Source organism: Pinus tabuliformis, chromosome 3_1 (assembly GCF_031772625.1).
Source record: "Pinus tabuliformis cultivar Carrire ecotype Pingquan chromosome 3_1, CPIR1, whole genome shotgun sequence".
Classification (NCBI taxonomy): Eukaryota; Viridiplantae; Streptophyta; class Pinopsida; order Pinales; family Pinaceae; genus Pinus; species Pinus tabuliformis.
This window is the reverse complement of record NC_142301.1, coordinates 385,056,571-385,128,659: the sequence shown is the minus strand read 5'-3', so window position 1 is coordinate 385,128,659 and position 72,089 is coordinate 385,056,571. Positions and strand designations below refer to the sequence as shown.

General features: G+C 39.5%; 1 protein-coding gene across 1 annotated transcript; it reads right to left on the bottom strand.

The window, feature by feature from the left end:
* Positions 1 to 15,434: 15,434 nt before the first annotated feature.
* On the bottom strand, positions 15,435 to 69,226 carry LOC149187341 (F-box/kelch-repeat protein At1g80440-like). Its single transcript, XM_089409632.1, has 3 exons — positions 69,178 to 69,226; positions 68,866 to 69,088; positions 15,435 to 16,665 (listed from the first exon to the last, which is right to left on the bottom strand). The coding sequence occupies exons 1-3, from the start codon at positions 69,224 to 69,226 to the stop codon at positions 15,435 to 15,437; spliced, it is 1,503 nt and encodes a 500-aa protein (XP_089265758.1).
* Between the last annotated feature and the right edge of the window lie 2,863 nt (positions 69,227 to 72,089).

Sequence of the window (72,089 nt, the reverse complement as noted above, 5' to 3'; positions counted from 1 at the left end):
AGTGGTGACGGCCAATACCTATCGAGCCCCCTGAGGGAAATGTGCCATTAAATGAAGGCTCCTTAGTAGGAAGTAGGGCACATTCATGGAGAAAGCTTCTACCTGTGGAAATCACAGGTGAGCTAATATGCAGAGGTGGTATTTGAAGATTGCGGAGTATCTGCCTTCGCACGTCATATATTTTATGACGAATTCTGCTACTTCTCCCCACAGATATGGTAGCAAACTTCTGTCATACCCCCTACCTTTTTGTGCTATACTCTCTCTGGCTTGAAGGAAGGCCTCAGGGAATTTCGGAAGCATAGTTCTTCTCACAAACCATCGTTCCCCCACTTGAGGAAGCCCATTGACTTCCACAATGATTTCTTCTGTTACAGGGATCTCCACTCCGCGAACCCGAGATCCTTCTTCTCCCAAGTTCAATGCAAGTTCAACTATCATTTCTTCATTAAACCCTCCCAACCTTTCGAAATACACATCCCATCCTCCATTCTGGAAAATTTGACATACCTCCTGATTATTTCGAACTGCCCTTGTGTTTTCAAGTTCATGTTGAATTGATCGGCCACCCATCGTTGCGAAGGTGGAATCAACATGTTGACTATAGTTGGTTGGCAAGGGAGAATGACAGGTCTCCAAATCATTGGAGATTGAAATAACGTCATGGTTGATTTGGGAAAGATGAGACGAACAATATTGGTACGTATGGGAGTAATGACAAGTCCAATGCTGGTATGCTTGGAAATAATGGCAAGTTAAGATGGTACTGTGGTGTGTTCTGAAAATTAAATGGGGTGTGTGGGGAAAGGATCAATATGACTTGGTACATGCGAATTCGCATCCCAACACTTAAAAAAATTTGATTACGGAGTACCGAAATCATTATATTCGATTGAGCGGGATTTATGTGCACTAAATGTTTTTTCGTGGTATGCCGTCATTTCTTATGACGGTTCCCCCCACCCCCCTCCAACTTAATGACGATTGTGCTCAACACGTTTAATTTTCCTTTTTTGGAATATTTAATTAAATCCATAAAACAATAGAGACGTACATGTGGACTTAGCTTATGGAGTGATACCACAGTGTGTAGTAGCAATAGTGAGTAGTGGCAACAGTGAGTAACGGCAACAGTGAGTAACAACAACAATGAGTAACAACAGTTATGGTGTAATGGCAGTTACGGAGTAACAACAGCTACGGTGTAACGACAGTTATGGAGTAACAACAGTTATGGTGCAATGGCAGTTGTGGAGTAACAAGAGCTACGATGTAGCGGGAGTTATGGAGTAATGGTAGCTACGGTGTAATGACAGTTGTGGAGTAACAACAGCTATGGTGTAATGACAGTTATGGAGTAACAATAGCAATGGTGTAACAGCAGTTCTGGAGTAATGATAGCTACGGTGTAACGAAAGTTGCAGAGTAACAACAGCTACGGTGTAACGGCACTTGCAGAGTAACAGCAACTACGGTGTAATGGAAATTACGGAGTAACAGCCCCGACGGAATAACAGTAGCTACGATGTAATGGTAGTTGCAGAGTAACAGCAGCTATATTGCAACAACAGTTATGGAGTAACAGGAGCTAAGGTGTAACGACAGTTATGGAGTAACAACATCTATGGTGTAACGACAGTTATAGAGTAACAACAACTATGGTGTAACAGCTATTTAATGACTAATAAAGTGACAGCACCGAGTGTTACATTTCTCCTCGCCATATTTCTTTGTTGTTCCTGCAAAAGATAAACAAGTAATAGCAATATATATATATATTTAGATTATTATTATTATTATTTTTAGAGTAGAGTGAGGGTGTCTTTTTTTTCAATGACCATTAAATCAGATGAAGTAGAAAGATTTTTAACAAAAGCATCTTTAGAGGCTGGATGGTGATATAATTTAAGACGATGTCCATTTACCAGGAATGAAGTATGGTTTTCATCTATTGTACTTAGTCTAACCATTCCATTGTCGAACACTATGTCTACTTGATATGGGCCCATCGAGCGAGTGCAGAGCTTGCCTTTCAAATCCTTAATCTGGAGTCATACAATAACGCACAGTCCCCCACCTGAAACAACTTAGTTTTGATAAATTTATTGTTCCATTTCATTCTCTGTTGTTGAACAACAGTAGTTTTTTGGACAACCACTACTCAAATCTCATCCAAAGCATTTAGCTATTCCAGTCAGTGTTTCTGGACTTCTAATAAATCTAGGCCTACTTCCAAAGCTGTTATGAGTGTACTAATCTCAAATTCCACCTGAAACAAGGGGGATTTTCCATAGACTAATTCATATGGAGAAAACCTTGTTGTATTCCGCCATGTTGTTTTGTATGCCCATAGAGATTCTGGAAGATTTTGTGCCTAGTCCTGATGATGGCTTGCTACTATCTTTGTCAAGATATTTTCCAATACCTTATTTGTGCTTTCTACCTATCCATTCGCCTAGGGATGATAGGAGGTTGTCACTCTATGTTTGACCCCAAGCTTTTCTATAATATGAGATGTAAACAGTGATCCACCGTCTGATACAATTTCTCTTGGAGTCCCATACCTAGCAAATATTTCTTCAAAAAGGAAGTCTGCCACCACTTGCTCTGTTGTTCTTGTGACTGCCCTAACTTCCCACCATTTAGTTACACGGTCAGTTCAGACCAAGATGTAAGCCTTTTGATGCGAAGGTGGGATGAAGCGACCAACGAAATCGATGGCCCATTTCTCGAATGGTTCAAGGACTATTGGGGTTGTAGGGGCATTTCATCTACTTTCTCACGTTCTCCCATCCATTGACAGCTATCACACCTCCACACGTAATCCTGAGCATCACAAAAGATGGAGGGCCAGAAATATCCCATTTGTAGCACTTTATGACCTGTTCTTTTGTCTGCAAAGTGTCCCCCATAGGGTCCACCGTGTGCAGCTTTTAATATCCCAAAAATATCATCTCCTGCCACACAATGTCGAATCTGCTGATCAACTCCCTTATGGAAGATATATCCTTCCATCCATGAATGTTGGGTACTTTGGTGAATGATCTTCCTTTGCTCCTTATAGGACAAATGATGAGGCACTTTACCTGTAGCAAGACAATTAGCAATATCTGCATACCTCAGAGTGTTAGCAGGAACTGTAAAAAGATTATCATCTGGAAAATCATCTTCAATTGGTGTTTCCTTACCATCATGCTCTATCTTAGATAAAAAATCTGCGACCACATTGTCTTTTCCTGGTTTATTTACTATAGTGATATCAAATTCCTGTAGTAGAAACAACCATCTTGTAATTCGACCAGGGGTAACAGGTTTATTCATTAAATAACTTATGGCTACATGATCGGTGTGCACAAAATTATGATACTTGGTAATGTAGTGTTGAAACTTATTGATGTCATAAATGATAGCAAGAAATTCTTTCTCAATCACTATGTAGTTTAATTTAGCAGGAGCCAAATTTTTACTAACATAGTAGACTGCATAAGGTACTTTATACTCTTGTTGTCCTAATACTGCACCAATTGTTGTTTGAGAGGCATTCGTACGAATGTGGAAAGGTAATTCCCAGTTAGGTCCTCTAAGGATCGGAGCAATGCAAACTAACTCTTTAATTTTTGTAAACGCTGCATCACAGTCTTTTGTCCACACAAATTTTGAATCTTTGGTTAGTAATTGAAACAGTGGGTGTGCTACTTTTGCAAAATTTTCTATGAAATGTCTATAACAACTAGCACAACCAATGAAACTGCGTACCTGTGTGACCGTTTTAGGCATTGGGAAGTGCAGAATTACCTGTGTCTTTGCTGGATCCATCCTAATTCCTTCAGCTGAGAGAAAATGTCCTAGAACTATGCCGTCTTCCATCATCATGTGACATTTAACTATACTCAGAGAGACACGCGCTTATATACACCTTGTGAGAAATTTTTCCATATTTTTCAATCCCACCATGAAAGAGTCGCCATATGGAGTAAATTCATCCATATAGATCTCAACACTATCATTTATCAAGTCAGAGAATATTCCCAGAATTTCCCTCTGGAATGTTGTAGGAGCATTACACAGGCCAAAAGGAAGGACCCAGTATGCAAATGTCCCCTAGGGGCATGTGAACTTGGTCTTGTCCTGGTCGTCAAGAGCAATCTAGATCTGGTTATATCCACTAAACCCATCGAAAAAATAGAAATACTTCTTACTAGCCAATTTGTCCAACAATTGATCAACAAATGGCAAAAGAAAGTGGTATTTCTGTGTCGCCTTATTCAACTCTCGATAATCTATGCAGATCCGCCATTTAGAGTTCCTTTTGGGGACCATTACCAATGGTGAGACCCATTGGCTATCTGATATTGGGTAGATGAAACCTACATCCAGTAATTTCTGAAGTTCTTCTTTCACCACATTCTTTAATGCAGGGTTCATTCTTCTTTGAGGTTGTCTTGTAAGATGACAATCTTCTTTGATGTATACGTGATGGGTGCATAAGTTGGTGGGGATTCCCTTCATATCTACATAATCACAGGCGGAGGCCTCTTTATGTTTTTGCAGAATGTCTATAAGCTACTCCTTCTGAGTTTCTGACAGGTTCAAATTAATGTTCAAGGTTTTCCCAGGTTCTAATTCCGCTTGCATACTTCCATGAGGTGCATCAGCAGGTGCTTCCTCTAATCCTTATGTTGTTTCCATAGTTTCCTAAGTCTCATAGCTTAGGATAGATTCTAGGATCTGCTTTTTTGATTTTGAAATGGAACAAGTATCATCCATGAAGGAAGTGATCACATCATCTTCTGATCCCATTTTCAATTGTAGGGTCTGTCTGATAGTAAGGACGGGTCTTACTTCTTCTTCTTTGTTTCAATCCTCCACCGTAAATACAACCTTCTTATTTCTTGCTGGTTTTATAGGTGAATTTGGTTCTGCAGGTGGATATAACACTAAATTCTTAGTGTTATGCCCAATAGAAATGACCATATTCCCTGAGTGGCACCCAATGTAAGCGTCTGTAGTGGCCAGCCATGGCCTAACCAAAATTAGGGAATTACCGCCCACTAAAGATTGTGTATGAAATACCAAGAAGTCTATGGCGTAATGCCATGAGTCCACTGAAATTGTCACATCTTCTAGATTTCCTACAAGTTTGAATGTAGATCGATCTGCTAATTCCAGTACTGTAGGTGTATGCTTCAAATTACTAATTCCTAGCACATGCATAGTTTCAGTGGTGATGACATTGATGGTAGCTCCCAGGTCTACCAACACATTTGGAATCTCTACCACATTAATCTGTACTATCAAGATCAGGTTCCTCGGATCTCCATATTTCACTGGCATTGATTTTCCCATTATAAAATCTGACAACTTTCCCATAACATGTATACTGAGGGGATCTTTAATTTTCTTGGTAGGTTTCTTTGAAAAATACTCCCTAAGAGTCTTTGCATAGATTTGCACATCCTTAATAGCTTGTAATAAGGGAATTTTAAGAAATAAGTTCTACAACTCTCCTAATAAATCAAATTCTGATTGAGGACCTGGTTTACTCATGATTAATATCTTTGGGTAAGGTGGTTCAGAGTGATGTTGTTTGACAGGAGGTGTCTAGGTTTTATCGATTTTCTTTGGCTCTTCACTAACCAGTTATGCCTCCTTACCTTCACTATCAAGCTGGTCAATGATAACTGGAGGAGGTTGTACATTAACTGTCCAACCTAATCACAAATTCATTTCATACAGCTCTGCAGTGGAGATACTATATGAAGGCAGGTTAAGAACATCAGCTTGATGAGCTCCCTTATTTTGGGGGGGTTAAGGTTAGGTTACATTGGAAGCTGAGGACAGGTAGGTTGGTTACCAGGAGGGACATTGGAGGGCAATTGAAGCTGCTACTGGGGCATCTGCGGTGGCATCTGCTGAGGAAATTGACCAGGAGTGGATCCTCGCCAGGTTGGAGCCCATGGGGAGCTCGTACTGGCTTGGGGATTCCACTTCTGCCAAGGTGGGTAATGGTATTGCGGCCACATGGGAGGATAAGGTATGGTCTGAGGATTCATATTACAATATTAAAATACTGAGATGGATCGAGGTACATACCTTGACTTCCCATCGATGGTCAAGGCTGCCATGGCTTCCTAGATCCCATGAGGTATAACTACTCTGTGTCCTCCCCCATTCCTTGAAATACCGCTTTCAAACCTAGTAAGGAATGGCATGAGCTTGTCGCATGATTGAGCTTGCAGATCGCACATTCCTCAATGGAATTTAGTGGACATTCCCTCTCTGGATGCTTCTTTCTACACTTCAGGAAAAACATTGCCATAGTCTTGTCCAGCTTTAGCTGCTTTTGTTTTACTTGCAAATTATCCATATGTGTTGATAGGGTGTTGAGGATATATGTTCTCAGGTCGTCTAGCAAATTTTCGATTTCCGCTTTTGTAACGCCCTCGCCAGATCCCTTTACTAAATGGACTCCCAGCTTGTTTCTCGCAAGCCCCCTTGAGCACTGAATACATAATTTGCAAATATCTTCGAACTTCTCCTTGGAGATATCTCCCTTTCCCACAATGTTCAATAGTTCCATCGAGTCTCCTCGAAAGGATCAAAGGAGGATAATATTTAATATCTCCTTATCTAGGTTAGAATGACCTGACCTCTGTAAGGTGTAGTTGAACCTCTCCACACAATCTTCCAAGCTTTCATCTTCTTTCTGTGTGAACTTGAAGAGTTCCTCCTTAATGTTCTAGGATTTACAGTAATCCTGGTATTTCTCCAGGAAAGTCGTCTGCATATCTTCCCATGTACAAATGGATTTTCCTCCAAGGCCCATGAACCATCGCAGAGCCGTCCCTTTTAAAGTGGAAAAGAAAATCTTCAGCTTCTGGGCATCTGTTGTGTAGTCATACCCCCGGAATACTATATCAAACTCAAATAGAAATGTGTTGGGTCTTCTGAGATAAGCCCATGGAAGGTTGGTAAAGGTTCCAATGGAATAGGCTTTGTAGGTTCACCGGTTCCCAGATCCCCAATAGGGAAATCAATGGTGGAGTTTGTAGGAGGCATGAATATTTTCCAATAATCATTAGGGATTTCAACAGGCTCTGCAGAGGGTGGCTAAGGATTCTTTGCTACAGGAATTCGAGCTGCTTTGGTGGCACTTCCCCATTCTCTTGGTGATGTAAATATCTCCTCGTCTCTTTCTCTTATGGCCCGATGGCTTGATCCTTCGGCTGCAACTCCCTTTCCTTTACTAGAGCAGTCTGATTCTACTAATGCTCTGCTTGCAACTTCCTCCTCTGCTAACACCAGCACAAGATTCTCTAGATCAGGTCCACTACTAGATGCTTCCTCCACAGTCAGAGGAACCTGCTGTGTTGAGTCACCATAGAATGCTACAGCCGATACTGGCTGTTCCACTGATTGTCCTTCTGACTTCACCCTTCTTGCTCCTGGTCTCACAGCTATGCGAGAGGATGCTTCTGATTCAGCCTTTGTTATGATCTCTTGTGTATAAGTTTTTCTTCCCAGGTCTGGTCTTCCCCTCCTTGGGGCTCTCCCTTTGCCCCTTTAACTTAGTTCATTGTTCATACAAGAGTTGAATTGATGGGGGGTTTCTGTATGAACCTACAATGCTTCAACCTTGGAGTAAGGTGTCAAAAGAAAATTCCTTCCCCAAGATGAAAGAACTCACAAAAAGAAAGGAAGATATAGCAAAAAAATCTAGGGTTTCAAGCCTGAAGCAAGGCGTCAAAAGACTCCTCCCTCCCCAGGACGAGAGAATGGCCCAAAATACTCAGAAAAACAAAAATTGACAAACAAAAAGAGTACCCACGCTCAGGACTTGAAGCAGAGCGAGAAAACTCGTTCTCTCCCCAAGATGAGAGATTGATCCTCTGGTCGGTCCGGATTGTTGTTTGCACCTTGTTAGCCTCCCCAGAAATAATGCCAAAATGTTGGTGTCCAGGTAGGGGTGATTTATCTACCTTATTCCGACATTAATATTATCAATTCGGGTGCGTATCCTTTGAAGGAAACACGCAAGGTATATACAAGGGTAGACGCGTAATCTCTCCCAAACAAGGGTTCGTGGCTTAAGATTCAAAACATAAATGCAAGATTAACAATTTACAGAACTGCAGAAATAATCATAAACAGTAAAGAACTGTAACAACAAACATAAACTGATAAATCACACACACACAAAGACACAACACTTAATCAGAAGAGCAGGCCTAGCTCTCTGATCAGGGTTGCGTTAGCCACGAAAAAAATTAGAACAAAAAATGGATGATCTTTTATTACTTGGTAACAGAGGTTTACAACACTGATGGGTGAACCCCCATTCACAGGATCAACCTGCAATTTATACACAACGAGGGAGATTAGCAGATCTCCCGGAGACATAGTAATTGCAGATACAAATATATACATCGGTTGAAATGATATCAGCATCAGATGTCTGAGATAGCAAGAAGGCCTAAGAATAGTTCAGGGAGCCTGTTCCCCAAGCTGTGCGACCTCCTTCTGATTGGCCGTTGCCAAATCTATTGTAATACGCTGAGTTGAGGGTTCCTATTCTCATGTTGCGGTCAAACACACAATTTAGTACCACAAATAGATAGACTACGTGCATTTTACTTCATTAATTAAAATATACCAATAGGACAAGTAAGGGGGAATTTACCTTGTAAGTTTAACATACCAACATAGGTAAATGAGTGCAAAAAGGTCAAAAAGGGTAGTGGAAATGGACAAAAAGATGGCTTGATTTGGCACCCAACAACAACCACATTGAAAGGGGGAAATCCAACCTTCAAGGCCTTTGGGTTGGTTCTAGAGGAACTACCTCTTGTCATTGTTGGACCCCCAAATCCGTGAGCTCTACCGATGTGCTAAGGATCAATGAATAGAGAAATTTTTAAGGAAGAGGGAAATATCCCAAATGCCAAAGTTCTTGGTAGACATGGACTAGGCCTTGAAACTTGACCCTTAAAATACCATGCTATGACCAAAATAAAAAACTTGGGAACTAGGAAGGATCAAAATAAACAAAAACAAGATTAGAGATAAGAGAATGCCCCAAACAACCAATTTACACAAAATACACATTGATTTATGAAACTATATGAGACAGTATAACCATGTTAGTTGTCGTAGGATGGTTAAACTTGTACAATCTATAATGTGTAATATCCCTCCATTGTTGTAATGTTGTTTTTGTTTAGATTGAATTATGTTAGTAGGAATGGCAGAAAAGCCATGAAGTGCATTGAAATACTTATATAAATAAATAATTTTATTAATAATCAAATAAATGTGATTGAAAGTACTTGGGAATGGTACATCTGAATATGAGATTGAGATAGCTCTTCCATGATCACAATTTTGGATAAGATTTAATGGATGGGAGAGAAAATCCATTAAATCACTTAGCTATGGAAATATTCTAAGCTTGGATAAGAATAAAGCGCCGCAGAAGAGAAAAGTGGGCCTTTAAGGAAAAGCCTAGGCATTTGGACATTGAAGACAACAAAAGCAAGACACCGTTAAAGGAAAAAATGAATCATTGAAGAAAGGTATAAAATACATATTGAAGGGATCAATAGAGGTTAGTGATACCCGGGAAATTACATCTCATCTCATGGGTGAACTAGAGGCACTCAATTTAAGGTTGGGTGGAGAAACATGTGTAAAATTCTCAAGTGAATCCCCAACAATGATACCGGCTAGACTAATTATTATGTTATTCTCTTTCTTGTTCATTATAGATTACCTATTATGTCCTCTCGTTTTTCAGTATGTGATATGTAAATTTCGATGTTATATTTTATATTTATATATGTGAGTAAAATCTTTAATTATCGTTGTTAGAACATTGATAATATGCATGTAGATTATTTAGTAACTGGTTCTACAGTTATGAGGAAGGGATTCGATAATTATGAATTTGACTATTCGAAGACTGCATATTTGATGTGATATGAAATTCTAGATTGATTTCACAACAGATGTGTAAGTACTCATAAATAACAAAATTAGATGGTTATAGTTGGGTTTTAATATTATGAGAACATGCATATGGTGACTGTCAATTTAGTGGGTCTTATAGTTGATACAATGATTAATAAGATGTGAATTATCTCTTTATGTTAATAGCATGAGCCTTAATGGTAAAGATAAGATGTTATTAGCTACAATGAAAACTTTTATTTTGTGTTATGAGGAGAAATAGTACTTGTATGGTTTGAATCTTGCAACAACAGAAATTCGTGAGTATGTTAAGGGTAAGGGAACTAGGCATACACTAGAAAACCAAAGCGAGACACTAGAGCAGCTGTAATACTCACACCAAATAGGTGAAGGAAATATGTTTTCTAGCAGAGAAACTCCTAAACTGAAATCTTTAAGAATAGAAATAGGAAGAAAATTATTTCATTTATCTCAGCACCAAAAATTACTGAAGAATAATAGAAGTAACAAAAAAAAGATTACAAATAGGGAAAATATGTGTGCAACTGGTAGCGAGACAAATCACACATTAATTCAACAACTGAAAAGAAATGGGAGACAACTTAATACAAGTATATGCACATTTCATATTTCATAAAACTTCATTACAGTAATAAAAATTAGGAACTAATTTGTGTGGAATAAATTAGACCAAGAAATCAATTATTGAGCAAACACATGCCTTAAATAGTTGAGTTGACACAAATATGAGAAAGATAAAACATCCATAAGTCTATTACATCATGTGGGAATCTTACCACACAACTAGGTAACCAGAGGTTTGAGCCTCAATAATTATGGTTCATAAAGTTATAAAGTTAGAATCATAGTGGCACATATACTTGTATTCAAACGAGGGATTACAAGAAGAATTCCCAAATTAAATTCCCTCAATCATCATATATACTCTCTGGCTTATCATAGAAATAATCCCCAACAACACCAATTAATAATGAAAGTTGGAAAGGGTCACAAAATTTGATTCATGCTAGAGAATCGAGGTAACCGACTTGGATGAGATAAAAGGCATAGGTAAGTGAGGACCATTCTAGTGACTTCTTGAGAAAATATACTGCTTCAAGAATGTATTTTTGTACCTACAAGATAGGGGAACAAGGTATAAGTACTTAACATTATGAAATCGCGTGAATAAAGTAATAAAAACAATAGAGGGGGAGTGAATGCCTTACTCGAAACAATAACCATTGGTCGTCTCCAATCTATAACCAATCAAAGAATGATATGCTTAGGCATGGTATAGCCTGTAGGATCCATAAAAAAGAAGAAAAAAAGAGAAAAAGAGAAACATAGCTTGAAATGAATTGAGGTGATAGAGCTAGAGGACTAGCATGACCTTTATGAATATTGCATGTCACCCTACCGAAAATAACAAGAATGTTGTAGCTTACCTTACATTTTTTCTCCAATCGTCCAACTAGTAGGATTTCTCAAATTCTTGGGTTAACTACTACCACCACCTATAGCGGAAAAGTAACAATGAAAGTAAAGAAGTTAGAAACCTCTGTGAGTGTTATTAACATAGTAGGAATTACATCGATGGGTTGTGATATTGACGATTCCTATAAGAAAAGAGGGAAAAACAAGCTTAGTCAACCTCAAATGGAGATGAGCATAGAGTCGGGGAAAGAGAGATGGAAAAAATCATAAAATACAACCAACAAGAAATTATTAGTAACCTTAAAGGAAACATTTTCTCGAAGTGGCGTTATACCTGTAGATGGAATACCCATCATACTATCGTCAACACTTGAAACAAACACTAAACAATGGGAAAACATTGGGGAAATGCTTCAAGAAGAAACTTTAGAGGAAGGGGAGTGAATCTAACCATAAGAATCAAAGAAATTACCTGTAAGAACATCTGGAGTAAAAAATGGTGGAGGCATGCAAAGTTCGTTTGTCTTCATGACCTTTGTGCATCCACAGAAGGCCGAATGCCAAATATTGAAAGCAAGCGCTGAGGTGATGTCACCAGAAGGAGAACGTGGCAACGAAAGGGTACAATGACTCAAAAATTAGGGTTTAAAATGGTTTAGGTTTACGAAGATTAATCGTGACCCTTGATGGCCATCTCTCCATCCCAACCATTGAACTGTTGCTACGATGGTCACATGGCCTCCATATGATGTAGGCATGTATGTTGAACTCTAATTGCATGGTTAATCTCCCAAGTAGGAGTAGGACAACCAATATTGGAATTGGCGAAGAGGTTATGAGAAACAACTTTAGAACATAGGCACTAAATTGAATTTTATTGCATAGTAAAGCAATAAAACAAATTATATCATAAGGTCTTACATAGCTATTAAGAGGTGCAATCCATAACAACAAAAAGAATGAAATAATATTTCCATTGTAACCATTAGAGCATGTAACCTTTAATTGGCTAAGAGGGTATTTCCACCATACTTATTCAATGTTTATATTATACCTAGAATTAAGAAGAATCTCCTAAGTGAGGAGTGATTGAAGGTAACTTTCTAGGGATTAATGTAATAGTGTATACCTTGTAACATGCCCATGTGATAAATGTGATAATGTATGCTTGTAATATGCTCATGGAATAGAAGTGGAAGAACATATATCCTTGAACTAGGTCTTATGTAGTTCATTGTAGAAGAATAAGGGAATACATGGTGGCAATAGTACCAGTGCTATAAACACATATAGGAAAAAAAAATATTTGTTTGGCTTGTATTCTACTAGTAGAGTTATGACATAATGTTTCTCATCTCTTGGCCATCAACCATCAGAGGTTAGTAGGTGTTGAGAAAAACACCTTCGCACATTTTGATCTGGTAAGCATTTAGTGCTTCCATCAAATAACGAGCCTAAAATATGTGACATTTCACATTTGTTGTAGTTCACTTTATTTTCATTGCCCTATGAGGAAAGCACCAAAGGTCGTGTAGTGGCGAAAAGGACAAAGTTGTCATGTCAGTTAGTAGAGTATGGAAGACATAAATCCATCATGTCAACTGTATTTTTTTCATTGCCATCGGCCCGTTGTGGAATTAATGAAAGCTTGCAATTGTTGATGAGTGTTGGATAATCTCATTAACAAACAAGCTTAATAAACAGAGCATTGCACTACAATCAAAGTTTTTTACCACCATCACCTCCTAGTTCTATTCACTGCCTCAAATTAAAACAAAGAAAGCACTAGTGATTATGGGGAGCCAAGAGACCTAGTGCCTTTTGTTTTGGGCCCTTGGTCATAGCATTGGTTCTATGGACCATTTCACTTAACACTCACGTACTAGAGAATTTCAATGCAAGTGGCATTATTGGCATCACAAATGAAGAAGCTAAAATGTGGAAGATCCCTTTTATAAAAAAAAAAAAATTGACTTGCTTTCCCATTGTTTTTGGTCTTTGCTCACCAATAAATTATACTTTGGTGTTTTGTTTTCCATTGTTTTTTATTAGTGCCCTAGCCATTTAACACACAACCTAATACAGTGGGAGAATCCTCGACATTTACAATGTATATTATAGCATTCCTATTTAATCTCAAGGAAATGTCATTTGTTTTCTTATAAGTATAGCTTGGACTTAGAAGCTTAATAGATCATGTTCCTTTTTTAAATTAAAATGATGCAATATAAACATAAATATTTATTTCAACAATGATGTGTAATTTTATTAATAAAAAAAAACTACAATACATCAACTTAAATTAAATATATTTATTATTTTAATTTTTTTAATTAAATAAATAACGTTTTATTATTATTTTTTGAGACTTAAAATGTATTAGAAAAGTTATTTTTAGTGGAAATTTACTTATTTTTTATTTCAAAAAATCTAATAATAAAAATGTTTAAATAGTGTTTTGAATGGTAGCAACAAATTCAGTATTATCAAGAACATCTATAGGACACTCAAAATCTTAGAACTTAATCACCCAAATTTTCACTATTTTCACGACAAAATTATAACCCATTACACTACCATTTTTATTTTATAATCACAACCTCATATAATTTAAAATATACCCATTTTATAATCACTACATCATATAATTTAAAATATACCCGACATTTACATTTTACACGACATCGTCATCCTGATCCTAAACTGAAAGAAAGTGCTGGATGCAATCACAAAACGCTGTTACGTCCTGTTTTCTGATCAACGCTGTGCTGTTAACCAAAAAACAAAACAATTATACTAACTTCACCATAACCACACTCGAGAGTCGAGAGGGAGGTCAAGAACGTTGGATATTTTGGGATAAGCTGAGCCGCACGTACTACTACTGGCGACTCTCTGGACATGGCGGGTTCCACCATTGCTCTTGCAAGAATAAGCATTCCACCATTGCCCTTGCAAGCCCATGGTCTGGCACTCGAAATTGGTGCACAGCTCCTCCAGACAACGAAGCTCTCCAAAAAGTGGACCCTGTATCCAACTGCACGGCGCAGGACGCGGGGCCGTACCCAGCGTAACGGCCTCGGGATTCCACCGGCGTGCGCTGACCAGGATTTAATAATCACCCCCTCATGAACGAAAATGATATCCCCACGAACACCATAATTTGATTGCTGTGTTTCTCAAGTGTCTAACACCATTATTCCTCAGGGCCTTCAATAAAGGTGACCATTGCATCCGATAATATGGATTCAAACATACTTAGCATTGCCTGTTAGCAGTGAAACGAGGTATTTGTATATAAGGATAACCTAAATTTATTTTAGAATTTTCTTTTTCTTGATTTGAAATTCTCCGGAGCAGGGAATTGCTGCTATGCAGCCAATCTTGTTCTTTCACATTTGCCGTTTGATGATATCACTATGGTGATGCAAGAGACGAGACTGAGCGTTCTAAGCGCCATATATTTTTTCTTTTAGGTTATTCTTTTGACATACAGATGAAGGTGTGTATGCACATGGGTGACCATGACATAAATAAATATAAACTACTGAAAACTAAGAATTGAATATATAAACTACTGAAAACTAAGAATTGAATTGACATATTTCATAAATTGGAAGTTTAAGTAGTCTGATTTGACTCTAGAAATAAAGTGTGTATATGATTTTGGTGAAGTGAGATTGAAAAATGAAAGCTGAAAAGAGATGTGTTTGGAAAGACAATTTAAGGTTTCAACTTCGTACTCTGGAATGCCATGAAATATTTGAAATCATTAATAATCAGTCAACATTGTTAAGTCTGTGAAATTGTAATTTCAAGTGCCATAAAACTCTACAATTTTGAAAACCAAGTAACATTGATCAATAGGATCCACATGCAACAGAATGTCTAACTACATCCAAGAATATCACATCATTTTCTGAAATATATTACCAGATTACAGGAATGTAAAATCTCTTACCCATGTTCGCGCATACATTCATTTTACTGTGTTCAACGCGCAATATGGTTATTATCACTATTATTTAACTTCAAATCTCAAAAGCAACCGCTGATTGAATACTCTGAACATACTCCACATGAGATTTTTCTGGTTTCTCAATGGCAGTCCACATTCCAGTGGTTTCGGCTGGAGCAATTGCTGCACTTGTCGTAGGCGGGGGCTGAAACAGATAGAAAACCTCACCATTACTCTCAGCATGACCGCAAACAAAAATCTTGTCACGCCACGGTACACAACATGAAACCGTTGTCAGGGTTTCTGGAAGAGAACCTACTGCCCTCCAAACGTTTTCGTTGGAGTCATATTCCATCACCCCTTGCTGCTTCTGGAACGAGTACAAGCGCCCAGAAGAAGCAGCGACCACACAAGACTGTGGGCCTTTCCCTTCCCCGACCGTCCACATATTTTCCAGCGTTGTCCATGCCCCTGTTTCTGGATCATAAACTTCCGCACTCAGCTTGAATCCATCACTCAACTCACTATTATAACCGCTAATAACGAAAAATTTACCGTCGATGAAAGCACCATAGCATTCATCCCGTTCTTCACGCATCTCAGGAAGAATCTTCCATTCGTCTTCAAACACATTGTAAACAGCTGCAGATCGCAGGAATTCTTCGTAGTCACCGTGTCCACCTGCAACGTAAAGGAGTCCCTCAGGTGATACCGAGAAAGCACCGGCGATTCGAATCTCCGGCATGTCTGCGCCGCGGCTCCACTTTCCAGATGAAAAGTCATAGATGAAAACGGTATTGAGTGCCTCTCCTAGGTAGAGACCGGACGGATTCCATCCGCCCATCAAAACCAGCTTTCGATTGACACAAACGCAGTCACAGAAGAGTGGAATCCCATTGTGAGAACCAGGGAAATGGGGAAGGGGAGGAAGCGTTTCCCAGGTGCCTCGCAAAGGGTCAAACACAGACACCACAAATTCTAGATCATCATCATGGTAAGAAGGATATTCCCGGAGTTCCACTAAACATATAAAATGCTGCGAAGTTCCAAACTTTTTTCTGTCTTCGTAAAACTGGGGGTGGTTCACAGCGGCCTCCCAGCTTTTGCAAACAGCTCCGAGGGTTGCATGAGAGTCGTAAGGCACTCTTAGCAGACAATGTCGACCTATTTCCCATGGAAGAGCAACAAAACCCTCCATAATCAGATGCACTACAGCGAAACACGGTCTGATACTGCTGGTGTTCGAAAATTTGATTCGAGGAGAATTGACTATGAAGTTGCCAGATACAGACAGTTTGAAAAACCTGCAAAGGCAAGCACAAGACGAATACGTTTTGAACGAACTGAATACCACAGCAGACTGTTTACGTTCCAAGACTGTTTGTAAAATCTGCAAAGCCAAGCACAAGACGGACACCTAATATCACAGCAATCAGACAAGACAAATGCTCATGTACCAGAACTACACTCAGCTTCTTACCTAGAACGGTTAAACACAACCACTTGCTCGATGCCGCACCAGGCCGGATCGAACCCAACTGATAACCACAACACAGAGAGATGGAACGAATGCGCCAAAGAATGTGAACGAGGTCGAAATAAATGAAGGAAAACTCAAGTCATAACGGAAGAAAGTCGAGGGAAAAATGAGTCAATAACAGAGATCTCGCATGAATGAGGCACCGCATTTAACTAATGAAAAAGGGACCAGTTGGCTTGCGATTGTCGTGTTTTGTTTCGCAATTTGTGCAATGGAAACCCTAATGGCGTGGTGAACAGATCATCGATTGGTTCCTTGTGCGGTGGGTAGAATTCGAGAAAAATCCAGCAATAGAGAATTTTACGATGGGCACTAATACCAGTGAGCCAACTCGAGAAGTAGAAAAAACCAATAACTATGAATTTGAGAAATAAATTTATAAACACATTTATTCTGCAACATTTTATATTCAATTTGGTATAATAATCGTCAATTTTAAAATTTGAATAAAATAATTTTAATAATTTTGTGTTAAATGAAAATTATATTTAGAAGATAACAAAGTTAATATTATCTATCAATATGATGTATTTAATATGACATGTAGTCTAGGTAACCCGATGTAATAGGTGTATTATTGTTAAGAATATTGGAACATGTGCATATTTTATATGTAAGATAACAAGATCAACACGCAAGTATTTTTTTTGCAATAAAATATACTGATATTATTCTCAAGGATATTGGAATGTGTGCAATTTGAATATGGGAGATTACAATGTTAACACTATCAAGAAAATGTCTTTTCAAGATATTCTCGAAAACGTTGGAATGTGTGCAACTAAATATAGAGGCTAGTATGGTCAACACCACCAACAAAGCACATTGTCCAACAATGAAATTGATGTGCATTGTTATAAAAAACATTGGAATGGGTGCAAACTCAATGGACAATGTCAACAACGCCAAGCAAACACCTTTTCGACTATGAAATGGACATGCTTTATTTTCAAGAACATTGGAATTTGTGGAAACTCAATATGGAAAATATCAAGGTCAATACAATGATATTGACTTGCATTATTGTTAAGAACATTAGAATGATTGTAAACTCCATATGGAAGATAGCCCGCGTTAACACCATTAAGAAAGCAACTTTTCTAAAAATGAAATTACCAAAAGTAAACAAGACATGCCTGGCACAATTTCAATAACTTTGGAAGCAGTGCAAACTCAATATGGGAGATAGCATAGTCAAATCCACCAAGCAAGTATTTTTGATTGAAATTGACATGAATATACAAGCTCAATATGGAGGATAGCAAGGGATACATCACCAAGTATCTTTTCTAAGAAATGTATGCCCACCCAATCTCAAAAACTTTAAAATTGATACAAACTCAATATGGAGGATGGTAAGGCCAACAACACTAAGTGAACACCTTTTACAACAATGAAATAGATAGAAGTAAGCAAGACATGCATGGCACAATCTCAACAACTTCTAAATGGGTGCAAACATAATATACAGAATAGCAAGGGAAACACCACCAATAAAATATTTTTTCTAAGAGATGCATGGCACAACCTCAATAACTTTGGAATGGGTTCAAACTCAATCTCAACAACTTCGAAATGAGTGCAAGCATAATATGGAGAATAGCAAGGGGAACACCACCAAGAAAATATATTTTCTAAGAGATGCATGGCACAACCTCAATAACTTTGGAATGGGTCCAAACTCAATAGAGGACAATGAGCCTCCCTCTGTGAATTTATAGCAATATGAAAGACTATGGAAATCTCCACTCTCAAGTTGGCACAAGTAATCAAGACCAGCAAGAAAATAATTGCCCCAATGATAAGGTAAACATTAACAAAAATACATTTTTTCAAGCTATGAGAAGAGAGTTATATGAACAAGGTCAACATCAACATGATGTAGATTTTTCCATTATGGAAATTTGTTATAGAACTAAACACAATATTGATTATGTGAACCTATCAAGGTATAATCTTATATGCATACTTTACTCTCATCTTAAAATTTATGTTGTGTATTTCAATATCATGGCACGTGTAAATTCTAGAACATGTAACACATAATAAGTAAAAAAAAAAATTATGAAAATTAATTATTTTAATGAAAAATGTCATACAAATTTTATGTATCACTTTAATCAAACTAGTTTTTATATTAATTATTTGTTGCAAAATTATACTTTTACATAATTTAAATATTGAAAATTTAAAACTTTTTTAATTTACATAAATTAATTATATTTATATTATTAGTTTTGTTAGTTTGCAATGTAAAAATTAATTTATACACGAGCCACGGAGTTGAAAATTTAGAAACGTTTTTAATTTACATAAAAAATTTAGAAACGTTTTTAATTTACATAAATTAATTATATTTATATTATTAGTTTTGTTAGTTTCCAATGTAAAAATTAATTTATACACAAGGCAGGGAGTTTTTTAACCTCCACTGTCAAAATTTTGAGGATTATCCCATTGTCTAAAACAGACCCAGTTATGATTGACTAGTGCAACATGGACGAAAAAACATGAGAAGAACAACACAGACAAAAGTATTAAATTATTTTTTCCTTTTCTAGACTTTTCAAGTTTATTTTCTTTATTAGTGATAATCAATCTTTATCTAATCTTATATTTACGAAAAATAAAATATAAACTAATATATAATAATTCCTCGATTTTACTCTCAACATTTTTTAATAATTTATATATATTTTATTTTTATTTATAATAAATTAACATTGTCTTTAAAAATTCTCATAGGTTAAACACTTTTATTTATTAACTGCATAATAATAAATATAATTTGTTTAATGGGAATCATAAGGCACTCTTAGCAGACATTGTCTACCTATTTACCATGGAAAAACAACAAAATACAAGATAATCAGATGCACTACAGCTAGAAGAAATACTCTCTCATATTACTGGTGTTCGAAAATTTGATTCGAGGAGAAAATTATGTTGTTTGATTTGATTCATTAGGAGAATAAGTGATGTAAGCCAATGTATACGCTCCAAGGCGATTGAATATGAAGTTGGCAGATATAGACTATTTGAAAAACCTGCAAAGGCAAGCACAAGATGAAGATGTTTTGAACGAACTGAATAACACAATAGACATGCATGCCAGAGGCTCACGTACTAGAATAACATCATTCTTACGCTTAAGCCCAACTGCTTATCCGAGACGGAGTGGCCAGAATGAACCGAACAGGTAGCTACAAAGAAGAGAGATTGGGTGAAGGGCTGCAAAAAGGGAGCGAAATCGTAATAAATACGAAGGAAAACTCAAGTCTTAAAAGATAAGTGCTCCCGTCTTACTAGAATTAAAGAGAGGGAAAAATCAGCTAATAAGTGTTTTGCACCCATCTTACTAGAATTGAACCGATTGGGTTGTCATATGGTGAAGTGTTTTGCAATTTGTTCAACATAAACACTAATGGAATGGTGCAATAATCATGGATTGGTTCCTTGTGTGGTTGGTAGGATTTGACGAAGATCAATTAATAAATAACAATATGATGGACACTACATACCATACGCAAGTAACTAGTTAGTCAAGAATCACTAACTATTTAGTGTGAGAATGGTTGGATATAATAACTATTTAGGAAAACCAATAACTATCTTTGTGGTTTTTCACCAATAGATTTATTATGAAGCTATAAATATTATGCATTTTGTCATTACTTAATTTAATATATAATTTTTTTAATTATAATAAAAATAAGGTATTTTTTATTTCTAAATTTTATATTCATTTCAAAAGTTATGGTTTATATTCATATAATAATTTCAAAAGTTGACATTGTTTAAGTTCATATAATCCTTTCAAGTTGAGATTATTTAAGTTAATATAATGGTTAAAGCAAGATTAATATAATCTCAACATTTCTGTATTAAGTAAACATTATATCGGAAGGACATGTAAAGCACTCGGAAATAGGTTGATTATTAATAATAAGATCAACATCAATATGATATATAAAATATGACATATAGTTTATGTAATCTTATGTAATGGTGTATTATTTTCAAAAACATTGGAATGTGTGCAAAGTCGATGTGGATAATAACATGCTTAACACAACAAGCATTTTTTCTGGCTATAAAATCTACTTGTATTATCTTATTATACTGTGTTACATTCTTGAAAGAAAAATAAAATATTGTATACGTGTAAGGAGCATGAACATAATTAAAGAGAGTTGCAGAAAAAATATTTAGATACAAATGAGAAATATTCTATATACCTACGAGAAAAATGTAAGAAATCCCTTCTTTCAAATTATAAAAATGTAAAGAATTCCAATGCATGAAATACAATAAAACTAGTCCAATAGTTGTAGATATTAACTTTATATGATAGTTCTCAAACATATAGATACTCTTAAGGATTTAGAGTTAAACCGTTGAAGAGAATGTTGGAGGTTTAGAGTTATCATAATTCCATAAATATCTTGCAAAATGTTTACATGATAAAACATACATATGTGTGAAAATTTGAATAATATATTTTCTCCTTATTAAACCCTAAGTGTCGTATGGCTTCAAATTTTGAAATTAAAAATAATAATTTTATACATTTAATTTGCCTTTGAAAAGAGCCATGCAGGAAGCCATGGAAGACCAAAAAGAAACTTATAAATAAACCCATAAGTATGACTCTCCCAAATCCATGATTTTCTGGGTCTCACTGCCTCAAATTAGTTCTTTTAAGGCTTACTGCACCCTGGCCCTATAGGGACCTGCGTTTAGAAGCATGTTTCCTATTCTGCGCCAATGCTAATCAGCAACAAGATGTTCTTTGTTGGGGGTGTGTTGATTCTATAAATTCAGGAAAGTTAAAAGGAATCCTAAGGATTCCTCTTCTAGAAGCTTCCAAGAGTTGTTTCAGCCATTTACCTTGGATAAGAACTTTGAATCCTATTTGATCCTAACTTGGATATTTCACTTCTTATTCCTTAAGCTCATCTTCCAATCTCAAGTGTATCTCAAGCCTAGATTGGAAAAATAGATAGGAATAACTAAATTACCACACTCTCCTATAAATTTACAGCCATCTATAATGTCATGGTTAGGTTTTAGAGACTAATCATACCCTTATGTTGCTGCCTTGAATCTAAGAGATTCATCATGTTCATGAATTATGGTGACATTGAGGTGTGTTTTATGACAAGGAAGGACAAGTCAACTTTGGCAGATCTCTATAAGATTAGCTACTATTATTTGTTGCAAAATACTTCATATTCATATTAATACAAATAGTACATCATTTTCCTATATGTGTTATGTCATGTTTACAGTCATGAATTTGAATGCTTTGTTGATCCATTGAATAGAGTAATTTGATAATGTTACATAGATGACGTATATATTTGGATTGTTATTGTTGTATGTGCATGTTATAATTATAGCAATCAGAGCTACAATTGGAGCTTCCAACTTGAGAGGAGATAATAACTTGTGACGGATTCCAAGTAAGCCTCTTTCAATTCTTCAATTTCTCTAAGGGAAAGTTTATATTCTTTTCCTTTTGTTGTTCTACACCATTCCACTAGGTCTAGGGAAGATACTTATGTTTGCATGCATAAATTTTGTATAACAAATTGGCGAATCCATTGGGTATTGTTTCTTTCCCTTAGTGTTTTCCTTGACCTTACCCCTTGTTTCACCTCTTAAACAAACCTCCATTGCCTCACTCATCATGAATTAACCCTAGGAAGACCTTTAATTGATATTCATTTCATTTTGTGTAATGAAACTTAGCTTTGCCTTGATCAACACTCCCCCTGGTCTACTCACAGAGAATTGCAACACTCCCCGGCCTTCTTTTCACATGTGTTGTAGAGCACTAGTAGCCTATCTGCATTACATTGATCCCTGTTCCATGGGAAAAAAAAATATGATTTTCTCTCTGATTAACTTTGTTCCATTCAATCCACCTTGTGTCCTTGAGTGTGTCTTGGTCTCTTGGAAGCCTTCATCTTGTTTCCTTCTCATTTTGAGTGCCTTTGATAAGAATTTGTTTAGATTTTTCTTTGTTCTTTTCAATTATGTCATTAGAAAAATGATTGCTTGAACGTTGATTTCTTGAAGGAATTGGTGTTTCAATCATTTTTCTGGATAGTTTCTTTTATCAGTGATTAGGCACATATCTTAGTTTTCATTTGAAAACTAAGTGAAATTGAAAATAAAAATATCATGCATCTTTCATTGCATCTAGTGTTTTTTGTGTGAAATTGGAATTAGGAATAATTTCATTAGGGGAATTGATTAACAATTCTTTTGTTGCATCTTATATGTTGCATATTCTTTGTTCTCTTCCCTCCCATACATAGATTTTCAGTGAAAGGAAAAGTTTCATTTCATCATTGATCCACGTGGATCTTGGTGGCCACCCATATATTCAACTTGGACCTCCACCATTATCTCTTTTAGTTTTTCAGTTTCCTTAATTGTAGCACAATTTACTATTTTTGGCACTTTTTCAGGTTCTAAACTTTCAGAGTCATCTTGAGGCCCTAAATGACGTTTTTTGGGAAAATTGGGGCCATCAAGGGTGTGTGGTTGCTTTCGGCCACTCAAAAGTTATAGTCCTTAGATAGACATTTCTAACAAGGTATTGTGCACATCAAACAAAGATCATATGCCAAGGTTACAACCTCGGGAAATTGATCTACCAATTTACCCAAATGGGACTCATAATTTTGGTGCTTCATCTTCGAGGGATAGGCTTTTGGATGTTTAGTGTTTTCCATTGTTTCTCAATAATAAATAGCCTTCAAGCCTCATTGTAAAACATTTCATAGGCATGTATCCGTCACATCTCTTCTCAGAGATAAACTACAATTGCCCGAGATAGTCTTATTTCCATTCTGTTTGTAAGCATATTTTAATATTTTATATTAATGAAATCAAGTATTATTTTTGTTGTATATTTTTATTTTTATTTATATCTGTAATTTATTGCATTCCTATTTAAGTTTGGATCAGTGGTATTTGAGCCGTCTTCTCTTTCTATGTTTTTATTTGAATGTACTGAACGAGGTTAGGATATAAGAAGTTAGGGCTTCAACTAGTCGAACCTTTACTACACCAGCCTCATAAATCTCGACGACCTCCAATTGTAGAAGAGAATAAAGACAAGGGGGCAAGAGTTCCTTTCAAAATCTTTCTTGAAGAAGCCCTCAAGTGACAAAGGAACGTGATGATGGAAAAATTTGCCTAGACCCTTCAGTGACTACCCAAAGGTTACGCATATCCTTCCAGCAACTACTCTAGAAGTGCCACACCCTTTAAGGTACAAGTTAACTCTGAAATCCCCATATTTGAGGGTCAGATAGATGCAGACACCGTAGATAAATGGTTAAATCTGCTAGAAGGATATTTTTCTATTCATGATTTTTCTAGGTGAGAAAATAATTTCTTTTTCACTTCTTAAAGCCGCCACCCACATCAAGGACTAGTGGGAAACATATTGTGAGAAGAAGGATGAAAATCCACCCTCACTATTTTTGATTGCACCCACTTGGAGTTCATTCCGAGACACCATCAAGGAGCAGTACTACCCTTTCGTGAGATATGAGGATACATACATAAATTGGATCATGCTACAACAAAGAAGGGATCAAGACGTGCCGAATTTTACTAATTTTTTTCATACCGTTCGCACGAAGTTGGGTATCAAGGACTCTAAGAAATATTTGGTACTCAAATACCATGACTACCTACACAAGTACATCCAAGATGAGATGGAGTTCCTAGAAATCTTCTCGCTCGACACGATGTACCGATATGCCATCAAGATTGAGCAGAAGTTTAAACAAAAAAGGTCAAACTTTGGATGAGTGAATTTGAAGCAAGGGAAAGGCATCCCCAAGTTGCAGAGAAAAGGGCAAAGCTAAGGCGGGGTGACCCAGAATAACCCACTGAAACCACAAGAAAAGAATAACACTACGAAGAAAAATAAGGACACAAGCAAGTGGTGTGAGTTCCATAAGAGCTCCACTCATAATACAAGTGAGTGTTGTTCCAAGCAGTCACTAGTAGCCAAGTTGAAGGCTTTCGAGTCAGATGCATGTTCCAACTCTGAGTCGGGACTCGACAAGGGGAATGATAAATGGAAGTAGATAATTGATGCGGAGCCTAGTTTCAGTTTCGCCACCACCAAGATCAAAACGGTTGAGCCTGAAGATCTAGAGGAGGGGGAACACTTATTCGACTCATAGATGTGGGTGAAGCGTTGTCTGCTTCCATTCATTTTCGATGGTGGGGCCTAGTGACTAACTAATATTCGCAGTTATACACCATCGGTTGGCTTCACTAAGGACGAGTTTTCTATGTCTGCTAGTAGTGTTGCCTTCCCTACAACATGAAGCCCTTCATGGATGAGGTACTGTGTAAATTTTCTCCTATTGGTATTTGTGATGTATTATTAGGAAAAGCGTACTTATGGAAGAGACATGTAGTATATGAGTCTAGACCCTGCTCTATTATTATTTCTTTGGGTAGTAATTTATACATGATACTGAAGGTAGCCTTGCCCACCGCCATATCTTTTCTCTCTTCTAAGAAATGTAGTAAGATCATCTCCTAGACTAGGAAATTTGTTTTCTTTCTTATTCGCTCTCAATGTAAGGGGAATATCATAGCCACATCCATTGCCCCCAGGAAGGGTTCCTCCACATAGCAGAAGTAGCTGAATACAGTCGTGGAAGAATACAATGACATGTTCTCCTCACCCACAGGGGTACCCTTGCACTGTCAGGTCAAACATTCGATATATCTGACTCCCAGAGAACCTCTACCCAACGGGGTGAAATATCGATGCTCCATTCTGGAAAATTAAGAGATCAAGTGGAAAATATAGGAGTTTCTGCAAAAAGGGCACATCCGACCAAGTTCCTCACCTTGTGGGAGCCCAATTCTACATGTACAGAAGAAGGATGGGACCTGGAGGCTCTCTAATGATTATCAAGAACTAAAAAAGATCACCGTCAAGAACAGGTATCCAACCCCACAAATTGATGACCTGTTAGACCAACTAAAGGGGGCCAAGTATTTTATCAAGATCAATCTAAAGTCTGGCCATCATCAAGTTCCAGTAGAGCCTGCGGATGTATGGAAGGTTGCCTTCAAATCCAAGGAAGGCCTTTTTGAATGGTTGGTTATGCCCTTAAGGTTGCCAAATTCCCCTACTATTTTTATGAGGCTAGTGGATGACATATTGTGGCCCTTCACCAATTCATTCATGGTTGTTTATTTTGACGACATCCTCATCTTCAGCAAGACTTGGAAAGAACACTTGCAACACATTCGGGAGGTCCTTCAGACACTTCGGCAGCACAAACTGTGTGCCAAATTTGAGAAATTCACCTCTGGCATGAGCTAAGTCCAATATTTGGGTTACATCATAGATGAGTGTGGCATGCATGTGGATTTGAATAAGATCCAAGTAATTTAGGATTGGCTAGTGTTGACCACTCTAACAGAGTTTCATAGCTTTTTAGGCCTTGAAAATGTTTATCGGAGGTTCGTGTTGGGATTCTCCTATATCACTTTGCCTTTGAGTCATATTACTAAGTGTGGGGCAAAAGAATTTTTTTCCTGGTCAAAGTCCTAATAGAAATTCTGCAAATTCTCTACAAATCTAGCTCTAAGACCATGTATAAAATCTGACTGTAGATTAACCCGATAATGCAATATCAATCAAAGAAAAATACTTTAACCTACTTCTACTATCAATTTGCGGAAGCTTAAATATCGGACTTAAATGAGCTGAACAATATAACCAAAAGAAGAAGAATCAATCATCCAAGACACATGAAAATACTTTGGGGAAAGCCTCAGCTAAGAACCCCACTATTTGTACTATCATACAAGGTGGAAATACATAGAGATTATACAAAGCTTTAGCTGTCACAACTAGCCAATTCTTAGTACAATCCTCACAGATGCTCACAAGCAATCCTGGCTTCTCGCAAGCCTTCTCCTCTACCCTCCAAGCTCCTATTTCCTTGCACAGTTCCTCTGGTATGATTTCCTCTTGCCAAGTTGAAAACTGATCTCACACACTGATCATACACCCTATTAGAACTGCGCAATCCTCTAGGAATTAATTCCTTCTGCATGCGTGAGTTTTCTTTATAGGAAAGCACATGCAACTAATAGTACACAATCCTTGATATTTATCTTAACTGGGTCTTTCTTAGAATAGACATGCATGAGTTTCTGATGAGGGAATCATCAGTTAAATGGAGTACACTAGTTGAGTGCATGCATGCATCAACTGACTGTTAACTCTCTATTAGTTCCTCAAAAAGTTTGGAACTAATTTAACTAGACTTAACTCAGTGAACCAAGTTAACCAATTACAACTCAAATGTAACTCAATTTGATCTCTTTAATCTAAGGCTTATCTCCTTAATTTAAGGGATAACTCTTGCATGACTTCAGAAAGACTTCTAACTTGAATTTCTCCAACTAATTAAGTCAAAATAACTTAATTAAATATTTCCAAGTAGCTATTAAGATTAAATTCAATTTTAATTCACAATTTTAATTCAAGGACAAATTAAAATTTGAATATTCTTATTGCCACATTTCAACACTCACTCTCAACAAGAAAGGAATTATACTGCAACAACATGATCCTCCCATCATCAGCAAGTTGCTTTATCTTGTAAATCCAATGGGAACTCACAACTGACTCGTTCTTCGGTCTCGGTACCACGTCCCAAACACTGTTATGAACTATAGATTTGTACTCCTCCACCATAGCGTCAACCCAAATCAGCTGCTGCATTGCTTCCCCAAAGGAATATGGCTCGGTCTCAACACATTCCCCAACAAGGATCATGTATCAAGTGTACCTCTCAGGTAACTTCCTTTGTTTGTGTTGAGAAAGTGGTGCTTCTACATTATCTCTTGCAGCCTGCAATAATCTATCAGCTTCTCTTCTGTGCTTCCATCCATCTCTACAAGAATCTGCTTGAGTGGATGTCTCCACTCTTGGAACCTCTGCATGTGAGTGATTCGTATTAGTTTGAGGCTCCTCCTCCTTACGAACCAACATTTCCTCCACAGCCTTTAGTTGGAACTCCCTCTCAAGGGAAGCTCGCATGGCCTTCTGCTCATCAAACATGAGATCTCTGCGAACCATTGTCTTCCGACTGGTAGGCAAGTACACCTGATAATTGTGAGGTGTATGAGTGTACCCCACAAGTATCACCAACTCTGTTGTTGGCTCAAGCTTCTTTCGCACATCCTTTGTCACATGGCAATATGCCGGTGAACCAAGGATCCCAAAATGACCCACATCTAGTCTCTTATCGGAGAAAGCTTCCTTTGGTGTCTTCATCCCAAGTATGCAACATGGGGTTCTATTCTACAAATAGACTGTTGTGTTGCATAGCTCAGCCCACAAGTGAAGTGGTAGGCCTTGGTCATGCAGCATCACTCGTGCTGCCCCTACAATAGTTCTGTTCTTCCTCTTGGCCACCCCATTCTTCTGTGGGTTATGAGGTGTCATCAACTCTCATTTAATTCCTTCCGCTACACAGAAGTCCTTAAACTCTTGAGAGATATATTCTCCACCATTATCGCTTCTCAAGGCCATGATCTTCTTCCTTAACTCTTTCTTGACCAAAGCTTTGAACTCACAAAACTTTGTGAAGGTTTGGTCCTTCTTTTGCATCAAATAAATCCAACATTTACGAGAAAAATCATCAATGAAAATCACATAATACCTTTTCTTCGCTATGGATGCCGTCAAAATTGGTCCACAAACATAAGTATGAACTCGATCTAAGATATCATTTTCTTGACTGTCTAGATCATGAAAGGAATAATTGGCGTACTTTCCCAAGGTACAACCTTTGCATGTGTCAACTTGCTCAAATTTACCTTTGGGAAGTCCTGTAGATATCTGTTGCATAATCTTCAAAGCCCCATGATGCAAATGGCCCAATTTCCTATGCCACAACCCACCAATGTCTTGGCTTTGCACCAATTCTTCTTTCATACTCAATGTCGCACAATCATCTACCTCTACTTTATAGAGATTCTTCACTTGAATCCCTATCCTCTTGGTCTGACCCATGGCTATGTGTCTTAGGAATGCCTTTCCTTTACTGAAGACAACATCATAGCCTTTTTCCTCCAACATCACAACTGATACCAAGTTCTGATTTAGTCCAGGCACATACATCACATTTGTCAAGGTGATAGGATGTCCATGCTCCCTCTAAAAAAACTGTGCCTACTCTTGAAATAATATGCCTTTCATCGTCACCCATCTCTATGTGCATCTTGACGTCTTTCTCCTCCAACGTATTGAATAAACTTTTATCATCCGTCATGTGGAATGAGGCTTCATTGTTAATATACACAACCCATCATCAATGACATCATGCATGCGATGAGGGTAAAGTCCATTTTGAACTGAAAGGGTAACACCTCACCTTCTGATTCTTTCGAGGATCCCTTCTTGGACCTCTTCTATGGGAAATTATTTGCATAAGGTCCCATCTCAATTGAAGTATGATATGAATTTGATTTTCCCCTGCAACCCCGAATTTCAAATTTTGAATTGTCTTGTCAGTATACTGTTAAATGCTCTGATCAACTAGGCTCCGATACCATGTAGAAATTCTGCAAATTCTCTACAAATATAGCTCTAAGACCATGTAGAATATATGATTGTAGATTAACCTGATAGTGTAATGTCAATCAAAGCAAAATACTATAACCTACTTCTAGTATCAATTTGCGGAAGCCTAAAGATTGATATTAATCGAGCTGCACAATATAACCAGAAGAAGAAGAATCAATCATCCAAGACACATGAAAATACTTTGGGGAAAGCCTCAGGTAAAAACCCCACTATCTGTATTATCATACAAGGTGGAAATACATAGAGATTATACAAAGCCTTAGCTCTCACAGCTAGCCAGCTCTCAGTAAAATCCTCACAGATGCTCACAGGCAATCCTAGCTTCTCATAATCTTTCTCCTCTACCCTCCAAGCTCCTATTTCCTTTCGCATTTCCTTTGGGATGATTTCCTCTTACCAAGTGGAAAACGCATCTCACACACTGATCCTACACCCTGTCAGAACTGCGCAATCCTCCACGAATTAATTCCTTCTACATGCATGATTTTTCTTTATGGGAAAACACATGCAACTAATAGTACATTTTCCTTGACATTTAACTTAACTGGGTCTTTCTTAGAAGATACATGCATGAGTTTCTGATGAGGGAATATTCAGTTAACTAGAGTACACTAGTTGAGTGCATGCATGCATCAACTAAATAATAACTCTCTATTAGTTCCTCAAACAGTTTGGAACTAATTTAACTGGACGTAACTCAGTAAACTGAGTTAACTAATTACAACTTAGAGATAACTCAATCTTATCTCCTTTATTTAAGGCTTATCTCCTTAATTTAAGGGATAACTCTTGCATGACTTCAAAAAGATTTCTAACTTGAATTTCTCCAACTAATTAAGTCAAAATAACCTTAATTAATTATTTCCAGGTAGCTATTAAGACTAAATTTGATTTTAATTCACAATTTTAGTTCAAGGACAAATTAAAATTGGAATATTCTTGTTGCCACATTTCAACAATACGGAAGTACCCCACCTATGATAAAGGGATGTATTCCATCGTGCAGGCTTGCAGCAATGGAAGCATTACATTCTAAAGAAGGAGATGGTCATCCACATTGATCACCAACCTATTTAGTTTATACAGACATAAGAGAAGTTGCAGAATGATCGCCATTAGAATTGGTCTACATATCTGCAATAATTCCACTTGAACATTAAATACAGGAAAGGAAACATAATAATGTTGTAGACGGCCTCAGCCAGTCTCGAGTTGCTCCACTAACTCATGTTCTCAACTCTTGTGACCATGAGACTTCTGGATGGCTGCCACTATACAAAAACAATCTGTATTTCACCTTCACATACCAGATGCTAGTAGATGGAATGAAAGTGCCTGATTTCCATCTTGAGGATGCATTATTATGCTACCTGGTCCACCTTTTTTTTCCTTCAACCAAGCATGCCAAGCTGATTTGGGAGGCACACTGCAGTCGAGTCACAGGACACTTTGGTATAGAGAAAAATGTGGTTATACTACATGAGTACTTTTATTGGCCCAAACTCCGATTAGAGATTGGGAAATATATCATATCATGCACTGCCCATGTCATCACCAACCCAAACATCAAGAAGAAAATTATGTACACTCCTATGCCTACTCCGAGCCAACCGTTGGAACCCATCTCCATAGAATATATTTCTAGCCTCCCTTCTACTATGCATGGTAATGACTGTATATTTTTGGTTGTGGACACATTTTCTAGGATGGCTATATTGGCGGCTTGAAAGAAGAGTATCACAACAGAGGAAACTAACAAGCTCTCCTTTGAATGAGTATGTCTACATTTTGGGATCTCACAGACCATTATATTAGATTGGGATAGCAGGTTCATGAACACATTCTGGTCAAGCCTCTCGACACTATTGGAAGTCAAGCTCACCAAGTGAACTACATTCCATCCCCAGATTGATGGCCAGACGGAGGTCGTCAATAGGATGGTAGTGCACATACTCCACATGTAGAACTCCAAGCATCCTCGAACCTAGGATTAGAGTCTCCCATATGTCCATCGCAGTTATAGCAGAGCTCTCCATAGCTCGACTGGTCCCAGTCCCTTTCAAGTGGGTCTAGGATTTCAACCATTGTGTCTATTGATGTTGCATGCCTCATGGAACTACATAGACATAATCCACACATGTACTTTCTAGGGCTAATAAAGCAACAAAATTTATTGAACGCATGTTGTGCCCTACAACAACCCCCCATTTCATATCATTCTTATTTTTCAAAAAATTAACATATGGAATGGGTCCCTTTTAAAATTTTGGCATCAATGCTTGCATGTTCGAAAAAGGCCGCGTAATCAAATGAGCTTTCATGTACTTGAGCCTTTTTGGGACATTAATGTTTCAAATAATAAACAATTTTTATTATTGCGATAAAGCGATCGCATGATCACGTATCGCAACAACATGAGAGATGCATTCAAAAGGCATTTTGGTTTCCGCCGATGCGATATCGCTATCGGCGATCGGCAATGTTACATACACACCAAGTAAAGGCACCTAAACTCATGCCCCGACGTGACATCGGCAATAAGCCATCGACGATACCTCATGTGAAACCGCTTTGTGATGTAAATCCCGACCCGATGCGATATCGCTATCGGCCGTCGGCAGAATTCCGCGCACTTCAGTAAGGCACTCGGTTCCTACCCCGATTCAATATCGCTTATCGACTATCAGCGCGATCTTTCGGTAATAATTGTGCAACACCTATTCCCTGAAGCGATGCGATATCGCTCATCGGTGGTCGGCAGTCTTAAAAGCCATCACTTAACAGCTTTAATTTTATATTCATATCCGGTTGACAAAGCGCGAATCCCAAAATGCCGTTAATACAAGGGATAAGGTAATGCATGTGTATTTAAAAGATTTTTCCCCTTCGATTAATGAACACCTGCGTTTAACCACCAGAATATCTGTTGCACGCTTAAGTGAGTCATTCACCCGGATAACGGTATAATTATCACATTTAATGGGTAGTAGGCCTCAAATCACCATTAATGCATCTGCAATCTCCTCTCAGCGATTGGATCCGCAGCCACTTTTGAAAATTAATCTTGGCACGCTTCAAATGATATATCTATCTCACTGTGTAGCGTCATTATTATTATGTTGTTACGATTTCTCTTGCAATTGTGTAGAATTCGTCTTTGGAGAGAAACTTAAGCATGATGGGGAAAAAATCCAAGAGGGCTACGGGCTCTGCTATTACACCTGTAGCAGGTCAAGCTGCCGCAAATAGCAAGAAAGGCCTCGTTTCAGACACTACATGTACTGGTCTTAACAAGACTACATGGCAGGGCACATATAATTTACTAGAGGCCGAACAACTGCAAGTTTCAGTGACAGTGGCTACTGTGGACCCACTAAAAAAGTCCGACGTAACTCTCAAGGAGTTGGCCGATTCCTTTCTTCACAGAATAGCTGCTAGAGAGCAAGTCCTTCCCTACATTGATGTAGTGCGATGGGCAATTGAGGAAATTCGAATCACTGACAGAACGTTCCACACAAGAGACGGACGGATTTTCGGGTCATTCAAGCCAGAGCACCTGAGGGAAATGTATCATTTGCCTGAGCCATAGAAAATCTACAACAAAGACTTCGTGGAGAAGTTTGCAGCTGAAAATGATGTACCATCTGAGCCCATTCGCGATTGGAGGCAGAACCTGGCCAAACACAAGCACGAAAGCTCGGGTAAGTACTCCATCGATTCCTTGGCTTCTCCCTATTGCTATGCGGGAATTATGATGTGTAGGCTATGGGGATTACATGATTCTGCCAATTTCGATATAGAAATGGTTCCCCTAATGGAAGCAGCTGTTAATAGTTTTATCATGGATTGGGCCACCATTCTTTCTGATAAATTGACTATAGCTATTCGGGATTTTAGAACTAAATCTGTAGTCACCGAAAGGAAAATCCCCCCATTTTATTATAGCGCCTATATTATGGACACATTGTGTTTTAACTCTGAGTTTCCCATCCTCGGTTCGAGATGGACCACCCAAGATCCTTCGCCCATTCATCTGTATCATCGGAAATTATGGAAGTCCTCTTACAAGGACCATTTGTATCAAATCTGCAATGGTTTTATGGTTCCCATTCATTATTCCATTTTTGATCGGCCTATTCCCAAAATCTCCTATCTCGCTTCCTTCGACTTACCAGCTATAGCAGGATGGTTTGGAGAAGAGCACTTTACCTATATTAGGGTTTATGGAAGCCAAGCCAAACCACATGTTCTCCCTCTATATGTTCCAGATAAACTGTTAGCCCGAGAGATATCCTACCAAATTATGGCCGAGAGTGTAACCCAAACACTCAAGAAAGAGAAGAAGAGGGGCTGGCCCTCTTTTCCCTTAAGGATGGGTGTTTTTACTCTGCATAATCTTCAACATGCAGAAAAGGAGGCTATAAAGATGCAAACTTTATCCCTGCCCACTATGCCAGCCAGACTCTATGATCCACATAAAACTGCTTACAATGCCCTAGAACAAGCCAAACTGACTAAGATTGACTATCAAGAGGATGAGTTTGATGACCTGTTCAGAGCTGCCGATTCGATAGGCCAAACCAAGCAGCTGGCCAAGATGAGATACAATGATGAGAGTTTAACTGAGTTCAATAAACTTAGAGAGCAGAGGTTGCAAACTCTGCCTCTAGATTTATTGTCATTAACCTCAGCGTCCTCCTCAAGCGAGCCTGGTCAAAAGCAGACAACCCAATCTCCTGTTGTAAATAAAGAACAAAATAAACAACAGGAGGAAAGGCAAGAGAAGCAGCAGGCAGAGAAGCAGAAAAAAGAGCAAATGGCTAAGCAGCAGAAAGAGCAGAAGGAACAGGAGCAGAGAAGGCAGAAGCAGATAGAGAAACAGCGGAAGAAGGAAGAAGAAGAAAAACAAAGGAAAGAACTGACAGATAGGCAGAAAAAGGAATTAGCCGATAAGCAAAGAAGAGAGCAAGAAGAGAAACAGAGAAAGGAGTTAGAAGAACAGAAGCAGAAAGAGTCGGAGGAGCAAAAGAGGTTGGAACAAGAAGAGGAGAAGAGTAAATCACAGACCTCCATAGATCCTGAATTGTTGAAACAATTAAATCAATTCGATTCCATTATCAGTGGAAAGGAAGGCTCCAAAGACGCACCAAACACCACTTCTTCTCAGGTTCTAAGCGGAACCAGCGGCCCACCCATTTCAAAGGATCTCGAAGTAATCACCAAAGACCCTTCTGATCGGATTGTACTCCAGGTGGAAGATATTCCTCCCCTGGACATTTTCTACAGCCCTAGGCTCAAAGCAGTTGTTAAGCGCTCAAGGAAGAGATGAAGGCTTGATCAACCTTCCATCTTTCCTGAGCAGACAGTGACGGGGAATGTAGTCTGGAAAGGAGAATTGTACCCCTCTGATGATCTTACCAAGCTATCGCAGTATGCGGGAGCTTATTCTGCAGCGACTATTGATAAAGCATCAGAGGTAAGTCTTTTGTTAAAGACTAAGGACCAGGAGATTTGTACATTGCAAGCAGAAGTAGCCGAAGCACGAAACAAGACAGCACAGGTAGAAGAGCAGTTGCTGGCGCAACAGCAGGCAAACAATGTATTAACCCAGCAACTGCAGACTGAAAAGCAGAGGATTGATCAGAATGCAATCCAAAAGCAGAAAGAATTAACAGAGGCATTGGCACAATTGAAAGAAGCAAACGAGCTAGTGACAAAGTCAAAGGATGAGCAGATTGCTCAACTATTAGCACAGCTCGAAGATATCAAGGGCACTAAGAAAGTCGAGGATTTCAGAGCAGAGGCAGCTCAAATAAATAATGCATTAATCTCTCAGGTTAGACTCTTGTGCCAACAATTAACTGAGGCTGAGCCATTATGTGAAGTATCTACAGCAGTATGTCAGCAAATTGAAAAAGCCAGAAATGAGCTAGATCAGACCGAAGAAACCATAACTTCATATCTTGATTGGCAAGATACTGATATGGGGAAAGAAGCAAAATTGCCTAGGATCTATGAGCCATTCAAAGACATACTCTTCACGGAATGGAACACTCAGATGATGAAAGCGGAAAGGGCAGCTTCAAGGTGTAAAATGATTGCTAACAATATGATTGATTTGGTCAACAATACACTCTATTGGGCCAACATGATCTCTCAGTCTACACCTGGAAGCATAACCACGACGAACATAATTGAACAAACAAATTATCATGGACTGGAGGAAAGGAGAAAGTTAATCGCTGGAGTAAATACTTTAACCTCCGATGCATATTGGCACTTTCTAATCAAGCCGCACACTCAAAGGTCGGCTCTTAAGTGTTTAACAGATGCTCTCAAGTGCCTAATCCCCGACATTCAGGATGCCACATATGATGCCCAGCTCACGTCGCGTCTCAACACTCCACCGGAAGTACAGCCAATGCTCGCGATATGTCAGTTGAGGTTTAAAGGCAAAGAGCCCACCGAATGAAGCATTGCTGCCGACTGCCAGATCGCCAAGAAAGATGGAGAAATATTTATTGATGCCAATTTCATAGTTGTTCAGTTTTTCGTAGATATTTAGATTAGATTAGTATTTATAGACCCTTTCATTGTTTTGGAAAGGGTCGTAAAATTTTGTAATAGACTTGAAGGCTGAAGTTTGCACTACTGTGCTTCAGCCTATATTCTTTTGTGAAACTCGACCAATAGTCCTTTATTTAACAAGAAGGTTGTTTTATGCATTTGTGCACTATTGTCTCTTGTTTGGAATGCTTTCTGGTTTGAAGGAAGGACTGCAACATAGCGATTTATATAATGGATTGTTGAGCAGCTTACATGGTACTTTTATCTGCATCTGTCCTCTTTCTTTTCGTATGAATTGCTGTGTTGTTATCTTTTGCTATTGTTGAATACATGTATGTGCTGTAACAACAAATCTTCATTTCATTCCACTATTGGATGTTTTGTGATATGCCTTCTTTTAATCATGCATGTAGCAATGATATGAATGACAATGTGTAGTAATTCGCTATTATCGCTCTGCATAACAAATTATGCCAAGCAATCTTAAATGGTTTAAACATCTATGCTTTAGTGTTAGAGTCATCTATATGCCTGCCTTTAAGCACAGATTATCAAACGCTACGCTTTGAAAGATTGATAAGTCCTGGGATTAGATTATAGTTAATATATATTTCGCTGATAGTTTTAGTTGTTCACTTATCACTATCATACCTCATAAGTTACTCGTCCATCCCACTTTTATCCATTATTGGGAAACTGGTCCCATTATCCCCAGTCGGAGCCACTATTCCAAACGGAAAAGGAACTGCTTTCAAGGTCCGGACCGGGTGGTTTCCCCTTTGTTGTGGCAGCGATTTTCGAGGCCTCAACAAAATTGGCGCTAGAAGGAGGGCATTGACTGTGAATGGCAAGCAGACCCAAATCGGCAAGTCATTCTAAGAGTAATTCTCCCTCCAAATCTCCTCGTTCTTCTCAATTGCATGCTGGTTCGCCAGCCCATAATCAAGAAGAAGAGGAATTAACTACCACTGCTCAATCCCATCATATCCCAGAACAGCTAAGTCTTGAATCTCCCGAAGTCCAGTCTCTAATCCATAAACTTCAGAGCTTCTCGATCTCACCATAGAAATCTGAGATATCAGAAAGCAGTGCGACTTCGCAATTCAACCTCACTCATCCTCTCACCAGACTTCAGAGCGAAAAACTTGGTATTGAACCGACTGAGTTTCCTTTACCCAAAAGGAAAAAGCCAAAGAAAAATACTGAAGGATCTGATAGTGGAGATTTTTCTTCCACATCCTCCATTTCATCTCCCCATCTGCAAAGTCAACCACTCACTCCTCCATTACATATTGTTGTTCATCAGGGATTAGGATCCTCTGCATCCCAACCTGCTTTCTCTGCGACTTCATTATCTCCCCAAACATCTGGAATCCCAACAGTAGTGTCAACCACTGTCGCTAGCATAATGGCAGACCCATGGACTAGGCCGGGTGCAGTCAACATGCCTGGACCATTGCATGATTTACCAGATGCTCCCGAAAAATGGTTGCCTAAATTCAAGCCAGATAACGGAACCCAAGCTGAAGAACATATTAACAATTTTATGTTAGCAGTTAACTTAAAAGGAGTGACAGAGCAAGATGTTGTTGTAAGACTCTTCCCCTATACCTTACAAGGGTCAGCAGGATCCTGGTATTTCTCTTTACCCGCTAGTTCCATTACCAGTTGGAACACATGCCAAGAGCAGTTTCTTACCAAATATGGAGATGATAGGTCTTTGGCTACTCTAATAAATGACCTCTCCAATCTGAGAATAGAGCATACGGAACCTATAAAGGAATTTAATGCTAGATTCAATAAACTCCTTAACAAAATCCCTACAGATTCCAAACCAAGTGAACAGATTCACAGCGAATGGTATATTACTGCCCTACCTGCCAACATAGCTATTTTTGTAGACAGGGCTGGGAAACCTACCTTAGCTGAAAACATGAAGGAAGCACTTGCTGTTGAAAAACGCATAAATGCTCTAGAGAAGAAAGCTGCTCTAGAAGACCGAAAAGCTAAAAAAGTCTCTTTTAAAGAAGATTCCAAGAAGAAAACCCCAAAGGAACCCTATGACATGGAAGGTTTACAAAAGGTCCTTAAAACATTGTTTAACGAAATGGTTGATATCAAGAAGCAGGTAGCCGAAACCTCAAACAAAAGACCATTCAGAACTTATAAGAAAACTGAATCAAAGCCGCCCAATGTTATATCTAACGCAGATGCAGATCAAGAAGAAGAGGAAGAGGAAACAACTTCACAAACCGATGATGAAGAAGATGTAGCTGAATGCCATGGAATGTGGGAATTTATACTCCCAAGCTCCGATACCGAGAATGAAGAAGAAGCCTTTCCAGTTACTACCAGAAGTAAAAGCACTTCTGAACCTGCTCAGGCAACTTCAAAGAAGAGGAGCGCAGGTGCTGCTACAGCAAAGGAAAAAGTTCCCCCTAAAAAATCGCCTGTAGTAGCCCCCCAAAACCAGCCTTCAACTTCTAATTCTCCTTCAACATCCAAGACATTAGTAATATCTGATTCAATGGAGTATAACATTGTTGATGACATGACGAAAACTAAGGCAAATATAACTATGTTTGAGCTTAGCAAATTAAAGCATCAACAAAAATTACTTCTCAAAGAATTAAATGCTGTTCCCTCTACTCCCCTTCCCAGTACAAGAGCTGCCAACGATTCAGGTTAGCCTCCTGCAGGTATAGTTGAAGCTACCGATTCAGTTCTAATTGGAGATAAGTCAAATTCTCACACTCCACCCTTCCTGCTGACGTATGAGATTTATAATAGAAACCTGCACAACTGTTTAATTGATTCAGGTGCTTCATCTAATATAATGCCAGCTTCAGTTTGCTCTAAGCTGAATATTGAACCCCAGAAGTCTGCCACTCATATTGTACAGTTGGATAGGACTAAAGTGCAGGTTGTGGGAGAAATTAATTCTATAACCATCAGGTTGTCTGCCGACCCTAGGGTTGTACAGAGAATTGACATCTTAATTGCCGACATACCTGAATTTTATGGTTTGATTTTAAGCAGAGATTGGTCCAAAAAACTGCATGGGTATATTTCCACAGATTGGTCACATATGTGGCTTCCCTACAAGGGAAAGCCGAATCAAATAAGGATCGATCGAGAGAAGCATATGACCCACACAGTTACTGAATTTGAACAAGAAAACCAACCTGTGGTATTCAACAACAATATTTTGGGGAACTATTCGTCCGAATCATTCTTTGGCAACTTTGTTGCCCAACCATCTCCTTTTTCAGTCAATCATTTTACATCTCAAATTGAAAATTTTTCACAAACTGATAGGTCCAGATGTTTCAATGATGCTGAGAAAACTGTAAATACATTTGATAATACTTCTTTATTCTGGTCTTTATATTTTGATGGCTCTAAGTCCAGCGAAGGCTCAGGAGCAGGTTGCATTTTGGTCAGTCCACAAGGAGAAAAGACAATGCTGTCTTGTAGATTAGAATTTGAATGGACTAACAACACAGCTGAATATGAAGCTTTAGTCCAGGGATTATACAAAGCAATCGGCCTTAAAGTGCAATATCTAAAGGTATTTGGCGATTCCGAAATAATTGTTAAACAGGTGAGAAATGCAATTCATTGTCTCTCAAATCACCTCAAACATTATCAATCGCTAGTGCAAGACCTCACCTCACATTTTTCGGCATTTAACATTTCTTCTATACCCAGGTCACAAAACTCGGCAACCGACCTACTAGCCAATGTAGCTTCCAAGCTCCTACCTCCGGAAGACTATAGCCCTGATAGATTTTCCGTAGAATTGATTTTCAGGCCTTCAATTCCCGACAATGTCACTAATTGGAGAGTATTTAACCATGATGAGGATATTTTACAATTCTTAACTTCTGAAAAGTCCTATGATAATCAAATCATTGAAGAAGATGAGCATGACTCCCAAATGAAAGAAGCACCTCAAGAAAATGCAATTCCTAAGCCTGTGGTGAAGCTTGAAGACCTTTATGATATCAAAGACAGGTTTAAACTTGTAATTAATGCAAAGCTTCAAAGTTCCACCCTTAGGTTTGAATTAATAAATCTAGGCACACAAGATGCTCCTCAAAACATCAACTTAGGAATAGGACTTTCCCAAGAAGAAAAAGAAGCATTTATTAAACTATTGAGAAAAAACAAACAGGTCTTTGCTTGGAAATATGATGACCTAAAGACATATGATACATCTATTATCCAGCATACTATCCCTATGCTTCCTGATCAGAAACCAATTCAGCAAAAATTAAGAAAAATACATCCAAATTTGGAGACCCAGATAAAGTCGGAGCTTAATAAGCTTTTGAAAGCCAAAATTATCTTTCCGGTCCGACATTCAAATTGGGTTTCTAATATGGTGCCAGTCAGGAAAAAGAATGGCGACATTCGAATCTGTATTGATTTCAGGAACCTCAATAAAGCATGCTTGAAAGATAATTTCCCTTTACCTACTATGGAGCAAATTCTTCAATCAGTATCAGGTTCTGAATTGATGTCCTTTCTTGATGGATTCTCCGGATACAACCAAGTTTTAGTTCATCCTGATGATCAACTTAAAACCACATTCAGAACAAAATGGGGAACTTATGCATATCAGAAAATGCCTTTTGGTCTCATAAATGCAGGAGCGACATTCCAGAGAGCCATGGATATAGCTTTCAAAGGGTTGATTAATCGATCAGTAGTCGTCTATCTAGACGATATTACTGTATATTCTAAAAAGAGATATAATCATTTGCATGACTTAAATCAAATCTTTCAGCGATGCAAAAGATATGGTATTTCTCTAAACCCAAAGAAGTCTTTCTTTGCTCTTGATCAAGGAAAACTCTTAGGCTTTATAGTATCCAAAGATGGCATCTATATTGATCCTGATCGGATTAAGGAAATTTCCGAAATCCCTTTCCCACACAATAAAAAATCAATGCAGTCATTTTTGGGTCAGATTAATTTTGTCAAACGATTTGTTCCAGATTTCTCTCAAATTGTATTACCACTTCAGACAATGATCAAGAAGAATTCAGTCTTCAAGTGGGGAGCAGAAGAAAAGCAAGCTTTTGATGTTATCAAGCAATCAATAATCAATGCCCCAGCCTTGAATACTCCCAATTTTTCTAATCATTTTACATTGTATACCGTCGCGTCTGATGTATCCTATGCTGCAGTTCTCACGCAGCTAAACGCTCACAACTTGGAAGCACCCATTTCATTTTTTAGCTCAAATCTTCAGGGTGCCGAATTAAATTATTCCGATGTCGAGAAACAAGCCTTTGCTGTGTTCAAAGCAGTTAAACATTACAGGCCCTTTCTTTTGAAAACTCACACGAAAGTAATAGTCCCTTTCCCAGCGGTAAGGCAACTATTAATTCAAAAAGAACTAGGTGAAAAAAGGGCAAATTGGGTTACAGCGCTTCAAGAGTATGACTTAGAAATAAAGCCAGCAAAGATTGTTAGGGGCCAAGGTTTTTGCAGGATATTGGCAGGAGCATCAAACATTCCTGAATCAAGCGATATGGATCAGACTCAATCAATCAATCAGATAAGCGCCACTGATTCCGAATCTCAATATGCAGATTTGATATTTTATTTGAAGAATGGTTATGCTCCTCCAAATTTATCTTACAAAAATAAAAGGGCCATTAGGTTAAAAGCAAAGAATTTCACTCTCATTGATGATGTGCTCTTTAGACAAAATTATGATTCTATCCTATTAAGATGTCTTGAGAAATCTGAAGCTCAAAAGGTTTTATAGGAACTACATGATGGGCCAGCGGGAGGACATTTTGGGGTGGACACGACAGCCCACAAAGTTATTCATGCTGGATATTATTGGCCTACACTGTTTAGAGATGCTCATGAATACGTAAGAAAATGCTTCAATTGCCAAACTGCTAGTGGAAGACAACGGAAATCAGCTTTCCCCCTGCAACCTGTCAACATCAAACAACCATTTGAACAATGGGGATTAGATATCATTGGAGAGATTACTCCACCATCTTCCAAACAACACAGGTATATCCTCACTGCTACCGATTATTTTACCAAATGGGTAGAGGCTATTCCTTTGAAGGCAGCAAATTCAGAGGCAATCATCGAGTTCATAGACCAATTCATCATTACTAGGTTTGGTGTCCCAAATGCTCTCGTTTTTGATAATGCTTCCTATTTCTCAGGAAATGCTATATATGATTTTGCTATTAAGAGAGGGTTTAAACTGAAATATTCTGCTAATTATTATCCCCAAGGAAATGGTTTAGCCGAATCTACTAATAAGAATCTCATCAAAATCATTAAGCGAACTGTTGAACAGAATCATAGAAACTGGCACAAATCTTTAGTATTTGCATTATGGGCTGATAGAATAACACAAAAGGCTTCTATAGGAACCTCTCCTTTCAATCTTGTGTATGGGAAAGAAGCCGTATTACCTACGAATCTGGTTCTTCCATCTTTAGCCCTAGTACAATACATTGAAGAGACTCCTTCTTCTATCCAACTTAGACATGACCAAATTCTTAAATTAGAAGAAGAAAGGGAAAAAGCTAGAATCACTCATGCCAAACATCAACAAATCATCAAAGCATCCTTTGACTCAGCAGCATCCGGTTCCAAACAGCTTCAAGTTGGTGACTTAGTTCTCAAATGGGACAAGGCCCATGAAGATAAAGGTAAGCATACCAAATTTCAGAAAATGTGGCTTGGACCATTTCATATCTGTGAGAAGATAGGCCATTCAACTTTTATATTGCAAGATTTATCAGGGTTGAGAGATTCTCTCCCTGTTAATGGCCTGATCCTCAAGAAATTCTTTAATTGAGAAGGTGATCCCTTCTCCTCTTTGTAGATTTGTGTAGTTTGTAGGATCGATAGGAAATAAAATTGTAGAGTATCTCCATTGACCTATAGCTTGGTTTGAAAAAGCTGTCTCACAAAATAATACAAATATTTGCTTTTAGATAATAGAACCCTCAACCAAAAGGAATAATTTATAGGGAACTAGATATCTGTTTGTTCTGAAATCACCACCTAACGTTTTGAAGACTCTTCTCGAAAGGTTAAGGTTCTGTAAATCATTCTCGGTTTTCAAAAACTGGTCTCCTAAGGTTATTCATTTTAAGATAAAAACTAACCCATTTTCAGCATCTTCAAACTCTTCACCTGTCATCCATTTGCTCTTAAGGAGAAAATTGTTCACCCCATTCACTAAAGTTTATGGTTACTCAGAGTGTAATTCTAAAATATAGAAGATTAAAGATAAGAGGTCTTATTACAAGCCTGCTTACCATGTTCATAGGAAAGTAGTTTGACTGATATTACCAATACTGCCTATCATAACAGGGTAATGGCTTGAAATTTCAAGACAAGAGGTCTCATCACGAGTCGGCTTGTTCAGTTAAATTATTACCAGTGAATGGCATTGTCAATAGCTGGCCACCAAACCAGGACAATGGCTTTTTATCTTATCAATGACAAAGAATGAAAAAACAGATAAAAAAGAAAATAAAATATGGCAACATATTTTAGTTTCATTCTGTTAACTACAATCTTATGTGAATGGAAAAGTGAATAATACTATGGTTAAAAGGTATCCATGTCGAAACTATAAACGTTTGCTGGCAACAGAGGCTCTACCTATGACAGAGGGGTTAATTATAAAAAGCTGATTTGGGAAAGTTTTTGTTTTATCATTATAAACCAATAAAGGCCTATTTTAAGACTTAGAATGTATTTATTTTTCTCGAAACCAAAAGGATAGAAGTTAACAGAATTTACTTGGTTCAGAACACGCGAATATCCAGTTAAATTAGAAGTTTTTCCCTTCTGATTGAGTTTCTAGTTTTGAAAAGCTTAAGTGTTTGAATTACTTTCAGAGATAACTGGTTCTTCCAGCGAATCGCCAATTGTTGTGCCCTACAACAACCCCCCATTTCATATCATTCTTATTTTTCAAAAAATTAACATATGGAATGGGTCCCTTTTAATCAATGCTTGCATGTTCGAAAAAGGCCGCGTAATCAAATGAGCTTTCATGTACTTGAGCCTTTTTGGGACATTAATGTTTCAAATAATAAACAATTTTTATTATTGCGATAAAGCGATCGCATGATCGCGTATCGCAACAACATGAGAGATGCATTCAAAAGGCATTTTGGTTTCCGCTGATGCGATATCGCTATCGGCGATCGGCAATGTTACATACACACCAAGTAAAGGCACCTAAACTCATGCCCCGACGCGACATCGGCGATAAGCCATCGGCGATACCTCATGTGAAACCGCTTTGTGATGTAAATCCCGACCCGATGCGATATCGCTATCGGCCGTCGGCAGAATTCCGCGCACTTTAGTAAGGCACTCGGTTCCTACCCCCGATGCGATATCGCTTATCGGCTATCGGCGCGATCTTTCGATAATAATTGTGCAGCACCTATTCCCCGAAGCGATGCGATATCGCTCATCGGTGGTCGGCAGTCTTAAAAGCCATCACTTAACAGCTTTAATTTTATATTCATATCCGGTTGACAAAGCGCGAATCCCAAAATGCCGTTAATACAAGGGATAAGGTAATGCGTGTGTATTTAAAAGATTTTGCCCCTTCGATTAATGAACACCTGCGTTTAACCACCAGAATATCTGTTGCACGCTTAAGTGAGTCATTCACCCGGATAACGGTATAATTATCACATTTAATGGGTAGTAGGCCTCAAATCACCATTAATGCATCTGCAATCTCCTCTCAGCGATTGGATCCGCAGCCACTTTTGAAAATTAATCTTGGCACGCTTCAAATGATATATCTATCTCACTGTGTAGCGTCATTATTATTATGTTGTTACGATTTCTCTTGCAATTGTGTAGAATTCGTCTTTGGAGAGAAACTTAAGCATGATGGGGAAAAAATCCAAGAGGGCTATGGGCTCTGCTGTTACACCTGTAGCAGGTCAAGCTGCCGCAAATAGCAAGAAAGGCCACGTTTCAGACACTACATGTACTGGTCTTAACAAGACTACATGGCAGGGCACATATAATTTACTAGAGGCCGAACAACCGCAAGTTTCAGTGACAGTGGCTACTGCGGACCCACTAAAAATGTCTGACGCAACTCTCAAGGAGTTGGCCGATTCCTTTCTTCACAGAATAGCTGCTAGAGAGCAAGTCCTTCCCTACACTGATGTAGTGCGATGGGAAATTGAGGAAATTCCAATCACTGACAGAACGTTCCACACAAGAGACGGACGGATTTTCGGGTCATTCAAGCCAGAGCACCTGAGGGAAATGTATCATTTGCCTGAGCCAGAGAAAACCTACAACAAAGACTTCGTGGAGAAGTTTGCAGCTGAAAATGATGTACCATCTGAGCCCATTCGCGATTGGAGGCAGAACCCGGCCAAACACAAGCACGAAAGCTCGGGTAAGTACTCCGTCGATTCCTTGGCTTCTCCCTATTGCTATGCGGGAATTATGATGTGTAGGCTATGGGGATTACATGATTCTGCCAATTTCGATATAGAAATGGTTCCCCTAATGGAAGCAGCTGTTAACAGTTTTATCATGGATTGGGCCACCATTCTTTCTGATAAATTGACTATAGCTATTCGGGATTTTAGAACTAAATCTGTAGTCACCGAAAGGAAAATCCCCCCATTTTATTATAGCGCCTATATTATGGACACATTGTGTTTTAACTCTGAGTTTCCCATCCTCGGTTGGAGATGGACCACCCAAGATCCTTCGCCCATTCATCTGTATCATCGGAAATTATGGAAGTCCTCTTACAAGGACCATTTGTATCAAATCTGCAATGGTTTTATGGTTCCCATTCATTATTCCATTTTTGATCGGCCTATTCCCAAAATCTCCTATCTCGCTTCCTTCGACTTACCAGCTATAGCAGGATGGTTTGGAGAAGAGCACTTTACCTATATTAGGGTTTATGGAAGCCAAGCCAAACCGCATGTTCTCCCTCTATATGTTCCAGATAAACTGTTAGCCCGAGAGATATCCTACCAAATTATGGCCGAGAGTGTAACCCAAACACTCAAGAAAGAGAAGAAGAGGGGCTGGCCCTCTTTTCCCTTAAGGATGGGTGTTTTTACTCTGCATAATCTTCAGCATGCAGAAAAGGAGGCTATAAAGATGCAAGCTTTATCCCTGCCCACTATGCCAGCCAGACTCTATGATCCACATAAAACTGCTTACAATGCCCTAGAACAAGCCAAACTGACTAAGATTGACCATCAAGAGGATGAGTTTGATGACCTGTTCAGAGCTGCCGATTCGATAGGCCAAACCAAGCAGCTGGCCAAGATGAGATACAATGATGAGAGTTTAACTGAGTTCAATAAACTTAGAGAGCAGAGGTTGCAAACTCTGCCTCTAGATTTATTGTCATTAACCTCAGCGTCCTCCTCAAGCGAGCCTGGTCAAAAGCAGACAACCCAATCTCCTGTTGTAAATAAAGAACAAAATAAACAACAGGAGGAAAGGCAAGAGAAGCAGCAGGCAGAGAAGCAGAAAAAAGAGCAAATGGCTAAGCAGCAGAAAGAGCAGAAGGAACAGGAGCAGAGAAGGCAGAAGCAGATAGAGGAACAGCGGAAGAAGGAAGAAGAAGAAAAACAAAGGAAAGAACTGGCAAATAGGCAGAAAAAGGAATTAGCCGATAAGCAAAGAAGAGAGCAAGAAGAGAAACAGAGAAAGGAGTTAGAAGAACAGAAACAGAAAGAGTCGGAGGAGCAAAAGAGGTTGGAACAAGAAGAGGAGAAGAGTAAATCACAGACCTCCATAGATCCTGAATTGCTGAAACAATGGAATCAATTCGATTCCATTATCAGTGGAAAGGAAGGCTCCAAAGACGCACCAAACACCACTTCTTCTCAGGTTCTAAGCGGAACCAGTGGCCCACCCATTTCAAAGGATCTCGAAGTAATCACCAAAGACCCTTCCGATCAGATTGTACTCCAGGTGGAAGATATTCCTCCCCTGGACGTTTTCTACAGCCCTAGGCTCAAAGCAGTTGTTAAGCGCTCAAGGAAGAGATGAAGGCTTGATCAACCTTCCGTCTTTCCTGAGCAGACAGTGACAGGGAATGTAGTCTGGAAAGGAGAATTGGACCCCTTTGATGATCATACCAAGCTATCGCAGTATGCGGGAGCTTATTCTGCAGCGACTATTGATAAAGCATCAGAGGTAAGTCTTTTGTTAAAGACTAAGGACCAGGAGATTTGTACATTGCAAGCAGAAGTAGCCGAAGCACGAAACAAGACAGCACAGGTAGAAGAGCAGTTGCTGGCGCAACAGCAGGAAAACAATGTATTAACCCAGCAACTGCAGACTGAAAAGCAGAGGATTGATCAGAATGCAATCCAAAAGCAGAAAGAATTAACAGAGGCATTGGCACAATTGAAAGAAGCAAACGAGCTAGTGACAAAGTCAAAGGATGAGCAGATTGCTCAACTATTAGCACAGCTCGAAGATATCAAGGGCACTAAGAAAGTCGAGGATTTCAGAGCAGAGGCAGCTCAAATAAATAATGCATTAATCTCTCAGGTTAGACTCTTGTGCCAACAATTAACTGAGGCTGAGCCATTATGTGAAGTATCTACAGCAGTATGTCAGCAAATTGAAAAAGCCAGAAATGAGCTAGATCAGACCGAAGAAACCATAACTTAATATCTTGATTGGCAAGATACTGATATGGGGAAAGAAGCAAAATTGCCTAGGATCTATGAGCCATTCAAAGACATACTCTTCACGGAATGGAACACTCAGATGATGAAAGCGGAAAGGGTAGCTTCAAGGTGTAAAATGATTGCTAACAATATGATTGATTTGGTCAACAATACACTCTATTGGGCCAACATGATCTCTCAGTGTACACCTGGAAGCATAACCACGGCGAACATAATTGAACAAACAAATTATCATGGACTGGAGGAAAGGAGAAAGTTAATCGCTGGAGTAAATACTTTAACCTCCGATGCATATTGGCACTTTCTAATCAAGCCGCACACTCAAAGGTCGTCTCTTAAGTGTTTAACAGATGCTCTCAAGTGCCTAATCCCCGACATTCAGGATGCCACATATGATGCCCAGCTCACGTCGCGTCTCAACACTCCACCAGAAGTACAGCCAATGCTCGCGATATGTCAGTTGAGGTTTAAAGGCAAAGAGCCCACCGAATGAAGCATTGCTGCCGACTGCCAGATCACCAAGAAAGATGGAGAAATATTTATTGATGCCAATTTCATAGTTGTTCAGTTTTTCTTAGATATTTAGATTAGATTAGTATTTATAGACCCTTTCATTGTTTTGGAAAGGGTCGTAAAATTTTGTAATAGACTTGAAGGCTGAAGTTTGCACTACTGTGCTTCAGCCTATATTCTTTTGTGAAACTCGACCAATAGTCCTTTATTTAACAAGAAGGCTGTTTTATGCATTTGTGCACTATTGTCTCTTGTTTGGAATGCTTTCTGGTTTGAAGGAAGGACTGCAACATAGCGATTTATATAATGGATTGTTGAGCAGCTTACATGGTACTTTTATCTGCATCTGTCCTCTTTCTTTTCATATGAATTGCTGTGTTATTATCTTTTGCTATTGTTGAATACATGTATGTGCTGTAACAGCAAATCTTCATTTCATTCCACTATTGGATGTTTTGTGATATGCCTTCTTTTAATCATGCATGTAGCAATGATATGAATGACAATGTGTAGTAATTCGCTATTATCGCTCTGCATAACTAATTATGCAGAGCAATCTTAAATGGTTTAAACATCTATGCTTTAGTGTTAGAGTCATCTATATGCCTGCCTTTAAGCACAGATTATCAAACGCTACGCTTTGAAAGATTGATAAGTCCCGGGATTAGATTATAGTTAATATATATTTCCCTGATAGTTTTAGTTGTTCACTTATCACTATCATACCTCATAAGTTACTCGTCCATCCCACTTTTATCCATTATTGGGAAACTGGTCCCATTATCCCCAGTCGGAGCCACTATTCCAAACGGAAAAGGAATTGCTTTCAAGGTCTGGACCGGGTGGTTTCCCCTTTGTTGTGGCAGCGATTTTCGAGGTCTCAACAACGCACCAAACACATCTATTAGCAGGTTCATGACATCTTAGAGAAGTCAAATTCCAAGTATAAGCAATGACTTGATCAACATCAAGTGCCACACAAGTTTCAGGTAGGCGACAAAGTTTGCTTGAATTTGCAGAACGAATGCCTTAATAGAGCCCATCGGAAGCTCAGACCACTTTGATATGGTCCTTACGCCATTAACAAGGTGGTGGGAGACAATGCTTTTGAGCTCATCATTCCCCATTTCATTGGCCTACACCTAGTGTTCAATGTGAACTACCTTCGACCATACTTCCCATCATTATTGGACATATCAGACATTGCAGAAAAACTCACACTAATAGATTTAAACCCATATTTCATGTAATATGCCAAAACTAATTAGATTACCAACACACAGGTTAAGAACACTCGCTAGCAGAAGATCCAACTATATCGGGTTGTCAAAGCTGGCCAATTCCTGCACCAAGGTGGCTCACCTGGGAACAAGTTCAGTAGAAGTTCCCCATCTCATGGAAGCACTCAAAGCAATGGGGACCATTGCTTCCTAAGGGGGGAGGATTTATCCAGGTGGGTGTTGGTGGCCACCCACCTATTCCACTTGGACCCCCACCACTATCTTTTTCAGTTTTTCATTTTGCTTAATTCTAGCACAATTTACTATTTTTGGCAGTGTTTTGGGTCCTCAACTTCCAAAGCAGTTTTGAGGCCCTAAACGACATTTTTTGGGGAAAATAGGGCCAACATTGGTCAATATTTCTAATGAGGTATTTTGCGTGTCAAACAAAGATCGTATGCCAACGTTATGACCCTAGGAAGTTGATGTACCAATTTACCCAAACGGGGCCCATAGTTTTGGCACTTCATCTCCTAGGGTTAGGTTTTTTGATGTTTATGGTTTTCCATTATTTATCAATAATAAATAGGTCTTTTAGGCTCATTGTAACACAATTCAGAGGCATGTAGCCATCACATCTCTTCTCAGAGATAAACTACCATTGCCCGAGCTAGTCGTATTTCCATTATGTTTATAAGCATATTTCAGTACTTGATAGTAATGAAATGAAGTATTATTTATGTTGCATCTCTTTATTTATGGTTATATCACTAATTTGTTGCATTCTTGTTTAAGTTCACAATAATAATGTTAGATTTCATTTTCTTGATAAAATTAATTGAAGGTAAACTTTAAAATTTATTGAATAATTCTTAAGGAGCATTTGAAACATTAGCACAAACATCTAGAAGTCTAGCCTAGAGATGTGCTTCAATGTATAAACATAGGAGCTATCTTTTTTTTTTCTAGTATTTCATTCTGCGGATGATATCTCATTCCCCATAAGTATGTGTATAGGATCGCTCTCTAGATACCTCCAGGTATATTGGATGGCATTCCACACATGAGAAGTATATGGGAACGCTCTTATCGTACTGTTATGCATTAGACAACACTAACATGGACTGCACTTCCACATACCATCGAGTATATTTTGGAAGTCCACCATAGGTTTTATCCTCACTATAGGTAACTGAGTCAGCTGCCTTTTATACGGTGGTATATAAAACACAACATTCAGGGAGATTTCCTACCTGTACATAAATACTTGGTTCTCGAGGGTGGTATACTGTAGTTCACATTTTCTTGATAAACCTTTATGTCTAGATTACCCTCTTTGATTTCTTTTTTCTATTAATTTTGAAAACTTATTAAACCAACATGGACTAGAAAAACCATATACCTTGTCATTCACAAAGAATGCAAAATAAGCCTCTTGTTCCACTTGAGGCAACTCTTTTCCATTGTTAGAAGCACAAAAACATGTAAAATACCAAATCTAGTACTTTAGGAGCTCTTACTTTTCCTCCACCTGAGATAGATCCACCATAATCATCCTTTCCTATTAGTATGGAACTTGAGATCACCTCTCCATTAGCTAGTGAGTTCAACACAATTGAAATAGAAGCACCTCAAATCTCATTACCTAAGGTTATCGAACTTGACTATACTAAATTAGAGATAACACAACCTGAGGTAACTTAGTTATCTGCACCCATCACCTCAAGACCTTCCTCCTCTCTTCCTTTGTCTTAGACCTAACCAAAAACTATATAGCTTGGAGCTGGCAATGAACTACTTCAACATGGTCTTGTCAGTGACAGTGAACCACTTCAACATGATCTTGTGAGTGTCGAAGAGATTCCATAGGAAGACCCTCAACCCTCCTCTCATATTAGATTAGGGACTCATTTTTATCGAGACCATCCATTTCCTTCTCCTCATACTCCATCTAAGGCTCCTTTGTCTGCTTCTTTTCCTTTCAACTCACCCTTGCATTTCCTCGACAATCTTCTTTGGTATAGTTAACCATTACTGAATCTGCTATGGTTGAATCTCTGGCCTTATCTACTATTATGCCTATGACAACCTAGGTTGCAACTTCATCAATGTTTGTAACATCAATAGGGACACATTTGAATGGTGGCTCTTCTGTCTCTCCTAGTTACCAATCATTGTCTGGTACCTTTTCTATTGCAACATCTAGTCCATGGACCTCTCCAATGTAATTTACATCTATAATTCCATCTAGTACTTATTTGTTGAGTGCTACCCCATCTTCTCTTCCTCCTCCATCTACTCCTACAGTTTAGCAACAAGATGGTCCTTATGTTAGTGGGTATGGACACCTACAACAACCTAATCGACCTCCTATTGGGAAGCCTCCTCTTAGGCAGTATTTGCATCTGTATTATCCTCTTCTTTCGATAGGGGTCAACCTATTGTAGGGATATTTCCATCTCCTCCATTTAGTTCTCATCCTCATATGAGCCCTCCACATTCAGGAATAGTTGCTAATGTTTGGAAACCTATTGCACATGTACAACCTGGTTTCATTATGGCTTCCTATTTGGTTTCTCAACTTGTTCCACCTACATCTCAGATCTGTGTTCAACAATCCATATCTCAACCTGTTTAAGCTCAAGCGAATGTAATCTAACCTTTAAAAGTTACATCTTTAACTCAACCTACTTTGTCAGTATCTAGCACCTCTCAAGCCATATCAAGGTAACTTACAATCACAACATCTTAGTTAGGTCATTCCTCAATTTCAATTCAGTCAAAATGTATATGGTGCGGCGCAAGAAAAACCTAACAAAACTTATGTTTCAAAGATGCAAAATCCCACAAGGAAACAATATTAACCATATCAAGGTATCCCTCAAATGCCTTATGGTGAGAAAATCCAAACCCATTTGTTTCAACATTTACAAGTTTACCCTGGAATTGGGAAGAAAGGTTATGTCTATATTGGTTATCAAAATCCTCCCTATCCTGGGACACATATACCATTTTCTTAGGCTATCCCATCTTACCAAGGGTACCCTCCACTGGACCTCAATAGGAAGTTTCCATTTGTAGCAACTCTCAAATTTCTAGATCTGAACAGGCTCACTAATGATCCCATTACTCATTCTCCTTGGTTGTCGGTTATTCACACAAAATTTCCTAGTGATATCCCTAAATTCAATGGAAATTTGTGAGAAGACACATCCACACACGTGATGACTTATAATTTATGGTGTTCTTCAAACTCTCTCAATGATGATTCTTCTCGTTTACGTCTTTTCCAATATACACTCACCATTATGGTAGCAAAATGGTATATTGAATTAGCATGATCTTTGTTCAAAAAATTTAGCTCCTTGACTACAACATTCCTAAGACATTTCTAGTTACCCATCATGTTTGAGACTAGAACTGAACTTTTAACAAATTTCAAACATAGAAATGCCACTCACATCTATGATCACATTCATGCGTGATGACGTCATCATCATTTGGTTAAAAAAAAAATTCTTGACCAATTGTTAGTTAAATGGTTCATTAAGTCTTTGTTTCCATCTATCACATAAGATCTCGCCAAACGCAGAGTTGTGATCGAAGAGTAGGTAATTTTTTGTGCCTAGTATTTGGATCTCATCTATACCCAATCTACAATGCTCTATGATAAAATACCAAATGCTCCTCCATATTCCAATACTATTTCTCAACCTCCTATTAAATAATCACATCTCACTGATGGCATGATTGGTTTTGCCATCCAATAGTTGAAGAGTCAACCATTTGGTTCCACTCTTGTTGTGGTAGATAAAAGCCCTCCTTCCACTCTTACGCATTCTACTTCCAAGATCAATGTCATTCAATATTCCAAAGGAAAATATCAACAACTAGGAAGTAAGAAGAAAAATAATGGTAAAAAGAAGAAAGATAACCCCCTGTAGGATAAACAAAACAATTACTCTTCTAAGTAAAAGTGGAAACCCCATTACCCATGCTTGATATGTAATGAGGATAATTTCACTCATGATTTTCCACACCGATAGGAAGTGAATCAATTCCTCAAATCATTTTCTACAGCCATTGCGTTGATGGATTTGTTTCTGAATAAGGAGACCAATATGGTTGTCATGGATCCTGCTTCCTGTAACTTGGTTTTGATTCTTTCCTCTGCTAAGGCCAAAAATTATGTTATGGTGGCTTCCTAAAATAAATACTATAGTAATGTGAATCCCTTAAATGGTCAAGCTATTGGTCAACTTGCGAGTTCAACTACTTCTCCATCAGATCGTACTCCAAATGACGTACCTACTGAGTTAATGATTAAGCCTCCCAAAGGTGTTATCCATAAATATACATTCAACCCTCACACAAGAGCTACTCAAAATTATAACATAGTTGAGGATCTGGCTCAAGCTCCTTCAGCTATGTTGACTCTTGAGGTTTTGCAAAGTTGCGTCACCCAAAAGAAGGCTTTTCTTTCCACAATAAGATGTTGATCCTTTGGATTCCAACCTAGTATCTTTTAACCATGAGAACCATACACCTCAACATTTGGCTCAATTAGCTTTCATGATTGACGTTGTTCTTCATAGTAAGAATATCCATCATTCCACTATGGACAAGGGAGCCTCAACCTATATTATGACCATGTATTTTTGGAAGGCCATTGGTTCTCCCCAATTAAGTTATTCACTGACCACTCTAAAGGATTTTGAAGGAAGAAGCTATGAACCATGTGGTATTTTGAATTTTAAATAAGTAGAATTAGGAGGCAAGGTTGTATCAGTAAAAGTCAAAGTTATCAATGGATTTATAGATTATAATCTTCTACTAGGTTGTATGTGGGTCTATGTTATAGATTTTATTGTTTTGACATATTTTAGAATGATCACCTTTCCTCATAAAGGCAACATAATTGCCATTGATCAAATCACTTTATTTTCATCTAGTTCTCAAGTTACTAGAAGAATCCCGCTCATGGGGGAAACCCCACACCCATATCAACATGTTGGGGTTGGAATGCTTAATGATTCGCAAAAAATCTACTTTGGTTGCCTATATCAACATGATACCTTCTTGTTCTAATCCATGTAATCCTTGGTTAGTAACAAATGAATCTAATCTTGACACTTTTGGTGACTACATGTTGCTCAGTCCCATTTAGCTCGACTATGAAGACATTTATTTGGCCTATGTGGTTCACTTTAGTCTATCCTCTTTGATCAATTGGGTTGATTGTTCTTTAGAGAATGACACGGCCCCTCATTATTTCTCTCCTACGTTTCCTACCAATTAGAGCATCACGTTGGGTTGTGTTATATTCTTTCCATGACTAGCCCACATAGTTAACTAAGGGGCTAGAAGGGGGGTGGAGCCCCCCATTTGTTTTGTTGAATGCGTAGCAGGGGAAATCTCAGGGGGTTTGAGGGGTATAGGTAACCCCACTCTATGGGGTCTGGGCAGACCTACCTATGGTTGTGTGCATGATTTTCACACATGGTTTTGGATGCGATGGTTTTTGGTCCATGGTTTTGGACGTGATGGTTTTTGGTCCATGGTATTAGATGCTTCGACATGTATAAATATGTATTGTAACATTGAAAGGAATATAATGAAAAATCAAGCTGATAGTCCGAGTTTTGGGATCTAGGGGAAAATCTCTGTGTATATGTGTTTTATGTGTTATCCTCTCGCATTGTTTATTTTTTGTGTTTTAGAATTTGTATGTAGGTAATTTCTGTATAAGGTTAAAACCTACATTTGGTATTAGAGTTGTTTTGGCTTCAAGGGGATGCCTTTGTTGCTGAGCGGTTTCACTCGGGCCTGTGGTAAACCTTTTTCGGTGGGAGATCTGTGAGATTGATTCTGGTGGTGAAAGAAGATGGCGAGTAGTGGAAAGATAGACATCGAGAAATTTAATGGTCATAGTTTTGAGTTGTGGAAACTCAACATGGAGAATATGTTGGTGGATAAAGCTCAGTGGATCACGGTAGATCTAGGTACTAAACCAATGGGAGTGTCCAATGAAGAATAGAAGAAATTCGATCGAAAGGCAAAGAGCACAATACGATTATGTGCCTCAAATTCAGTATTGCTGAATGTATCAAGGGAAGCTACAATGAAGGCTTTGTGGGACAAGTTATGGAATTTGTACCAATCTAAGCCTCTGGTGAATAAACTGTTCCTACAGAAAAATTTGTAATACCTGAGGATGAAAGATGGAGACTCAGTGACAGAGCATCTAAATGCGTTTAATACTGTGGTAAGTTAGTTATCGTCTGTTGATATCAAAATTTTAGATGAAGATAAGTGCATTAGTTTGTTGTGTTCTCTACCAGATTTATGGGATAGTCTGGTTATTGCAATAGGTAGCAATGCAACTACCTTGCATTTTGATGAAATACTCTCATCCTTGCTGACGGAGGAGATGAGACAAAAAAATATGGAGATCCAGAACGGTGATGCCTTGTCTGTAAGAGCACAGTCCCAGAATAGAAAAAAAAATAAGTCATCGAATGGGAGATCTAAATCTAGAGGGAGATCTAAATCTCTAGGAAAGCGTGTAAAGGTGGTGTTCTAGAAATGCGGAAAGGAAGGGCACTATAAAAGGGACTGTAAGTATAAAGCTCCTGACAAAGGAAAGGGATCTGATGATGCTCCTTTTGTAGAGGCGAAAACCACCTCAATTGAAGGTGGGGATGTGTACTTGGCTTCTTCAAGTACACATGTAGATCATGAGGCATGGTTGATTGACTCAGGTGCATCCTTTCACTTCACTCCCCATAGGGAGTGGTTTTGCGAGTATGAGAAATATGATGGTGGTGATGTCTTCTTAGGGAATGATATGAAGGCTAGAATCCTTGGTCGTAGAAAATTAAAGTTGAAGTTGCAAGGTGGAAGGGTTAGAACAGTTCCAAGTGTTCTACATATTCCTGCATTGGCTAGAAATCTAATTTATGTAAGCAAGCTCGATGATGTAGGTGTAAAAATAGTGTTTGAGAAGGATACCTGCAAGATGGTTCGGGGAACACTTGTATTGATGTGGGGATTTCGGATTGGAAATTTATACAAGCTACAAGGTAGCACTGTCGTTGATGGGTACAATAGTTCTGTGCTTCCTGAAAGTGGAGTAGAAAATCTAGTGGTCCTTGGCGAGAAGATGATGTTGTGGCATCAAAGGCTTGGACATATTGGAGAGAAGGGCCTTCAAATACTTCATGGTAAATGTATGGTAGAAGGTCTGAGTAATAGCTCTTTGGAATTTGATTTCTGTGAAAATTGTTTATATGGGAAGTAGAATCGGTTGAGTTTCCCCTCTGGTAGTAAGAGGGCGAAACAAATATTAGAGCTTGTTCACAGTGATGTGTTTGGACCTTTGAAGGTTCCATCACTAGGTAAGTCTGTGTACTATGCATCATTTATAGATGACTTCTCAAGGAATACATGGATATATTTCCTTAATAATAAATCTAAAATCTTTGATAGGTTTAAATAATTTAAGGCTTTGGTCGAAAGCCAGACAGAGAAGAAGGTAAAGGTGCTAAGGGAAAATAATGGTGGAGAGTTTTGCAGTAAGGAATTTGAAGAACTCTGTGAGAAGTGTGGTATAGCACTGTTGAATACTAATCCATATACACCTCAGCAAAATGGAGTTGTAGAAAGAATGAACAAGAGGTTGATGGAAAGGGCAAGAAGCATGCTCAGTGGTGCCAGGTTAGGACAGGAATTCTGGGCAGAGGCAGTGGAGACAGTATGTTACCTGAACAGATCACTTTCATCAGCGTTGGAGGATAAGACTCCACAAGAGGTATGGAATGGTAAGGGACCCTCTCTGATCCAGGTGGATATTGGTGGCCACCTACCAAGTCCACCTGGACCCCCACCATTGTTCTTCTCAGCATTTTCAGTTTCCTTAATTATAGCACAACTTACTATTTTTAGCAGTTTTTGGGGTCCTGAACTTCCAGAGCCGTTTTGAGGCCCTAAACGATGTTTTTTTGGGAATCCGGGGGCAACATGGGTCCATGGAATGGACCGATGACCGATGTTGCCCGTTCCAACAATGATAGTGCTCGGATAGATCTTTCTAACGAGCTATTGTAAGCGTCAAACGGAGATCGTATGCCAAAGTTACGACCCCGGGAAGTTGATGTACCAACTTACCCCAAACGGGGCCCATAGTTTGGCGTTTCATCTTCTAGGGTTAGGTTTTGGAATGTTAAGGGTTTTTCCACTGTTTCTCAACAATAAATAGGCCTTCGAGCCTCATTGTAAGACAGTTCAGAGGCATGTAGCCATCACATCTCTTCTCAAAGATAAGCTACCATCGCCCTAGCTGGTTTATTTCCATTTCTGGTTGTAAGCATGTTTCAGTATTTTCCATTAATGAAATGATGTATTATTTCTGCTGCATCTTTGTGTATATGGTTATCTCTGTAATTTGTTGCGTTCCTGTTTAAATCCGGATCAGTGGTATCAGAGCGGTCTGCTTTCTCTCTGTTTTTCTTTGCATGTCCCCAACAAGGTCGGGATATAAGGAGTTAGGGCTTGAACTGGTTGAACCTTTGCAAGACCAGCCTCGCAAATCCCGACGGCCTCCCATGGCGGATGAGAAGAAAGACGAGGGGGCAGGAGATCCCATCAAAATCTTGCTCGAAGAAGCCCTCGAGCGACAACGGAATGCGATGATGGACAACTTTGCCCAGATCCTTCAGCGGCTACCCAGAAGTAACGCATCGGCTTCTAGCAGCTACTCTGGAAACACCACACCCTTTAAGGTACAAGTTAATTTTGAAATCCCCATATTCAAGGGTCAGATAAACGCAGATGTCGTAGATAAATGGTTAAATCTGCTAGAGGGTTATTTTTCTGTTCATGAATTTTCGAGTCGGGAAAAGAATGTTTTTGCTCTTCTCAAAGCAGCCCCCCACGTCAAGGACTGGTGGGAAACCTACTGCGAGTAGAAGGATGAAAATACTGGCTCACTATTTTCAGCCGCACCCACCTGGGATTCATTCCGGGATGCCATCAAGGAGCAGTACTACCCTGTTGGAAGCTATGAGGATGAATACATCAAGTGGACCACGCTGCGACAGGGAAGGGACCAAGACGTGCCAGAGTTCACCAATCTTTTCCATACCCTTCGCACGAAGTTGGGTATCAAGGATTCAGAGCAACATTTGATACTCAAATATCGTGGCTGCCTGCACAAGTACATCCAGGAAGAAATACAATTCCTAAACATATCCTCGCTCGGCGCCGCATACCGATATGCCGTCAAGGTCGAGCAGAAGTTTAAACAAAAGAAGCGAGACTTTGGATCTGCGAATCCAAAGCAGGGGAAAGGTGCCCCTAAACCATAGAACAAAGGACAAAGCCAAGGCAGGACAGCCCAAGACAACCAGCTGAAGCTGCAAGCAAAGAACAACGCCGTGAAGCCGAGAAAGGACACTGGAAAATGCTGCGAGTTCCATAAGAGCTCCACTCACAACACAAGTGAGTGTCGGGGCAAGCAGTCACTGGTGGCTGAGCTAAAGGTTTCAGAATCAGATGCATGTTCCGACTCTGAGTCAGAACCTGAGAAGGGGAATGAAAAAGGGAAGCAGATCATTGATGCGGATCCCAGCGCCACTGTTGCTACCGCAAAGATCCAGAAAAATGAACCCGAAGATCCAGAGGAGGAGGAGCATCTCTTCCACTCCCAGATGTGGGTAAAGGGCTCCCCGATACAGTTCATTGTTGATAGCGGGAGTCAAAAGAACCTCATTTCGGCAGAGGTCATGAAGCGGTTGGGCTTACTAACCACAGCACATCCACAACCATACACCATTGGGTGGCTTCACCAAGGACGAGATCTTCGCGTGAGCCAGCAGTGTCACCTTCCATACAACATCAAGCCCTTCACGGATGAGGTATTGTGTGACATTGCTCCCCTTGAAGTTTGTGATGTATTACTAGGACAACCATACTTGTGGAAGCAACATGTTGTGTATGAATCAAGGCCCCGTGCTGTTATTATTACATTGGGAAATAAGTTGTACAGGATACCAGAGGTAGCACCACCTACCACCATCTCTTTGATTACTGCAAAACAATGCAGTAAGATCATTTCCAAAACCAGGAAATTTGTTTTCCTGATGATACGCCCTCAAGGAAAGAAGAAGACAGTGGCCGCGGCCTCCAGACGGGGTCCCTCTGCATGACAACTACAGATGGACAAGGTTGTGGAGGAGTACGAGGACATCTTCACCTCCCCGGCAGGGGTTCCTCTGCACTGTCAAGTCAAGCACTCCATTGATCTGACCCCAGGTGCGCCGCTACCCAATGGACCAATTTATCGGCGCTTCGTTCTGGAGAACGATGAAATCAAGAGGCAAATTCAGGAGCTCCTGCAGAAAGGTCACATCCGTCCGAGTTCATCACCTTGTGGGAGCCCGATCGTGTTGGTACAGAAGAAGGATGGGACGTGGAGACTCTGTATTGACTATCGGGCGCTGAACAAGATCACTGTCCGTAATAGGTACCCAATCCCGCGGATTGATGACCTCCTAGACCAACTAAAGGGGGCGAAATATTTCAGCAAGATCGATCTGAAGTCAGGATATCACCAGGTACCAACCAAACCCTCTGATGTGTGGAAGACTGCCTTCAAATCCAAGGAGGGCCTCTTCGAATGGTTGGTTATGCCTTTCGGATTGACGAATGCTCCTGCAACCTTCATGAGGCTAATGGATGACATCTTGCGACCATTCACCAACTCCTTTGTAGTAGTATACTTGGATGACATTTTTGATCTTCAGTCATAGTTGGGAAGAGCACCTCCATCACATCCGACAGGTTCTCCAAACACTGCGGCAACACAAGCTATGTGCCAATTTAGAGAAATGCACTTTTGGCATGACCCAGGTTCAGTATCTGGGATACATCATTGATAAATAGGGGGTGCATGTCGATCCAGCCAAGATCCAAGTCATTCGGGATTGGCCCTCTCCAACCACTCTAACAGAGCTCCGCAACTTTCTAGGTCTTGCCAACTTCTACCGCAGGTTTGTGTTGGGGTTTTCTCATATTTCTTGGCCCTTGAGTCAAGTCACCAAGTGAGGGGCGAAAGCAAGATTCTTTTGGTCTGAATCTCAACAGAAGGCATTCATGGAGTTGAAGGATCGCCTCTGCACGGCACCAGCGTTCGCGTTACCAGATTTACAACAACCATTTGAGGTCGAGACAGATGCCTCTGACTATGCTATTGGGGCAGTCCTTACTCAACATGGACATCCAGTGGCATATCACAGTGAAACACTTTCAGACACAGTCCGGAAGTACCCCACTTATGATAAAGAGATGTATTCCATTGTATAGGCTTGCTGACAATGGAAGCATTGCATTTTGGGGAAGGAAACGGTCATCCACACAGACCACCGACCCCTGCAGTTCATACAGACCCAAGGGAAATTGCAGAATGATCGCCATCAGAAGTGGTCTACATGCCTGCAACAGTTCCACTTGAATATCAAGTATAAGAAGGGCAGCACCAATAATGTTGCAGATTGCCTTAGTCGACCACCGATCATGGCGTTAACCGCCGTGCTCAACTCTTGTGGGCACGAGACTTCTGATTGGCCACTTCTCTACAAAAGAGACCCAGAATTTGGCCACACATACCAGACACTCTTGGAGGGTCGGCATGTTCCAGATTTTCACCTCCAGGATGCCCTATTATGCCACCTCAGTCACCTTTGTGTTCCTTCAAGCGAGCGTGCCAAGATGATTTGGGAAGCCCACTACAGTCGGGCTGCTGGGCATTTTGAGGTCGAGAAAACAGTGGCAGTTCTGCAAAATTATTTCTATTGGCTGAATCTTCGACAAGATGTTGGGAAGTACATCAGATCATGTACTGCCTGTGCCATTGCCAAACCGACCATTAAGAAGCACGGCCTCTATACCCCGTTGCCTACCCCTAGTCGACCTTGGGAATCCATTTCCATGGATTACATGTCAGGCCTTCCTTCCACTAAGCATGGAAATGACTGTGTTTTTGTGGTCGTCGACAGGTTCTCGAATATGGCCATTATGGTGGCCTGCAAGAAGAATATCACAGCAGAAGCCACTGCTAAACTCTTCTTTGAACGAGTGTGGGTGCACTTTGGGATCCCATAGTCTATCATCTCAGATCGGGACAGTAGGTTTCTCAGCACATTTTGGTCGAGTCTCTGGTCAATGCTGGACACCAAACTCACGAACTCCACAGCCTTCCATCCTCAAACTGATGGCCAGACAGAGGTTGTCAATAGGATGATTGTGCACATTCTGCGCATGTATAACTCAAAGCATCCACACACATGGGACGAGAGCCTCCCCTATGTTCAGCACAGCTACAACCGAGCTCTTCACAACTCCACTGGCCATAGCCCTTTTCAGGTGGGTTTGGGATTCCAACCACTATGCCCCATTGATGTGGCCATGCCACTTGCCGCTACTCACATAAATTCAGCTCATGTCCAGTCCGAAACAGACAAGGCCACCAGCTTCATTGAGCGCATCCAACACATTTGCCAGCAGGTCCATGACATTCTCGAGAAATCAAATGCCAAGTACAAGCAGCGACATGATCAACATCGGGTGCCACACAAGTTTCAGGTGGGCGACAAAGTCTGGTTGCATTTGCAAAAGGAATGCCTTACTGGAGCCTATCAGAAATTGAGACCACTCCGATATGGTCCTTACACCATTACTAAGGCTATGGGAGACAATGCATTTGAGCTCAGCATTCCCCCATTCCTTGGCCTGCACCCAGTGTTCAATGTGGACCGCCTTCGGCCATACTTTCCACCATTGCTAGACACATCCGACATTGCAGAACAGCTCAAACCCATAGAATTAAATCCAGATTGCATGGAACAAGCTGCAGCTGATCGGATCATGGACACACAGATCAAGAACACTCGCCAACAGAATATCCAACTGTATCGAGTTGTCAAAGTAGGCCAACTCCTTCAGCAGGGCAAGTGGCTCACCAGGGAACAAGTTCAACAAAAGTTTCCTCATCTCATGGAGGAGCTCAACGCAATGGGGACCATTGCTTCCTAAGGGGGGAGGAATGATCCAGGTGGATATTGGTGGCCACCTGCCAAGTCCACCTGGACCCCCACCATTGTTCTTCTCAGCATTTTCAGTTTCCTTAATTGTAGCACAACTTACTATTTTTAGCAGTTTTTCGGGTCTTGAACTTCCGGAGCCGTTTTGAGACCCTAAACGACGTTTTTTGGGGAATCCAGGGGCAACATGGGTCCATGGAATGGATCGATGTTGCCATTCCAACAATGATAGTGATCGGATAGATCTTTCTAACGAGCTATTGTATGCATCAAACGGAGATCATATGCCAAAGTTACGACCCCGAGAAGTTGATGTACCAACTTACCCCAAACAGGGCCCATAGTTTGGCGTTTCATCTTCTAGGGTTAGGTTTTGGAATGTTAAGGGTTTTTCCACTGTTTCTCAACAATAAATAGGCCTTCAAGCCTCATTGTAAGACAGTTCAGAGGCATGTAGCCATCACATCTCTTCTCAGAGATAAGCTACCATCGCCCCAGCTGGTTTATTTCCATTTCTGGTTGTAAGCATATTTCAGTATTTTCCATTAATGAAATGAAGTATTATTTCCGCTGCATCTTTGTGTATATGGTTATCTCTATAATTTGTTGCGTTCCTGTTTAAATCCGGATCACTCTCTTTCACATCTGAGGGTATTTGGATGCGATGCATATGTACATGTTCCAAAGGAGGAATGACCGCAGTTGGATAATAAATCCGAAAAGTGTATCTTTATTGGGTATAAGGATGGTTTAAAGGGTTATAAGGTTTGGAACCCAGTAACAAGGAAGGTTGTGTAAAGCTGAGATGTGGTGTTCAGAGAGGTGAAAGATTTTATTAAACATGAAGCCCAACCAAAGGAACCTGAGAAGATATAGTTTGAGCTAAAGGAGGAAGAATCAGACTCTACAGCAAGAGGAGGAATCAGAAGATGAAGAGCCACAAAATTCAGGTGTGAGAAGATCAGTTTGAGAAAGAAGGCAGCCAGAAAGGTATAGTCCATCTACTTTCTGTTCAAATTTTTCTTTATCTATTACTGATGATGGTCCTAGAACTGTGAAGGAAGCATTAGATTCAGAGGATGGAAAACTTTGGAAAGAGGCCATGATTGATGAAATGGAATCTTTGCACAAAAATGAGGCTTGGGATCTGGTGGAGTTGCCGGCTGGAAGGAAACCCGTTGGCATCAAATGGGTGTTCAAGAAGAAGACAAATGTAGAAGGAATGGTGGAGAAATACAAAGCTCGGTTGGTAGAAAAAGGTTATTCCTGGGTGTCGGGAATTCACTTTGGTGATATCTTTTCTCCTGTTGCCAAGGTAACTTCTATTATATTACTTTTATCTTTTGTTGCTGCTTTTGATTTTGAGGTAGAACAGATGGATGTGAAGACAACATTTCTTCACGGGGATCTAGAAGAGGAGATCTACATGAACCAACCTGAAGGCTTTGTGGTGAAGGGTAAGAAAGAACTGGTATGCAAGTTAAAGAAGTTGTTGTATGGGTTAAAATAGTCACTAAGGATGTGGTATCAGAAATTTGATACATTTATACAGGGACATGGCTTCACTAGAAGCAAAGCAGATTACTGTGCATATTTTAAATTAATTGGTTACTGCGTTATTTATCTAGTCTTGTATGTGGATGATATGTTGCTAATTGGAAATGACAAAGAAATTATTCAGGATTTGAAGACCCATTTGTCCTCCAAATTCGACATGAAAGATCTTGGTGTTGCAAACTATATTTTGGGCATGGAAATTAAAAGAGATCGGACAAAGAGGAAACTCTGGTTAAACCAGAGAAAATATGTCAAGACAATATTGCAGTGCTTTAATATGCACGATAGTAAACCAGTGAAGGTTCCTATTCCTATAGGTGTAAAGTTATCTACTAAACAGTGTCCCAAGACAAAATAAGAGGAAGAGGACATGTCCCATGTTCCATATGCAAGTGCGGTCAGTAGCCGGATGTATGCGATGGTCTGTACTAGACCAAACATTTCACATGTAGTGGGAGTATTGAGTAGGTTTATGTCAAAACTAGGGAAGGAGCACTGGACAACAGTGAAGCAGGTTTTTAGGTATTTGCGTGGCACAAGTGATTATGGTTTGTGATACTAAGGAAGACCAGGATTGGACAGAGTGTTGAATATTTGTGGCTTTGTTGATGCAGACTCGGCTTGATATATGGATCAAAGAAGATCTACAAGTGGGTATGTGTTTAACCTATTTGGAGGTGCATTCAGTTGGATGAGTAAGAAACAATCTGTAGTGGCACTATCAATTACAGAGGTAGAATACATGGTAGCCACTAATGCAATCAAGAAATCAGTTTGGTTGCAAAAATTGTGTTCAAATATGGGGTTACTACAGGGAGCTATAAGGATAAACTATGACAGCCAAAGTGAAATTTTCTTGGCAAAGAACCATGCATATCATTCAAAAACAAAGCACATTGATGTTCAATATCACTTTGTGAGGGATATGATAGAAGACTAAAAGGTGTTGCTGGTGTAGAGCTATAAAAAGGGTCTCTTTCACCTCTAATTACCTCACATTAATATGTCAATCTGGGAACGTTTGGTTATTTCAAAGAGTGACTCAATCTGAGGCTATTTGTCAGAGTAATGCTAGTAGTACAGTGTCCTACAAAAACACAAGAGTAAACTAATGCTTATCAATGACTAAGTTCCTTCAAATGACTAAAGCACACACTCTTAAAGCTAGGCAACTTTATCAGTCAAGGGTTCGACAGCAATAGCCCATCCCTTTGGAAACTGATGGAAAGGAAACTAGAGCATGGATCACGGGTCTCGGAGCAAGGCAGTAAAAGTAGAGGCTCACTATAGCCACAGATCGTCTCTCACACCAAATGCGAGTAAATGAAACGGCAGATAAAAATGGAACAAAAAATAGGAAATTGAACATCGAATCTAGAATGGAACAGCTTAAAATGGAACAGCAATTACTATAACTAAACCTCGCGAGTAACAATCAAACTATATCCTATCAACTCAGATGCTCTCATTGTAATCAAAACTCCAATCTTTCATTCTCAAGCAAATCATGCAACCAACTAAAGGAACATCAATAACTCTTAATTATGGAACAACATGTGAAAATCATACACACATAACAATCTAAAGAAGTAATCTGATTTAATACCAATCATCAACAGGAATTACAACTGTGTTTCAAAATGGAACAGCATGAATCCTGAATCATAAAGAACACACCTTTCAGATAATTACCTTAACACACATACTCAGCATAGAAGCTCCATAACACAATGATAACACTGTTCAATTAAGTCTAATAAGATTTCATCCACTCCGAAAGTATTGATAATATAATGCAGAGTCAATGGAAAGAACATTAATGAACGAATCTTAGCAGAGCATGTGATGTAACTTATAAAGCATATCAGATTACCAACTAGTGACGATAAGCAAACCATGCAGAAATCAAATCGTAGTGATACAGAAGCAAGTGTCCTCCAGGGTCGGGCCCTTAGCCTCAAGGGTACACCGCTTTAAGCTAATCCAGACGCAAAGATAAGATAATCACCAACTTTATATTAATGCATAAAATAGAAAGTACAATGAGCCAAGTTCAACGACACTCGATAAAAGTTCAGTCTTTAACAAAAAGTTACATAAAAGCAGCCCCTCAGACTAATAGTGTCATCCCTTTATATAAGGGTAACGACGTAGATGTCTAAGTGATAAGATAAATAAAGTAGCGATCCCTCAAGATCTAAGATCCTGAGGGATTCGCCAAACTGTTAATCCCTAATCACTTCTTTTCTCCTCCGCCGAGCTGGTGCCTTCTCCTCCTTTTCTGGACCAGTTTGCTTCAGCCTGCTTTGCCTCGTTTGCACTCGGTCCTTCGTCAAAGGGATAGCAGTTACCCTGTTCTTATCTTCTTCTTTGGAACAGTAGCTCCTTGTTTTTACCCTTTCCTGCACAGGAGAATGACAACTATTAGCGGATAAGTCTTGCATACTAATTCCACATATTTTATCATAATTCTCTATTGTTTTTGACATTCATGATGTAAAAGATTCATAAGTCCTACTGAAAAGCCACTGAAATGATCATTAAAAACATACATTTTTAGTACTCCACACACCCCCTTGCTTACCTATTTCATGCCCTCATGAAAACATTGTAGTTGAAATGCAAAGCAGTGAGAGAGTAGGTTGGAGAAGGAATCTCATGCGGAGGCCTACAACGATGTTGAGTGACTAGGTAGTCAAAGAACTGGCTTGTCTGACCCTCAGGCATCTCATATAGGGCTTGATTCAGGTGCAAGGTGTCAGATAATTGGACTGCGGAATCTATATCCTAACCAGGATGGCCCTGCCCTCAAAATGCTTTCACCATAGAGGTTCAAACGATTGGCAGCTAATTGAAAATTCTCATACTTAAATGGCTCCCTGAGCTGGATGTTTGGATTAGAGGTTTGGTACCGGAATTTGGCTGCATCAATGGCAAGGTCTTTGATAGAAAGAAAATATTCTAAACTTTGTCAAATGAGTGCCTCGTGCATGGGTCCTAACATTTCGATGACACAGGAGTTCTCATAAGGTTTCTATGTGTTTTCCATAGCCGTACTGGGTCCCTAGGCTCAGCCCTTACCCACAAGTCTAGGCCATTTTCCTGTCTCTGGAAAGTGTTATAGGCTTTGAGCCATTTAATCTGATTAACCCTGAATGAGATGAATGCTTGCAATTGAATGTCCCCAACAAAAGGGCCAGGGTTCAACTCAGTCTCCTGATCTAGCACGAGGTTATGCAAATAAAATTGACATAGAAATCTCTGGACCTTCCCTCCATAATGTTTACAACAATCTATAAAGTCATTGACAGTATTAATTTGTATCGGGCACCTGCTTTAACAGCCTTTATTTTTAATTGTAAGTATTGTTCCAATAAAAACATAGCATAGTTTTTGGCAGGGGTCCTACATGCTAAAACGTCATTGTATAAAGAACATAAGGTATCCATCTGTTTGATAACAATATCTAGCCTACGGGTTACCTTTGCAACTTTCTCCTGTTCCTTTTTCCACCCTTCAAAGGCCTGACTTTCGGATTGATTGACGTTCCTTAGTTGTTGTTGGAGTTCTTCATACTTCTCACGAGGGACTGTTTGCTCTCTAAGCTTCTCCATTTCTTGTTGAGCCTGTTTCAATCCTTTGTGCAAGGTCCTTGTCTTTGGATCTCTTTTCCATGCATCAGTGGAGGTCGGGAATTTTACCTAAACTTTCTTATTGCATTGTTTTGAGTTCAGAACCCTTATCACCCCTGAGGGTGGTGCCTCTGTTTGAATCTCCTTGTTGTCCTTTTCTTTTTTAACACGAATACCAGCTGGCAGCTGTTCCTTTTCAAATGGAACAGCAGTCTGTCCCTCAGCATTATTTGGAACAGCAGCTGGACCTTCAGCTTCCCTTGGAACAGCATCTGGGCCTTCAGCTTCATTTGGAACAGCAGCTGGGCCTTCAGCTTCATTTGGAACAGCAGTTGGATTTTCAGCTTCAATTGGAACAGCAGTTGGATTTTGGGCAGGGTTTTGATCAACAGAGCGATTTTTAGTCCTCTGCCATTTTATCCTGCGGTTTCTTACTACAGTGGTCATCTTCTTCTTACTGGAGGTCTTCCTTGTCCTCTGCCTTGCTTTCAGGATCCTGATCTGCTGGTGGAGCTAGGCTATTATGCTCAATAACCTCCGCTGTTCCTTTCGTAATTCTCTAATTTCCAATGTTTTATTAGAAGGAACAGCAGGCTTTTTGCTGCGTTCTGGGTCGTGACTAGTCCCTTGATCTTTCTCCTGGGGTGCTTCTTCACTGTTTTGTGCTGGCTGTTCTGGGGTAAGAACCCTAGCTGGTTCCGTGGCTTCGCTTTCTATCCTCACTTCCTCTGGAATTTCCTCTGGTGCCGTGGGAACAGATTGTTCCCTCTCAGTATCTCCTATCTCCTTCTCATCATGAACGGGCAGAGTTCCTTCTTCTGCCTCTTCTGCATGTGGTTTTTCGGGTACATCTTCTTCCTGGGGTTTGTCGCGGAGGTAGGATGGAGTGGAAGGTTGGCCATACTCACCCATATTGGCCAAGATTGTGGCCAATTCCTCTTCTCCCACTGGGTCCTGTGGTGGGCTACCTACCTGCTGTCCCATTTCCTCCTCCTGCCTGGATTGTCCATCTTCTGCCTCAGGATGCTCAATTTCCATTTCAGGGTTCTCGGCTTCTATCTCAGGATGTTCAACTTCTGTCTCAGGGGGCTCGGCTTCTGTCTCAGGAGGCTCGGCTTCTGTTTCCAAATGCTCAGCTACTTCATCGTTTTCCTCTTCGGATCGCTTAGCCTCCTCGGCCTCTCCTTCCTTTTCTCCTTCAACTTGTTCTTCTTCTATTTCTGGTCGTGAAGGTTGTTCATCCTCAATTACCACTGGCTGGCTAGTGCTTTCCTGGAGTTTTTCCAGCCTTCCTCTTATCCGGGCTAACCGGACTGATTTTCTGCATTTCTCTGGTTATTCCAGTGTATCAGTGTCATGTTTACACTTTGCTGATTCCTGGCGGGTTTTTGGTCGTTCGGATGTGCTTGAAACATGTTTTTGTTTTCTTAATTCTCTGCGTTTTTCCGATCGTTCTAGTGTGCTTAGAGTATGTTTACGTTTTGGGGAAGGTGTTGTTGCTCTCCCCTCAATTATTGCAATTAATTCTTTCCAGCTGCTTTGCTGCTGGGTGGGACTATGACTAACTATTAGTTGGATTAAGCCATGGTGGCTGACAACTGACTCTACATGCTGTGCCTTTTTTAGGCTTCGTGCGGCGTCATGAAGTAAAGAATTCAAAAGTGCAGGAAGGTTTACAAAGCATTTCTGCTTTAAAACAGCTAAGATTTTAAGGTGTCGTGGCCTTACCACGTCTTTTCTCCCCTCACACGTGATGTAGCTTTGCACTGTTCTTGCTAATTCTGCCCAGGGTTCTCCTAGCGTTGCTGGCAGGACAAGCTCTGGCCTTCATCTTGGAAAATTTCCATGATCTTCTGGAGTATTTCCTTCTTCAATGTCCATACAGGTCCGGTGCCTGGTAGTCCCGAGACTTCGGCAATTATATCGTCGGTGACTACTATCCGCTTCCCCCGCACCATGGAGTGATCGTCCTGTAGGTTCTGCAGAAATTTCATCGCCACTATTTCATTAGACTCCTTCAGGCAACTGAGATAATTCAGCCACCCTGATTTTTCCAAGATCTCCCAAGCTGCAGCAGAGATTGTCAACTCCTGTGGTTCGCTTCGAACTACCCTGCCTCCCATGGTTTCGCTGTGGATTCTCAATGGAACAACAACTGCTTGTGCTGTTTGAAACACGGAGAGGGTAGTAATCGTCGGATTTAGAAAAAAACATAGAGTATGCAACAGAAATGAGTTATGAACAACAACTTGTATAGAAAAAAACAGAAATGTCATGCCGTTAAACTGTGCCCTTTCCTGGTATACTATCTTTCCCGAATAGTGAGCTGACACATAACCCGGGGAATCATGAGGTGAACCTCCCCCCCCACAATGCGATAGGCGGCCCCAGCCGTCAAAGAAAGGAGCGACACCCCGATCTGTAACCAAGTCATAAAGGAATAGCGTATGAAAATATGCCATGTTTAGAAAAACAACGGATTGCCGAAATCGAGGCGTAAAGTTAGATCGCGTATTACGTAAGAGGCTGCTGTGATATGATGCGAGGTCGAGGGATAGGACGTCTGTCGTACTGGCCAAATCTCAAGTGGTCATTGTCACGTCCTTTGCCATGATTGGTGTAATAAATGTCCATGCGGTATATAAGTCGGGAAATAATGTATGATTAGTGCCTAGGATATAAGAAACAAAAGAGTATTAGTATCCTACCTATTGGTGTAATTAATGTGACTTCGATACCATTAACAGTGCTCTACTGCCGAAAGGTGTCCATAACCTTGGTAGAGTTGTTTATTTCACCCCCTGAACCATGATTCTTTATGTGCATATTAAGGAATGTGATGTCAAAGTGTAGGCCATTATGCTGGCTTGGTAACCAGTTAACCATAATTCCATTCACGAGGAGGGGGCGAAGAGTGGGCAGGTCGGCTCATGATGAGACCTCCTGTTCCAAGGTTTGTTTATTTGCTATACCTTTTGGACCATATCCCTAGTGTGGTGGCCATAGTGGGAATGCCACTTCGCTTCCATCCTCATGATCATGGTAGGCTGGCTCTTGATGAGACCCCCTATCCTGCATTTGACAATTTATAATTCATTTGCTTTTTCTTTCTCTTTTTCATAAAGCACTTTTCCTTATATATCCACAAAGGGTGGTTCAACACTCCTTAAGAGTAGGAATGGTGGAAAAAGTCTTATCATCTCAATAGGCGGATATAAACCCTTTGCTCTTATTCCTGAACAAAAAAAAAAAAAAAAGAATGGCATGATAAAAGATAACCAATCAGGGCAAAATTAGTAAGACAATGACAACAAAAGATAAGTACATCCTTCCTTCTGTCCTCTTACCAATACATAGCCTTATAAAGATAGCGATTTATAATTGCCTGATTTCAGTGTGTTGTGCTTTTAAATTCATTGCATAAGTGCATCGCTTGTCTCTAAAAGACTTTGAAAGAATAGGGGCAAGAAGCATCCTCACTTGGACCAGCAAGAGGTTAGCTGTTTCACAAAGAGAGAAGAAGAATGCTGGATCAATAAAGGAGCATAAGTTTCAAAAGTGCAAATGTCGTTCCTTTTGAAAAAGGAACAGCAGAACACAGCAATGTCGTTCCTTTTGAAAAAGGAACAACAGAACATACCAATGGCGTTCCTTTTGAAAAAGGAACAAAAAAAATCAAAATGTTGTTCCTTTCAGAAAAGGAACAGCAAAAATCAAAAGTGTTGTTCCTTTTGAAAAGGAACAGCAGAAAATCCAAAAGTGTTGTTCCTTTTGAAAAGGAACAACAAAAAATCAAAAAGTGTTGTTCCTTTTGAAAAGGAACAACAGAAAATCAAAAAGTGTTGTTCCTTTTGAAAAGGAATAGCAGAAAATCAAAAAGTGTTGTTCCTTTTGAAAAGGAACAGCAGAAAATCAAAAAGTGTTGTTCCTTTTGAAAAGGAACAGCAGAAAATCAAAAAGTGTTGTTCCTTTTGAAAAGGAACTGCAGGAAATCAAAAAGTGATGTTCCTTTTGAAAAGGAACAGCAGGAAATCAAAAAGTGTTGTTCCTTTTGAAAAGGAACAACAAGAAATCAAAAAGTGTTGTTCCTTTTGAAAAGGAACAGCAGGAAATCAAAAAGTGCTGTTCCTTTTGAAAAGGAATAGCAGGAAATCAAAAAGTGCTGTTCCTTTTGAAAAGGAACAACAGGAAATCAAAAAGTGTTGTTCCTTTTGAAAAGGA

Coding starts and splice junctions, on each gene's coding strand:
- LOC149187341 (XM_089409632.1), bottom strand. CDS start 69,226: ATGACACTGATACACTGGAATAACCAGAGAAATGCAGAAAATCAGTCC. Junction 69,089..69,177: donor AAATGCAGAAAATCAGTCCG/GTTAGCCCGGAT, acceptor CTTCACGACCAG/AAATAGAAGAAGAACAAGTT. Junction 16,666..68,865: donor GCAGAAGATGGACAATCCAG/GCAGGAGGAGGA, acceptor TTGCCTTTGCAG/GTTTTTCAAACTGTCTGTAT.